The sequence below is a fragment of the Pinus tabuliformis genome, chromosome 1_1 (assembly GCF_031772625.1).
Source record: "Pinus tabuliformis cultivar Carrire ecotype Pingquan chromosome 1_1, CPIR1, whole genome shotgun sequence".
Classification (NCBI taxonomy): Eukaryota; Viridiplantae; Streptophyta; class Pinopsida; order Pinales; family Pinaceae; genus Pinus; species Pinus tabuliformis.
The window spans coordinates 172,105,511-172,177,599 of record NC_142297.1 but is presented as its reverse complement, the minus strand read 5'-3'; positions in this window follow the sequence as shown (position 1 = coordinate 172,177,599).

Here is a 72,089-nt window from a genome sequence, read left to right as displayed (position 1 = left end):
ATTTTTCTCGAAGAATAATTAATTAATCACTAATTAATTATTACTCTTTCAAATTTGACTAAATCCCTTAGGAATAATTAAATTAATCCTTATTTATTTATTATTCATTAACTAACTCCTTGAGATGATAAATAAATCATTTATTTATTTATTATTTCTAAATAGAAGTTTAAATACTTTTTTCCTCCTAACCAAATATAATAAAATATTACAAGTGGTTATTCCAAGAATGGGATCAATAATATTTTATTATTGCTCATTATTCGAGGATAACTCAATATTTTGTTATAAATAGAAGGGTTTTCCATTCATTATTCACTTTTGATTATTTTCATTGTTGCACTCACTGTTGTAACTCTGATTATTTTCATTGTCACACACCATATTTTTGCTGGGTTTACACATTATAGAGGAGAGAGAATCTACACAAGCTGAAGACGTTTGAGGATAGCTAAGAACCCATCCCATAGAAGGGGACTGGTAACATCTATTTGTTCCCTTCACAGGTGTTATAATAAAATTATTCTTTGTATATCTGGTTTCCATTGGATGATTGGAGTTATTACTCTTTCTTTTTGTTGTTTAACTATGGTTGTGGCATAGATCCAGACTTTGGCAGGTTTTGTTTCTATCAGTTGTTGCAGATCTACGATGTTTAGCAGCCATTTATATTGTTGATATTATTTGTCATCCAGAATCTTAAGTGGGTTCTTTTCGTACATATTTGAGAAGAAAACACTACAACAAACTTGGCGACTCCACTGGGTTTTTATACTTCAGATCTAGAAACCTGGGTGAACTTTGGTTTTCAACTTAGGGTTTCTTCTTTTTTCAATTCTATTAATGTTTCCTAGTTTTTTAACCCCAGATCTGTTAAATTTTCGACTTTCGCAAGCTTTCTGGTCTTTTCGCAAGTCATAGGAACCAGCCGCGATGAAGGCGACACTTTTTATGAGATTTTTCGACCAGGATCCACAGAGCAGAAATCACACTTTTTGGCCCAAAAAGTGCAATCCGGAGGCCAGAACGCACTTATCAGTGCAAAAAGTGCGATCCCAACAGAGAAACAAGTCAGTACCTGCGATTTCTGGGTTTTAGGGTTTTTCTCATATATGTTTATGGGTTTTACAGAGAGCCATCTGCTGGGTTTTTGACCTCTATATCATCCCGCTTAGGCCGTGATCTACTCTAATTTACTCGTCGAAGTCGAGTTTAGCCCCCCAGGCTTCTAGTAAGCTTCCACCTTTACAGGAGGAGTTTAGCTGAGTGTGTAGTTTGAGTTTTTGCAGCGCTTTCAGCCACATTTTCCAGATCTGTAACCTTCTCTTTTAGATCTGTTAAGATAGTTTGTTACCATCCATAGTTTCACATTTAACCCCATTTGGTCATTTACCTTAGGGTCCCATTGATTTCCCTAGGTGTTTCAGCCATCTCCCTATATTTTTGTAGTGATCTTCCCCTCTGGTTTTTTGCTGTCGCTGCACCACTTTCCAGTAGCTTAGAGTCACTTGATACCAGTCACACTGACATTTAGATCTCTTGACCATTTCAGTGTATTTTCCATCGGTTTAGCCACCAACGAGTGCAGTGTTTGGAAACCCAGTTTGGGTGGGGTTTAGTTAATTATTTTGTTGTTCATTTTCTGTTATTAGTTTTAGTTTATTTTCAACAAGATTTTTTCTTTTTTACAAACACGATTGGGCTTAATCAATTAATACACTTGCACACACAAGCACACCTTAAGCGAAGGGTGCCTGGTTTTCACCGCTAAGCAAAGACTTATTTATCTCCCCTCATTGAGGCAAAGGCATATTGTTGATCTCCCTTCACCATTTCCATGTCACGTGTGCCACCAAGGCATTTGTCGCGGAGACTATTAGGCCTTCACCCCCAGTTTTTGCTTGGGCATATTTCCCCTCACTATCGTGTTCGAGTTCATAGCCCTTCGAGTCCCCACACCGACTCTTCTCCCAGTTCATCTGATTCCTCATCTGATTCCGAGCCTCCTTCACTGCCTATCATCACCATGTCTGGACCCATAGCTACTATAGGAACCCAACCTGGTTTTGGCTCCTGTTCTATCCTGATGGTCACATCAAGTGGAATAGTCCTAGGAATTGTTCCGGCAGCCCCCATGCTACCCTTTATGGATGGGCTAAGTCTACTGAATTTTAACCAGTTGATAAATGACCCCATACACCGTGATGCTGGTTGGCCCTCTATGCCGACTAAGCTTCCCTTGGACATCCCGAAGTTTGAGGGTAATGCTGGAGAGGATCCTGTTAGTGTCAGTCTTGTTAGCCTGTCACCTGGTGTTATAGACATATTTGGGCACTACAACCTCAATCTTATATGTCGATAAACCAAGGGCTCTTTAACTCCTAAAAGTGTTGTTTCATACTCTAAAGGATCATAGTCAACTGATTACATCATTCCCTAGAAGTTCCACCTGAAAAACCACTCAAAACTGGCCAAAACTAGACCATACTGACTGCTCCGCTATCAGGATGTGATGCATATTGACTCCTACACTAGCCAGGTGCGATGCATACTAAAGAGGCCTTCTGTGGGGTGCGATGAGCGAGAATGGACAAATGTCTGAGGCAGTTTGCTAAGTGGATGCTCATGAAATCTTCTAGAAACTTCTCCTATGACACTTGCCTCTCTGAATTCGCCCAGGGATGAGTAAGAGATCAATGAAATCTCCAAGTGGAACCAAAAACTACAAGCGGAATGACACTAATCAAAAACCCAGAGCTAACTCACACCCTTGCAGGGCATTATATATGGATCCCTCATCTGAGAGATCTAGAGGTTGGAATTTTGTAATTTGTAAGGAAGTGCTGATAGTTTATCTTTGAGAAGGAACATTGTATTGTTGGGCGATCTTACTTTTCATGAGGTGAAGAGGGCCTTGATGTTGGGAGGATGATGCTGGATCAGACAGCTGGGTTGTAATTCTCCCTTGTATTTTAATAAAGTTCTTTGAGTTTTCCTCCATACAATTGTGTACTTGTGAATCTTGTTATTTGTGAATGCTATTGTATGTTCAATGTATTTCTAATTTTGCATTGTTTATGATATCATAGATCAAGATGCTTTGATAGTGTTTTGTTCCTTTGTCTCTACAGGTACTCTCTAAGTAAGACAAGTAGAAGAGGAGTTGAAAGTTCTATCAAAGGGGAGAGAAATCAAGCAAGGAGTCAAGCGGAAGATCCAGGTTGATCCCTTTGCTTCTCCCTTATCTATCATACATAGAGGAAATCACGAATTTCTTTGATTGTTTGTTTCTAAGATAGCTGCCAATCGTAGTGGGACTAGCAGATTGAAAAGACACTACTTTTCCTGGAAACAAAATGGCGACTCCACTGGGGATCGAATAGTTTGTTTGTTTGTTGTTCATTATTTACTTTATAAACTATAGATGGAGCCTGGAGTTAGCCAGATAGCCTTCAAACTTCTCTTGCTCTGCAATTGCAAAGTAGATGAATGCTGCTTCAGTCAATCTCCGGTTTAGTTTATGATTTAAACATCTGACTTACAAGCATTCTAGATGCCCTTTTGGTAGCTCAATAACCTCCTAAGATCATACCCCTATACTTTGTTCTTTACTGTTCATAATAGCTCAGCTTAACTCACTGAAATTAGCTGCAAATTTGAGCCAAAACCCACCTCAGTTGCGCTCCCTGGCCCATCGCACTGTCTGTAACTGGAAGCCAGTATGCATCGCACCTCTTGAAGTGTAGCAGGTGAGATGCATCCCTGTTTCTGTGAAGCACAGGTGCGATGACTGAGTAATCCTATTTCTCTCCTTGAAATTTGGGTTTTTTGTCTTTGTTTTCAGCTCTATTCAGTTGTTTTGCTACTTATGATCAGTATCTCATTGCTGAAGCCTCCTTCCTTTACATAGTTTAGCCTCCATTGATTAGGATTAGTAAATGTTTTTATGTATTTGTCCATCATTTACAATCCTTTGTCAAAAAGTAGCTTAAATCGAACTGTCGTTTTGATGCAAAAAAGTGTCGTAACTGTCGTTTTGTGTCAAAAAGAAGAGTGTCGTAAAGTCTTCCTCCTCTAGATAGTCGATTGAACTTTTTGTCGTGTATTTGATTTGATTTATTGATATTTGAAGTGTCGAAAGCATCTTCTATTCGAAATTGAAAAGTGTCGTTTAAGTCTTCCTTTCATTTTGAAAAAGAAATTGTCGAAATGTCGCTTTGAAGAAAATATTTTAGATCTATACTTAGTTTTCCTTTTTGCATTTCTCACATTAAGGGAAACAAAAAAAAAATACATGCATTTGCATTTGCATTTAGACTGTGTGTGAAAATGATTTAGGAAAAGTGCATTTAGTGTGTGCTCTTTGCTCTTTGTTGAAAGAATCGTAATCTTCTTTCCTTAGTAGCTAGGATTTTCATTGCTAAAAATAAACAAACGACTGTTTATCATTTTAGATTGCATATTTAGGAATTTTACATCTACATCACGCGGTGAACCTTGAAAGGAAAACTTCTAAACAAGATCAACTCTAAAATAAATCTCAATGAACTTAAAAACGCTTTGGAACCTAACGCAACACATCTAGAAGTCTAGGCTAGAGACGTGTTCCGACATCGTAAAACCTAGTAACTATCATTTTCATCGAAGGTTGGGTGATTCCTCCTCTTTGATACGACAAGTGATAGTACGGACTTGTGCTCCCTGTACCGTCGAGTATATATTGGGAGACCACAATAGGCTGATATCCTTTATCCATAGGAAGCCGTGTCTGCCGCTCGCGATCTATCGCAATGCACTGAACACAACATTCAAGAAGATTGAATGCCGTACATAAGTCCTTGGTAATTTCTCTTTAATTTACCACTAAGGTGTATATTGCAGTTTTATGATTGGTTTGGTAATCCCTCTGTCTAGATTTCCAAAGTAGTCACTTTCGTTCCTTTTCGACTCCTTAAAAGAAAAGGTCCATCTGAGCACTTGTCACTTCATGCTCATTAAAAATCAAAGGTGACTAGAGTCATCTTTAGCTTTTTCTCGACTCTTAAAAATTGAAAAAGCAAAGTTGTGTCAAAGCGTCATTAAAATTTATTTAATTCGGAATAACATCCCTCTTCCTTCGTTGATCTTAAGTTGAGATAATGGAGTCCACTGATCAAGGAATCCCCCTTGAAGGGAATCCTAGTCCATTTTCTTCTTGGGGAAATATTGGTGCTCCATATATGGCCACATTGTCCCTTCCAGGAATCACAATTGGTCTGCCGGTATGGTTATTCTCGACCTCTGTTGTTCAAAATACCGTAATTCCTCAGCAATCGAATCAGCAACTAGTTGATATCGAAAGTGACCCTTCACCTTCTACTTCATTTGTTTCTCCCTCCCCTTCTTCCTCTTCACTTGGTGAAAATAGTGATACTAGTAACCAAGTGGTAGAGAAGAAGAAGAAAGGGAAGGAGAAGAAGAAGAATAAGTCAGTTAAGCAAGGGGGCAACCATGAATCATCTGGTGAAAATCCACACATAAACACTCCTAAATATCCTTGTCTAATTTGCAAAGGAAACCATTTTCATCGAGATTGTCCTTGCATTCCATGGATCTTGAGAGAACGGTCTCCCCGTTCACACAATCCGGTGTCATCAACCTCTGGTGATCATGCTGATAGCACACCATCAACTAGTGAAAATGAGGTTCCTAGATAGAAAGGAAAGGTCAAAATTCCATGTCAATTATGCGAAGGAGACCATCACCTTCGCCGTTGTCCTTTCTTGGATGAGGCCAAGATAATCTTGCATAACTGTCCTGCTTCACCGCAGCGATTTCCACCTGGATACAAGAAAATCTCACCGAGTGTTATATACCTAGGGGGGATAATATGGGGTACCAAGGGAGGTACCCAAGGTAATAATGTAATAATGGGATGGGCCATAGTAATAAATAAGGTGGTTAACCCATGTCATGTAAGGGACCACAAGTAGTTAATAATAATGTAAAGGGCCCATGGTATTAGTTGATGGTATGAGGAAACCATGGTAATGATGCATGGTATTGTATGTATGAGGCCTATATAGAGGCTAGAGACTCCACATGGAGGGATATGAAGAGAAGTATTATTGTATGAATAGGCATATGGCTTGTGGAGTGTTCTCCTTCCTTAAGGAGTGAATGTATGGTGTTGCCCTACCATAAGGGTTTTGATAATAAAGAAGAATTTCTATCTATTTTGATCTTGTTATTCTTGGGTTATTTCTATTCTCATATATCTTTTGGATCAGATCTACAACAAGTGGTATCAGAGCTACAACAAGTGGTATCAGAGCACTTTCTTGGGCAAACCGTGGAGAATATATATATATATATATATATATTTTTTTTTTTTTTTTTTTTGCAGGGATTTTTGGGTGGCGAAATTGCAGATCAGATCTGTACGTTTTGGTGCAAGATCTGCAAAATCTAATTGCAGATCTGTATTCCTGGTGAAAAAATAGCCGATTTCAAAAAAAAAAATCGGTTGAATCAGAGTCCGGATGAAGAAGATATCGCTGATTTAAAAATCAGTAGGGTTGCAGACAATTTTTCGGGGCAGCGAATTGCGGTGAATATCTAGACCTCTTGGCACCATATCTACAAAATCTAATTGTAGATCTGGAATATTTGTGAAAAAACACCTAATTTCAAAAAAAAAATCAGTTGAATCGGAGTCCAGATGAGGGAGATATCGCTGATTTAAAATCAGCCATTTTTTCAGAAATTTTGGGTGACGGCGGGAGAGTAGCAGTGCAGATCTGAAATTCCAGTGTCTGAATCAGGGTTTCTATCACATGGGCAGATGCAGAATGGTTGTTCCATTTCCAAAAACAGGTTATAATAGAGATTCTGAGCAATATTGACGAAACTGTGACATTTTCAAATTTTCGCTAAGTAAGTGAATTTTTTCCAAAACATTCATGGCTTCTAGCAAGGTTCTATATTTTACAGGAAAAGATGATGGTCCTACTATTGAAGAATTCATACAAAGATACAAGTCCACATATGGGACAACATGTGGGACATTTTGGAAGTTTCAAATGCTGTCTAATATGAGAGGTGAGGCTCAAAAATGGAATTTATTACTTAACTACGACTGGTTGAACAAAATTTCAGATGCCGAATTTGAAAAAGTCTTTTTGGACAAATGGTCTCGGGCTAGGAAAAAGGAGAATGAGACACATAAGGGGTTAATTTCTACTGGTATATCCTTATTGCAGATTCATGGATTGCTTCAGAAACAGAAGATCATTGTTTCTATCAATCCTAGTTGTAAACATAATTTTATCAGTGTTAATTTGGCAAAAAAATTGCAAGTCCCAACAAAACAAATTGAACATACACAGGTTGATAATGAGGATGTTCAAGTGTACAAGGATTTGAAGATTTCTATGGATAAATATGTGTTGCATGGTGATTTTTATGCTTCAGAGATGGATAATATGGATGTTGTTTTGGGATATCCTTGGATGGAATCCGTGGGTACTATCAATATTAATGTGCAGAAGAAATTATTGAAGCTATGGTATAAAAAGAAGAAAATTACATTACAGGATATTTCTATCCATAAACAGGTAGAGCACATGGAGGTTGAAGCAGAAGATGTTCAAGGGACTGACATATCAGATGATGAGCCTTTGATGATCGCCAATCAAACACAAACAGAGGCTGTAGAAGAAAAGGTTACAGGTGATGATACATCAGAGGAGGGCTCAGTGGTTGAAGTCATATTGAAAAAGAAGACACCACAACAGGCACCACAGCAGGGTGAAGTCAAGAAAAAGCCATCGTGGGTTAAAACTTCAACATATCATCACCCACATCACCCCGCAAGATAACCATCAAGATGGAAACCAAGTAGTCACATGACGGATAGAAAGGAGAGACGATCCACCTACTACACATCAACACAGAAGAGCTGCCACGGTCAACTTCCATCTCAAGCGAGCGAGGCACCAACGAGATCGAGGGTTCACCTTTCTCTTGGATGGCTAGATGCACGTGCATGGTATCAGTGGACTACTCTTTTGAGTAGATCTTATTATTTGTGTTCTTCCCATGTTTCGGGGACGAAACATGCTTAGGGGGGTGGAATGTTATATACCTAGGGGGGATAATATGGGGTACCAAGGGAGGTACCCAAGGTAATAATGTAATAATGGGATGGGCCATAGTAATAAATAAGGTGGTTAACCCATGTCATGTAAGGGACCACAAGTAGTTAATAATAATGTAAAGGGCCCATGGTATTAGTTGATGGTATGAGGAAACCATGGTAATGATGCATGGTATTGTATGTATGAGGCCTATATAGAGGCTAGAGACTCCACATGGAGGGATATGAAGAGAAGTATTATTGTATGAACATGCATATGGCTTGTGGAGTGTTCTCCTTCCTTAAGGAGTGAATGTATGGTGTTTCCCTACCATAGGGGTTTTGATAATAAAGAAGAATTTCTATCTATTTTGATCTTGTTATTCTTGGGTTATTTCTATTCTCATATATCTTTTGGATCAGATCTACAACACCGAGTCCTTCGCTAGTTGAAAATATGACTGACATAACTCAATCGTCGGCTAAAACACCTATCATTGAGAGTGAACCTTCTAAGCCCATACCGAACCAAAGACAGCAGGTCGAGATGGAAGTCAACCTAGTCTTGCCGTCAGAAAGTCCACCTTCAGATGATACAATTTCCAAAGAGAATGAGAATGACACCGTTCAAATTCTTTTTGTCAATACAGAGTCTAATGAACTTGGGGGCAATCCGCCCATTCCTTTACAACAGGAGGAAAGTCCCCTAGTTCAAGGGGTTCATTCAACTGTTTATCCGGTACCCCCTCCGAGCAGTCTAGTCATTTCCTTCAATTGGAATCAACTAGCAAGACCTCGCCTTCCATCTAATGTACCATTCCGGATCATAGTACAAGTTTACAAAATGATCATGTCTGGCACTATCATAGATGAAGGGGCTTCAGTGAGTATCCTTTCCTCAACTGCGTGGAAAGTGCTTGGTTCGCGATCGCTTGAGCTTGTTACACAGAATCTATCAGGCTTTAAAAAAGGAACCAATCGACCCTTAGGGATCCTTCCGAAGTTGCCGATAACTTTGAAAAGGAAAACCGTTCACTTGAACATGATGGTAGTCCAAGTACCATTAGATTACAATCTACATCTCGGACGTGACTATATTTATAGCATGGAAGCTATTGTTTCCACACTCTTTCGAGTGATGTGTTTCCCGCATGAAGGCAAAATTGTCCAGCTTATCGACTAGCTTTCATTTCCTGGTTCAAACACAGAGCTAAGTCAAACATCATCCCTAAATGGTCTCTTTACATCAAGAATGTCTCTTCAACCTTCATTCCATCCACCTAATTGTGGTGAGTAGTCCAGTGAATGTAGCGAAGTTTGGGGGCATGCACCTTGGTCTGCCTCGACAGACGAACCCAGCTGAAAAAATAGGTTTCCTTGTAGGTTAAGTGATTGGAAGTGCCGACCCATACCATTCACTTTTTTTCTGTGCTGCAGACGAAGCCAAGGAAGTGTTTTGTCTACGTTGTAAATGAAACCATCCTACCACATGAATTTCCCTGTAAGTTAAGTGATTGGTCTGACACAACATTCACCTTTGTCTATGCTGTGGACAAAGCCGAGGAAATGTTTTATTTGCTTTGTGGACGAAACAATCCTGCTTAACCACAACGATTTCCATATGGTTACTGGAGACTCTCCTTTTCTCGATGCCTGGGGGCATGCAAACCTTTTTTATGCAAGCGAAAAACGACCAATTTCATTTTTTAGCTTTTTAGCGTTTTTAGCTTTTTATCTTTTAGTTTCAACTTCTCAGGTTAGGTGATTGGTCTGATCCACCATTCACCTTTGTCTATAGCGCGTGGATGAGGCAAAGGAAGTGTTTTGTCTAGACAAAAGACAAAACTATCCTACCTAACCTCAGTAGTTCCTTAGCTTTTAGTGTTTTTAGCTTTGTAGTTTGGTCGTTTCTAGCCTACATAAAACACAATGAGCATATGTTATCATAGAGTTCAAGCTCACTAAAAAGGAACCTAGCAATGAGAGACATCTTTAACTACTGGTACGAGCAATGTTTCCGCAAGGTTCAAGCTTGTTAAAAAATAAACCCACCACTGAGCATAATTTCTCCCGATTCAAGCTCATTAAAAAATGAAACCACCCTCGGTAAATAACCTTTGTGATTGCTCTATTGTTAGCGTTTTGAGCCTTGGTTGTGTTCCTACCATCAAATCCATTCTTTTGGCCGATCATATGCTTCCACTTGATTTTTTACCTTTTTGAGGAACAACTATGACGAGTGGTTCTGTTAGCCACCCTCTTCACATCACCATGTTTTGAGAATTTCCAAGCTTACCCGGAACCAGTTGCTACCCTAAAACGCCACTCGTTCCTAAAAACGAGTCCCCTTTAAACTCTTTTCAGAATCGTTAAATATGAAAAGATTTTTGAGCTATTGGCCTTTCCAGCTCATTAAAGTAAGGGGAAGCACCATCCCTACTATACATTTTAATCTTTTTGGACCTGAGGGATCATCCCACAAAAAAGATCGAGTGCTTGTCTTTTCTGGCTTGCTAAAGCGATCGAAAAGTCATCCCTTTCATATTATTTTAATATTTTTCGGACTTAAGGGATTATGCTATGAAAAAGAACCATTGGAGTTTCCTTTTCATCCCTTTTCAAACTCTCTAAACATGAAAAGGACTGAGTTATCCTTGTCGTTAAACTCGTTAAAACAATAGCGACAAACTCGTCCACCCAAGACGAGACAGAGTTTCCTTTTCGTCCTTTTTCAAACTCTTTAAACATGAAAAAGACTGAGTTATCTTTGTCGTTAAACTCGTTAAAACAATAGCGACAAACTTGTCCACCCAGACAAGAACGAGTTTCATTGTCGCTAGGCTCGCTAAAACATAGCGACAGGTTTGCCCGAAGGGCAAATTATAGACCAAGCACATGTTATCCTCCTCAAGCTTGACAAAAATAAAGAGGTACTGGTTAGCAATGAATGGGGAAAAAGGGAAGAAAACTTGAAGAATTTTATTGGTAGCAGGTCGCTCTTGAACATGACACTTTCACTCCATCGCCATGATTGAGTCGGGTTGGGTTATTCCGTTCACCGGTCATATCACCATTGGTCCTCCACACCATCCATATTTTGGAGTTAACGCTAGCAATCCATCTCAGTGTCACCGATATGTTCAAGAGAAGTCATTCAGAGAATTCACTATCTAGTCAACACCTCATCCATTGCAATACCTTCACCCTTCATTTTTCATGACCGCCATTCCTGAACTTTGTATCATCAGAGCGTTTTCACCTCTAGAAAATCATTTGCTTCTTTTCGTGTCGTAGATGTGGGATACATTAAGGCCCTCCTACGACGGGTCACTTCTTGTTGACACCATCTCATTATCCAAGAAGTTGACTTAGAAACTACCCTTTCAGTACTTTGAAGCTTGCATGCCTCAATGGCAAGTTTCTCACTTCCGGCGACACATTTACATCAATGGCCTTCGACCGAAAGATTTTGCGTGGTGTTCGACATTGGATTCCATATTCACACCACGTAAATTGTTCTGTGGTACCTTGAGGGTCATTATCATTATTGGTGATTCCTCTCACGTCTATTAATAGCTTACATTATTGGCTGGTAATCAGGCGATGTCTTTCCATGTTCGACTTTAGGACATCTTTTCACATGGATCGACTTGTACATCGAGAGAAGATTGAACGAGTTTGAAGACCACAGATCTAGTTCCATCCATCCGGGCTGTGATATATTCAGGAATATAAAGACATCAAATGTACACATAAGCTGCACAGATGATCATCCAAGCTAAGGGATGATGACTCTACACATAAAGAATCACTAGTCTGCAACTGCAGACGATTATCTGTCCTATGTACATAAAAATGAATTTATAAAGCTGAGCATGGGAATGCCCGCCTCAGCTACATCATGAAAATAATATTATGATGATGTATTGTATTGTATCTTATACAGGTCACCTTCCAGTTCGAATACCTTGGATCCTCATGATAAAGCATTTCACCCGACATCAAAAGATTTATGACTTCATGCTTTAGGGGGCAACTGTTATAGACATATTTGGGCACTACAACCCCAATATTATATGTATATAAACCAAGGGCTCTTTAACCCCTAAAAGTGTTGTTTCATACTCTAAAGGATCATAGTGAACTGATTACATCATTCCCTAGAAGTTCCACCTGAAAAACCACTTAGAACTGGCCAAAACTGGACCATACTGACTGCTCCACTGTCAGTATGCGATGCATACTGACTCCTTCACTAGCCAGGTGCGATGCATACTGAAGAGGCCTTCTGTGGGGTGCGATGAGTGAGAATGGACAAATGTTTGAGGAAGTTTGCTAAGTGGATGCTCATGGAATCTTCTAGAAACTTCTCCTATGACACTTGCCTCTCTAAATTCGCCTAGGGATGAGTAAGAGATCAATGAAATCTCCAAGTGGAACCAAAAACTACAAGTGGAATAACACTAATAAAAAACCCAGAGCTGACTCACACCCTTGCAGACTAGTATATATGGATCCCTCATCTGAGAGATCTAGAGGCTGGAATTTTGTAATTTGTAAGGAAGTGCTGATAGTTTATCTTTGAGAAGGAACATTGTATTGTTGGGTGATCTTGATTTTCATGAGGTGAAGAGGGCTTTGATGCTGGGAGGATGATGCTGGATCAGACAGCTGCGTTGTAATTCTCCCTTCTATTTTAATAAAGTTCTTTGAGTTTTCCTACATACATTTGTGTACTTGTGAATCTTGTTATTTGTGAATGCTATTGTATGTTCAATGTATTTTTGATTATGCATTGTTTATGATATCTTAGATCGAGATGCTTTGATAGTGTTTTGTTACTTTGTCTCTACAGGTACTCTCTAAGCAGGACAAGTAGAAGAGGAGTTACAAGTTCTATCAAAGGGGAGAGAAATGAAGCAAGGAGTCAAGCGGAAGATCCAGGTTGATCCCTTTGCTTCTCTCTTATCTATAATACATAGAGGAAAGCACGAATTGCTTTGATTGTTTCTTTCTAAGATAGCTGCCAATCTTAGTGGGACTAGCAGATCGAAAAGACACTAGTTTTCCCAGAAACACCTGGATCAAATATGCTTTTACAATGTTTTTCCGGACCTTCAAAATCAATTTTTTTCTACTACTAGGTTTACAGAGCAAATTTGGTCATTGTTTGGTCAGTGTAAATATGAAGTCATTCTTTGGAAATTCACTCATGTTGGTCACCTATCACACTTTATGAAGGTGTCACAATAAAAATGGGCCAGTCATCATCATCATTCCATTAGGTCTCAGGTCATCCATTAGGTCGCTAGGGTTTCCAAGGTCCATCATTTTCATGAATAAAACCAGTTGTGAGTAAAACATGACAAAGCAAATTTTGGGAGTTGATCTTGATTTTTCACACACACCTCATACTCTCATGTCCCAAAAGTTCTAGAAAAAGAAGCTCCAGCACTCAGGAAAGTAAAGGACATCTCAGGTTTGCAATGGTAAAGGTAACTCTGTTTTCATAAAGTGAAAATCAGTTTCTAAAGGAGGGTGGGTCCCATTTCTTTTTGAAAAAGTAAAGAAACTTTCCCTATATAAACTCAAAAGCCCCCAAACTGCTTCATTCACATCCTATTCACTCTCTGTTGTCAAGCTGTCTCATCCCAAAAAGAAAAAAAATTGTTTTCCTAAGATAAATTAGCAAAAATTTGTAGGCGCCACGCTTAGAAGCATTGCGCTGCGCTTAGGAGGCCGACGCTACGCTTAGAAGAACTGCACTGGGCACAGGACATAGTACCTAGAAATCCTTGAAAACTCTCCCAAACTTCAGTTTTTCACTTGCAAGATTGATTTGACTGACTTCTAAGCTAAGGAACAAGTAAGTACATCATCATCTTCCATCTTTTTCTTTTCCAATTTCATCTCATGTCAATGATTCTTCAAGTTAGGGTTTGTAGCAAAATTTGCATGGGAAATGTTAGGGTGAAAATGGCCATCATTATTTTTTATTTCTAAAACATGTAAAATGATATCCTACACCTACATACATGTTTAATGAGCCATTTTAACCATTTTACCCACCTCAAAACAAAGTTTAAACACTCAAAAAGCAAAACCCTAGCTCATTCCTAGAGGTTTTTGGGCAAGTTTCATCATAAACCTTGTTGTTTCCACCTACAAGAAAATCATCTTTCCACTGTTTCTCCACTCATTTTCATCAACTTTCAAAGTCCTCTCACCTTTCCCAAGACCCCTCCCATCATTTTGTCAAAAAATCACCTTCATATCACTTCATTTCCATTCACACCTCACATCTTATTTTCGCTTCCTGTTGCTAGGGCTTTGTGTCATCATGGAGGTAGAATCTTTGCCAGAAAGAAAGAGACAACATAAAGGAGGGAAGATCCTCAGATATGAACCATCAGATTGCAACACAATCAACTCCTATCCTTTCATCAAACAATGCTTTGAGGATGTCCACTGCTTGGAATTTTGCAAAAGGGTGAGCGAGGTGGGATTTCATGAGAAACTAACAGATTGGGTGGCAACACAACTGAAAGGAGAAACTGTTGTCATTGCTGGTGTTGAGTTCAGTTTTTTAGTGGCCTCTATCTCAATTGCAACTAGGTTACTGGACAATGGCGAATATTGGTTCAAAGGAATGAGCCTAGATCTTGAATACTACAAGCCTTTCTTGAAGACGCCATACAAAGATACACATACTCACCTCATGCCTTTCAGATATTTATTGGAGAAATACGCCCCTTTGATGAAAATTGTCATGAGGTTCTTCACTTGTGAAGGTAGATTCTCCAGGTTGTATGCCTATCATATTCGCCTCCTGATGCATTTCACCTCTCAAAAGCCACTCAACATGTGTAATTATCTATTCAAGAGCATTTCCAAAATGTCTGAAAAGATACAATTAAAGGACAAAGAGCACTCCCCAAGCTTGTTCCATCACAGTCTCATCAAAACCATTGTCGTTCACCGGCTGGCAGAGAAAGGTATGGCTTGGGAAGCCTTTTTGGAAGAAACCTTGAAATGGCAAGAGAAGAATGCAACATCTCAGTCTCCTAGTGAGCCAAAACAACAAACAAAGGTGGGGTCATCTAGCAAAACAGTGGAGAAGACTTAGCTATCCAAACTTGAGGTGACTAAAGTATATAAGAAGGGGCAAAGGCTTGTGTTTTCTTCTCACAGAGAGAAAGGGGCCAAGCTTTCTTCATCAACAAAGAAGGAATCGACAGCAAAGGATAAAGACACAGTTGAGCATGAGTTTGAACTAATTGATCTAGAGACTGAGGATCGGACCACAAACATGAGACAGACTATCAGGGATAAAGGCTACCAAATCAAGGAGCTAGAAATCAATTTGGAAAGGACAAAGTATGTTATATCATTCCTTGAATAGGAAAACAGTCAACTCAAAGCAAAGGAGTTGATCCTAGAAAAGGAAAAGGCCAAGTTAATGAAGCAAGTTGGAAACGGTAAGGATATCATGAAATAAAGCGAGCCTGAAGCATCAGAGGGGAGAGGAAAAAGGAAAAGACCAAGAACAAGAGGCCTAAAGAAAGCTTTGCAAGAGGAGCAAGAAAAATTTTTGCTGAATGAGGACCTTGACCTAGAAGATAGGATTTCCCTAGAGGTTCATCAAGATAAGGAATATTGGCTCAATAGGGTGAATGAACACTTGGAGAAGCTCCTTGAGAAGGAAAACAAAGACAATCAGTTGCTCAGACACATGGCACACCACTACCAAGCTCAAAACATGATCACCAATGTCAAGGTAAAGCAACTCAAAAATAATCTCAAGGAGGCCAAAAAAGACCAAAAGTATATGGGAAACTTGGAGATGATTTTTGAAGCATCCATGAAGATATAAAAAACATATTTTTACACCCTCCCTCCAATTTTGAGCAAATTCTGAGCATTTTGATTTTTTTGGGAATTTTTGGTCCAAGTTTAGAAATTCAGCTGCTCCAGAAGTGTAACACCTTGGCGCTGCACTTTTTCCTCAGGCCTCCATTTGAGGAAAGGTCTACATTTTTGGAAAGCTCTTTCCATCCTCTAAAAACCCGTTTGCTCATATTTTGCAGAGGTGGCTTAGTTTTGGAGAAAAATGCAAAAAGGTGGCAAAAAACTGGCATTTTGGACCATTTTTTGATAGGCGCTGCGCTTCTTGAGCGACCTTGGGAGAATGGATTTTTGAAGGTATTCCCATGCTCCACATTCATAAATTAAAACTATTCTGGAAACTAGACTTGAAGGGCTAGTTGACCATTCTCTCAGACTTGTAATTTGACCCCTAGAAGGCACCTAACAATCAGCTCAAAGTCAGCGCTGCACTTCTGCACTTTTTTGTGTCTCAAATTGTAAATTTCACTGTGTAAGTTTCAAGTTTCTAGTTTGAATTAGTCAAAGTCAAGATTCTCTATGTAATGGCACTAGTTACGAGTCTAGGTGATGTAGGCATGAATAAATGTACATCATAGGTAGTTTTTTATGTTTATTAGGCCTCATAAACGAAGCAAACTCCTAAACAAACTCTTCATGAAGTGTTTGAGTTTCACCTTCTCACTCTCACCTGTTGGTTGAGAGAATCTTGGATTCAGTTCCTCCACCAAGGAATTCGACTCCTAAAGGTGGGAAAGTGGTCTAGGAGAGTCTATATGTATCATTTCACTTTAGGAGAATAGGGTTGAACTTTTTGTGAAGGAAGCTTGCATGTAATCATCTTTTCAACTAATACAGAGACAGGTTGCAGCTATTTTCAAGGAACTCTAGCCCAGTGATTTCATGGTGCTTGTACTTCATTATTTTAGTTTTCTAATGGTCTAAACATCTTTATCTACATTATATCTCTTCTTTCTATGGATGCCTTACAATAAAATATACATAATTCTTGTTTTTCAAGCTCTGTTATCTGGTTTTCATAGTTATGTGCATGTCTTCCTAAGCTAATGAAATCATGTTTATTTATGCTCATTAGTTTGCTCCACACTATATCCTCTATACTACATTGAAAAATACTCAAATTACACCATGGCTTAAGAAATCTAGCTCCTTCTTATGTTTGCTCCTACACTCCCACAGCCTAGACCTACTTGTGGCTCCAAACCCTAAGTTCAGCAAATCCTAAAAACCAAATTTTCACAAACAAACAAACAAATACACATATCTAGTCTAAAATTGATTTGCTTTAAATTTATATCACCGATAAGAGACTTAGAGAGATCCCTCTCATGCTCAGTAGGGCTAGCTACTGAGCTGAAGTGGTTTGAGGTTACCCTTCTCGATTTCCTTTTCAGCCTAGGAGATTGTAAGGACTAACATTTTTGGCACCGTTGCCAGGGAATGACTGTTAAATCATTCCTGGGAAATATCTAAGAGCTTTCAAAGAACTGGTTCTGTACTTCTCAGTTTCCAGTATTCAAAGATAGGTTGAATTCATAAATCTCATCAGTTTAGGGTGTATACATTCTGGCTTCCAAAAGGCATACCAAGTCAAACCCTGACCCAAATCCACCCTTTATTGTTGAAGATCTGGAAAGACTGCTCAGAAAACTTAGATTACCCATCACTAAAAGTGCAGTTTATAAAATTAAAAGAACAACTTCTCTGCCTAAAAATTTGTTCGCCTTTGAGCAAATCCCTTTTGAAGAGCAGATAGAATTATCACTTACAAGGTCCAAGTCTGACTCCTGTATCTCTGAGATAACATTAGAACCTTTAAAGGTTGAAACTCACTCTTTAGAACCTTTAAAGGTTGAAACTCACTCTATCTCTTCAGAATATTTGTCTGCTAAGACTGATCATGAACTGTGGTTAAATTTTGATAAGCTTCAAAGCCTTGCTGACCAACTCCAGATCACTACTGAAAAAGATTTTGTTCAATATCAACTTGAATACCTGGCCACAACTTCATCTTCTATTTCACTCTAGTCACATCTGCTACATCTCCCAAAGTTTCAGTTTCATCATCTTTCCTACCTCCCCCATTCGTTCCATCTTTGCCTCCACAACCAATTTTAGTAGTTCCATCATCCTCATCAGCATCACCACCCTTACTTACACAATCCATTGTAGCACCTTCGCTATCTCCAGCAGTCATGGTGAGATTTTCAACTCTTTTTCTGCCTGCTCAACTTGCTGTTTTGCCTCAGAATTATGGTCAAAGACTCCCTTTGTTTGATGGAAGTGTAGAACTTACAGCTCAACAACATGTTGACAACTTAATAGATTTCATTGATTTAGAAGAATTGATGAGGAGAATGCCAAGATGAGGATTATAGCTCAGAGTTTCTCAGGAGATGTTAAGAAATGGTTCTGAAGTATGGCTACTAATTCTATTAGCAGTTCTCAAAGATTGATTTAATTATTCTTAGCTCGTTGGCAAGAGAATAAAAATCCATTACATATATTGGCTGAGTAATATTCAATGAAAGGGAACCCAAATGAAACAGTTCAAGAATTGACAACAAGATTTAATACTGTGTACAATTCTATACCTAATGATATGAAGCCTCCTCCTAGTTTGGCTCTTCTTCATTATCCTGATGCTTTTGATTTGGACATAGCCTACCAGCTCAAAGAAAGAGACCCCACTACTCTTGAAGAGATGCAGTGGAATGCAGTCACTGTCGAAGCCAATTTGCTCATTAAGAAATCAAAATCAAAGCTAGAGAGGCCGGAGAAGAAAGTTGTCTTCAAAGAAGAGCCTGTATCATCTTCTGATGCAAAGCTTGACAATCTAATAAAAACTATGGAGAGGATGATGAATAGAATATCTATAACTGATCGACAAGATGAACCTTCAGTGAGGAATCCTAACTTTCACGGATAGCAACAACAGCAGTTTAGAAATCGATAGAAAGAGCAGTGAAACCAAGATCCTCAAGGTCAAGTAAGAGCTCCATTCCAGCAAAATTACACTGAAGGTCAGGAAGAAGATGAAGAAGAAATTGTAGAAGAAAATCACTTCTTTCAAGAAGATGAACTACCTACTTTCCTAACAGAGGAAGATCAGTTTTCCAAAGACTCTCTCATACCAAGTGATCAACAATTTGTGTTCACAAGCAAAGATTTGTGGGCTGTTCAGACTGAAGAGTACCAAAGAGGATATCAAAATGCCCTCAGTCATCTCCAAAATCAATACAATTTGAGGAATAGAAATGTATTGGTCACTCTAACTCAGAAAAGACAAAATCTACAAAAGGATGCACCAAGCAAAAAAACCACTTTGCAGGCCAGAACAAAGACAAGGACATTGTCATATTGAATCGAGATAGAACAAATGAAGTGATCTGATAATGAGATCTAAGACAATTAATAAGGTATTACAAACCTATGTGCATGGATTTGTTTATGTCATTTTATGCAATGGATCGATAAGATTGCAAAATGCACACACAATGAAGCAATAAAAAAAAACATAATAGGCAACACATACACAACAAATTTAATAAGGAGTTCACCCAATACTCCTAGGCTACATCTCTTGGTCCAGCCTTCAGTGGTGGCCTCTCTATTATGTCTTCAAGCAGAGTTTTGTTTACAACAGTGAGCTCAATTTGAGCCTCACACACAAACAGAAATACAATAATAAGAGCTTACTTGAATCTCTCAAGTTCTCTATGAGTACACAGACTCCCCTAATGCTCTCTGTCCTAAACTCTGTCTCGGCATTTGCCTGAATACTGCTCTCCCCTCATGCTCTCTGTCTGTGGTTTTTTAAAGCCAACTGTGCTGCCTATTCATTTCATTTCCTCGGCTCTCAGTCTCCCCGACCTCTTGAACGCTTTGAATCCCTCTCCAGCATTATACAATCATTGCCTAACACATGGAGAGGAGGTGGCCACCCATTCCACAGCGCTAGAGTGCCTCGGGCCTCTGAAACGCCTGAAATGGTCATGCACTGTTTCTATAGTGGAAATACATTTTAACAGATAAATTTGACAAAACCATGTTATGTCAGACTTCAAAAGTCCTCCAATACACTTCATTCCCCTATTGGGTCTGTTCACAAGTCGCTATCGCATATTGGAAGGGCTCCGTCTTTGTGTATTTAGTTTAATACGAAAATACATTAAAACACTGCGAAGCCCGCATTCCTAGACCCGAAATACTATCCAATATCATTAATAAACCATTTAGGGTCCGCAACATCGCATTGACACATTTCCATTTGGTTTTTTGTTTGTTCGCGAAAATGCGATTTACAAAGGAAAACTCAGTTTTCTGGACTTCAAAATATATGCAATGTCGCCTATTATATTATCAGGTCTGTAATATCGATACCTTTATCGGTATCAGCCCCGCTCCACTGCATAGTTTCGATGCGATGCGACGATGCGATATATTGCAATTGCTCATCGCAATAACCCTTTTGTCGTTTGTAAGTGCTTCTGCAATCCCCCGATAGCGATCCGGCGATGTAATATGGGTCGTCGATCTGCGCACTTGATCAACGGTCCAGATTAACTCCGCCAATCGCCGTCGCATGCCTTATGTGGATCCCGTTGATTCTGCTGATCGTTGTCACAAGACTCATGTGGATCTCGCCGATCTCTGTCAAAGGTCACCGCTGATTGCGATTTCCGATCTAATCTGGACCATTGATCGGCCAGATTGGACAGTTACTGTGCATCACTTGTTCCACGCCTCCATACTTTGTTTTATTTACAATTTTGTGGGTTTTGGGCCTCCCGATAGTGTTTCTTCGCCCTGCTAAGGGTGTTTCCTCTGCGTTAACTTTGAAATTTTAAAAGATTTTGATCTTTGGCATGATTTTTAAAGAGTTTATGAAGACTTAGAGAGCATTCTTGGATCCATTTGGATCATGCCTTCCCACTGAAAAAGGATTTTGGACCACCAAAAGTTGGTTTTCAAACATCGCTTAAGTGAGGATACAACTACCTCACTTGTCCAATCTCTATCCATTTTGCACTACTGGGTTTTGAACCTTTGAGTCCAATCCTTAGGTACTCAACATCTCCTCTGCGCGTTGTCCTCACCTTCCTATCTAGAACTGTATCTTCCTACAGCTCATTGAGGTATTCAGGCAACAGATCATCAATGGAAGGCAATTGACTTTGCTCTTCAGGATCTTCAATTAAAGAAGGTTCAAACAACCTTAAATTTTCCGCATTTACTACTGAATAGATGTTCATGTATGCTGGTAGATCAAGGCAGAAAGCGTTCTCACCAATTTTCTCAAGTACCTTAAAAGGCCCATACCTTATTGGTTTCATCTTCTTTCCTTCACCTTGCATTCTGTCCTTGCTGATATATAGCCAGACTTGATCACCAACTTGGAAGCTATGCTCAACCTGGTGTTTATCATGCCTTGCCTTGTATTTGGCTTGGCTCTTTTCCAGCTATTCTTACACTGCTTGGTGAATTTCTTGGATCTGTTCAATGAATCTGGTTGCTTTGTCCACATCACTGTGTCCAGCAACTGCTATGTCTTTTTCAAAGACAAAATCCAAGGGAGACCTTGGTATAAAACCAAAACAGGTCTCAAAAGGAGATCTCTGTGTAGAAGAATGTTTAGCACGGTTGTAAGCATGCTGCACATAACATAAGTGTTCATCCCAAAGCTTGGGATGCTTTCTGCAATAACCCTTAAGCAACTGGATCACTGTCCTGTTGACTACCTCTATTTGGCCATCTGTTTGTGGATGAAAGGCTGTGCTTTTCTTCAGTCTAGTGTTCATTAATTCCCACAGACTTGACCAAAAATTCCCAACAAATCGGGAGTCTCGATCAGATACTATGGAAGTGGGTAGCCCAAAATGCACCCAGACATGCTGAAAGAACGATTTCACTATTTGTTCAGCTGTAATATGCTTATTACAAGGTATTAAAATACACATTTGCTGAACCTGTCCATAATAACATACAAATAGTCATGACCATTTCTAGATTTGGGCAGTCCTCCAACAAAGTCCATGGAAACACTTTCCCAAGGATGGGAAGGGACTGGTAGTGGAGTGTACAAGCCTAGTTTTCTATTGCTGGGCTTGCTTTTAGCACACATGGTACACCCTCTTACATATCTAGAAACTGTTTCATGCATTTTTGGCCAATAGCAGTATCTTTGTAGTTGTGCAATTGTTTTGCTTACACCAAAATGACCTGATATCAGAGAAGTATGTGCTTCCCTAATTATATTAATCCTCTCTATTTGTGGAATGCATAGCTTTCCCAAATGATACAAGAGTTGGTCCTTAACATAGTAATCCAATTCTTCTACCTTTTTGCCATTACTTAAAGCTGCATATACATCTTTAAAGTCTATATCTTGAGCATATTGTTCAATGTAGCTTTCATGCATTACTGAGTTATGCTTAAGTATAGTAGATGCATTTATAATTGGTCTGGATAACATATCTGCAACTTTATTGTGTATGCCCTTTTTATATCTGATGACTAAATGAAACTGCTGTAGGAAACCCATCCACCTATAGTGTCTTGATTGCTGCAATTTAGTTTGTGAGTGCAAGTATTGAAGTGGCTGATGATCAGTGTGTATAACTGTTTCTTTGCCCATTAAGTAATGTTTCCACTTTTTCACACTCTGGACTAATGCATACAATTCTTTATCATATGTAGGATAATTAACTATTGCAGAATTAAAAGTCTCAGAATGGTAGCATATGGGTTTACCATGTTGCATCAACACTGCTCCCATGGCATAATCATTGGCATCTGTTTCGATCTCAAATGGTTGTTGAAGATTTGGCAATGCTAGTACTGGTGCTGTACTAATTTTTTCTTTCAAGGTGTTGAAGGCTTTCTGCTGTTTGCCTCCCCACTAAAACACCTTGTTCAATCCTGTCAAAGCATGTAAGGGAGCTGCAATTAAGGAAAAGTTAGCAATAAACTTTCTCCAATATTGTGTTGCCCCTAAGAAGCTTCTAACTTCTATAGCAGACTTAGGCTTAGGCCAGTTTACAATGACTGCAACCTTAGAGGGATCTATCTTCAATTCACCACCCCCTACAATATGACCCAAATAATTCAAAGATGTTTTACCAAATTCACATTTTGACAATTTAACATAGAGATTTTCTTGCTTCAAAACATCTAGAGTCTGCTTCACATGCTTCAAATGTTCTTCCCATGTTTTACTAAATACAAGAATGTAATCCAAATATACAATTACAAAATCATCAATAAAAGGCCTGAGTACATCATTCATTACTCTCATGAAAGTGGCAGGAGCATTAGTTAAGCCAAAAAGCATAACTAGCCATTCATACAACCCTTGCTTTGTTTTGAAAGCAGTCTTCCATGCATCTTGCTCTGCTACTCTGACCTGATGGTAACCACTACATAGGTCCAACTTGGAAAAGTAAACAACCTCTTCAACTGATCCAATAGATCATCTATGCGAGGAAGGGGATAATGATTCTTGATCGTTATTTTATTCAGTGCTCTGTAGTCAATGCACATCCTCCACGAACCATCCTTCTTTCTCACCAACACGATTAGAGATATGCATGGTGTGTGCTGTTGGAAATAATACTGAGAGGGGGGGGGGGGTGAATCAATATTAGCAAATCAATAATCTTTTCATTTCCATTATCATATTCATATATGCTACTTTAGTCAAGGTAACTGGCGTGTATACGCAATTGCGTTTAATGCAACTAGCGTATATCCAGTAAACTTATGATTCAGTTAGTTGATATTTAATGAGTGCATCAGAATATTATTAACCATATAAATAGTAAACAGGTGCAGTAAAATAGAACAGATCATCACACATAAGAAGCACACATGAACACCATGATATGAGGTGGAAACCCAATGTGGGTGAATACCACCTGCTGCAATCGTCTCTATCTTACTTTTAATAAGAAACTTATTTTTACAATTTTGTACTAGCGCAGACTCATACCAGTACGTAGGGACCCACCTATAGAAGGCTACAACCTTCTCTCATTCTCCAGCTACTACTGGAAAGGAGCTACAACCCCCTAGCTCTTGTACTAGCTGATGTACTAGTACGTAGGTGCTGACCTACAGAAGGCTACAACCTTCTCTTTTCTTCCAAGGACCACGTTTCATAAATTTTCAGATTGGATCCATCAATACAAAAGAATCACTACTGTAATATAACCATCAACTCTGAATCACCCTACAACTGAATCACTGAAACCCTGTCATCAAAACACAGTCACCATAACACAGAGCAGAGCACAGAACTCTGCAACAACCACTAGAACCAACAACAACCTCAAATATCAAATCTCATAAAGTATATGCTACTTGACTGTGTCGGACCAGCGTGTATATGCTCTTTCACCAAAGGGAACCCGTGTACAGATCTGAAAATAATTACTTATACCTTCGCTACAATTTTCAACTTCAGATATACCCAGAACATAAGATATAAAGGATAAGACATGCGTCAGTATTTAGATCTATTCATGATCATACCATATAATGATAATGCATCTTAGTCTTCATGATCCCAATCCATCAACCTTCATCAACCGCATAGGTGCACCCTTGGTTTAGATCAAGCAAAGCATCACAAACCCATAACCAGCATACTAGATCTCACACTTCATCAGATATTCATTACTTGAATACTTGCACATTGGCCTAATGATCTTCTTCTCCTTATATAGGTTTAGGCCTCTCTCAATACCATGGTCCAAAACCATGTAGGACCAATACCTTGGACCCAATACCTGGGGTCAATACCTCGGACCAAATACCATGGACCAAATACCACGGACCAAAACTTAGTTTTCCGACATGTACGCGCCTTTCCTTTTGTGAAAGTGCATGTGTACGTTATACGCGCCTTTGTATATAGTGAACTTGCATGTATACACTACTTGGTATATAGTGAACCTATGTATATACGCGACTTGGTATATAGTGAACCTGCATGTGTACACGACTTGGTATATAGTGAACCTGCGTATATACGTGACTTGGTATATAGTGAACCTGCGTATACCTTTCTTTCTTCATTCTATGAGTCTGAACTGTGATCTGTCATCTGAGTGAGTTGCCATCAAGGACAACACTTGAGTCATACTTGTATCATAATGCCAACAATCTCCCCCTTTGGAATTGATGGCAACAACCACACCAAGTCACTCTCCCCCTTTGACATCAAGGGCAAAGGGCGGACCAAGATATTTTCTCCCTTGATATACATTCTATTGTCCATACTCCCCTTGAGTACATGTTGAAATATTTGATTGAGCTCCCCCTTTGTATATGCTAAGATGTATCAATTTGTCCACGCTCCCCCTGAGCACATGCCGAGTCTAAACAAGACCATGATAGTCATCAACAACTATCATACACCATATGATCTGCACTATAAGCATCTCTCATCAACATCAACAACCTGTAACCTGCAATATCATTCTCTTGACCAACCAATAAGAAGTAGCAAGACGTATCATTTAGCCACATAAGCATTATCACCAAAGTATTCTAACCATAATGCCAACAATGCTAACAATTATGCCAACAATTATTCGAAGCATATGCTCCCCTTGAACCTGTGCCAACCAACACATACCATGACTAAACCATATCAGACTTCTTTCCTTGAGTCTGTCTTGCTGCTTTTTCTTCAGAGCTCCATATACACGACTCTGCAGCCTCTAACTCGCATATATACGCGATTTCTCTTTATAATATCTGCGTATGTAAATTGGAATACTGAAGGTCTACACTTTCAGTTTCCCCTGTGTCTGTTATGTCTACTAACTGAGTTATGCCACATCTTTCTGATTCTAATTCTGTCTTCTTCAATACCTGGAATTGCGATGATGTATGATCCTTTTGCTTTGGTGTCTGAATTTTTCTCCTGCATTCCTTTACTTTATGTCCAAACTTGTTACATGCATAACATCTTACATGTTTCATATTCCTTTTATTGCAATCAATAGCTTTGTGACCAAACATATTGCAAGCAAAACAATATCCCTTAAAGTACCTAGAATGTGATGATCTTTCTGTGTGATGGTCTTGAACCATTCTTCTTCTGCATCTGGCTGCAATATGTCCAAAATTATGACATACATAACATTCAACATTATTAATTTGAGGAAATAACCGACTATCACTTCCATAGTTAGGAGCAAAAGATCTTCTTTGAATAATTTCTTTCCTTGGTTGTTGCTGGGGTTGACTACTTATCTCTTTGTTGATCATTTTAGATTTTGCATTAGAATTCCTTTCCTCACCCTGTGAGCTAGATTCATCTTCGACAGTTTCATAAAAGCCAATACCAGTTTTGATATTAGGGGATCTTTGACTACTAAGGATATCATCCAAAATCATAGTACTGTCTTGAAACTGTAACTGTTTATCCTTTTCTTCTAATTTACCTTTTAAGATATTTACCTCAACCTGATGTTGTTCTTCCTTTTCCAGATATTGCTTCTTTATGTTTTCTTCAACTTTTCTTCCTTCTTCCACTTGTTGCCTTAATTCGAGCACTTCATGTTCTTGTTCTTCAAGAGCTTATTTATTCTGCTTCTTTGATTCTTTAAGATCTTCTTTTAGAGAGAGGATCTTAGATTCAAGTCTCTGAATTGTTATGCTCTGATCTTTTACTACATCCTGCAGCTGCTCCCTTACTCTGGTTACTGTCTCCAGCTGATCTTTTAATCTGGTAACTTCTTCTGTTTCTATGTCCTTATTTTCATATGCCATGAGAAGTCTAATGTCTTCATCACTATTGGATGAGTCATTACTTTTATCATGAGTATAATAACTTCTATTACCTTCTTCAGACATCTTTCCTTTGTTATGAGGGCATCTAGCAGTGTAGTGACCAACTCTACCACAAGAAAAACATTTGAAAGGTAGCTTACCTTCAAACCTTCTAGATCCCTGTTGAAGATTCTTGACAAAATTTACCTCATATTCTTCTTCTGAAATGTATCTTGATTCACTGAGTTTTTCTTTTCCCTTTGCTGATACTTTAAATGTGGCTTCTCTCATATCTGATGGTCCTCCTTTTCTCATTTCAAAAGCAGTTAGGATTCCATGAAGCTACGTCATAGTGATTTTTTGCAGATCCTCCTTTTCTTCTATGGCAGACACTTTGGATTCAAATTTAGCAAACAAGGATCTCAAAACTTTCTCAACTAAGACAACTTCCTTAATTTCTTCACCCAGATTCTTCATACAATTGACAATATCATCTATATGTGTTTTCGGGAAAACTAGTGTCTTATCAATCTGCTAGTCCCACTAGGATTGACAGCTATCCTAGAAACAAACAACCAAAGCAATTTGCGATTTCCTTTATGTATGAGAGATAAGACAGAAGCAAAGGGACCAACCTGGATCTTCCACTTGACTCCTCGCTTTATTTCTCTCCACCTTGATAGAGCTTGCAACTCCTCTCCTACTTATCCCGCTTAGAGAATACCTGTAGAAACAAAGTAACAAAACACTATCAAAGCATCTCGATCTATTATATCATAAACAATGCAGAATCAGAAATACATTGACCATAAAATGGCATTCACAAACAACAAGATTCACAAGTACACAATTGTATGGAGGAAAACTCAAATAACTTTATTAAAATAGAAGGGAGAATTACAACCCAGCTGTCTGATCCAACATCATCCTCCTAGCATCATCCTCCCAGAATCAAAGCCCTCTTCACCTCATGAAAAGCAAGATCACCCAACAATACAATGCCTCTTTCTCAAATACAAACTATCAGCACTTCCTTACAAATTACAAAATTCCAGCCTCTAGATCTTTCATATGAGGGATCCATTTATATATGTCTACAAGGGTGTGAGTCATCTCTGGGTTTTTGATTAGTGTCATTCCACTTGTTGTTATTGGTTCCACTTGGAGATTTCATTGATCTCTTACTCATCCCTGGGCAAATTCAAAGAGGCAAGTGTCATAGGATAAGTTTCTAGAATATTCCATGGGCATCCACTTAGCAAATTGTCTCGGACATTTTTCCATTCTCGCTCATCGCACCCCACAGAAGGCCTCTTCAGTATGCATCACACCTGGCTAGTGTAGGAGTCAGTATGCATCGCACCCTGACAGTGGAGCAGTCAGTATGGTCCAGTTTTGGCCAGTTCTGAGTGGTTTTTCAGGTGGAACTTCTGGGGAATGATGTAATCAGTTGACCATGATCCTTTAGGGTATGAAACAACACTTTTAGGGGTTAAAGAGCCCTTGGTTTATCGACATATAAGATTTGGGTTGCAGTGCCCAAATATGTCTATAACAATACATAGGAGGTAATTAGCTATGCTTTCATTACTATGCATCCTAAGAGTTTCATACCATATTCTGAGAGTTTGAAGCTTAACACATTTTACTTGATCATCTCCTTCGTAGCTTAGAATGATTTTGTCCCATATTTGTTTGGCTGATTTGAGTTGCATGACCTTAACAAACTCTGATTTTGACAAACTTCCGAATAAGATAGTAATAGCTTTGGCATTGAGTTCATATTTCTTTCTATCTACCGTATCTGTAGGAGTTGCTGATGGATATGTATATCCTCCTTCCACGATTCCCCAAACATCCATTCCAAGCGATTGTAGATATGTTGTGGTTCTTATCTTCTAGTAGACAAAATTGCTCCCATCGAATATTGGTGGTTTGATGGATCCCTCTCTTTCTTGATTACTCATCCTGATGGATCTTCCTTCAAGCGATCAAGCTTCTTCTAAAGGACCTGCTCTGATACCAATTGTTGGAAATAATACTGAGAGGGGGGGGGGGGGGGTGGGGTGAATCAGTATTAGCAAATCAATAATCTTTTCATTTCCATTATCAGATTCATATACGCTACTTCAGTTAAGGCAACCCGTGTGTATATGCAACTATGTTTAATGCAACTAGCGTATATCCAGCAAGCTTATGATTCAGTTAGTTGATCTTTAATGAGTGCATCAAAACATTATTAACCATATAAACAATAAATAGGTGCAGTAAAATAGAATAGATCATCACACATAAGAAGCACACATGAACACCATGATATAAGGTGGAAACCCAATGTGGATGAAAACCACCTACTGCAATCATCTCTATCTTCATTTTAATAAGAAACTTCTTTTTACAATTTTGTACTGGCGCAGACTCATACTAGTACGCAGGCACCCACCTGTAGAAGGCTACAAACTTCTCTTGTTCTCCAGCTACTACTGGAAGGGAGCTACAACCCCCTAGCTCTTGTACTAGCTGATGTACTAGTACGTAGGTGCTGACCTACAAAAGGCTACAACCTTCTCTTTTCTTCCAGGGACCACGTTTCATAAATTTTCAAACTGGATCCATCAATACAAAACTACTGTAATATAACCATCAACTCTGAATCACCCTACAACTGAATCACTGAAACCCTGTCATCAAAACATAGTCACCATAACACAGAGCAGAGCACAGAACTCTGCAACAACCACTAGAACCAACAGCAACCTCAAATATCAAATCTCATAAAGTATATGCTACTTGACTGTGTCGGACCAGCGTGTATACGCTCTTTCACCAAAGGGAACCCGCGTACAGATCTGAAAATAATTACTTATACCTTCGCTACAATTTTCAACTTCAGATATACCCAGAACATAAGATATAAAGGATAAGACATGCGTCAGTATTCAGATCTATTCATGATCATACCATATAATGATAATGCATCTTAGCCTTCATGATCTCAATCCATCAACCTTCATCAACTGCATAGGTGCACCCTTGGTTCAGATCAAGCAAAGCATCACAAACCCATAACCAGCATACTAGATCTCACACTTCATCAGATATTCATTACTTGAATACTTGCACATTGGCCTAATGATCTTCTTCTCCTTATATAGGTTTAGGCCTCTCTCAATACCATGGTCCAAAACCACGTAGGACCAATACCTTGGACCCAATACTTGGGGTCAATACCTCGAACCAAATACCATGGACCAAATACCAAAATACCATGGACCAAATACCACGGACCAAAACTTAGTTTTCCGACATGTACGCGCCTTTCCTTCTGTGAAAGTGTGTGTGTACGTTATACGTGCCTTTGTATATAGTGAACCTGCGTGTATACACTACTTGGTATATAGTGAACCTGCGTATATACGCGACTTGGTATATAGTGAACCTGCGTGTGTACACGACTTGGTATATAGTGAACCTGCGTATATACACGACTTGGTATATAGTGAACTTCTGTATACCTATCTTTCTTCATTCTGTGGGTCTGAACTGTGATCTGTCATCTGAGTGAGTTGCCATCAAGGACAACACTTGAGTCATACCTGTATCATAATGCCAACATGTGCTTGTTCTTATGAACCCTCTCTCAAGCATCTCCTGTACCTGCTTCTTGATTTTTTCATTCTCTAAAGTGGATAACCTTTTATACCTATGGCTACAATTGTTGTTTCATCACCTGAGTCCGACCCCAAATCTTTTTGTATAGCAGCAACAATCTTCTTCTTCTTGCCATCGAACTTCTTGGGTTTCAGCTCTGGATGCAAAGACTAGCAATGTTCATCATCATGTCCATCCTTCTTGCAGTGAGTGCATGAAGGTTTGGTCTTTTGTACAGCATTGGCCTTCCTCTCTTTCCATTTCTGCTTCCTCTTTTCCTTATTCTTGCTTGTAGTGGGTTTTGATGATCCCCCAATCTCTGGGTTCACATTCTTGCCTCTAGCCTCTAGATGGGTAGCTTGAACAGATACCTCATCTATGCTAGTAGGGTTAAACATGAGAATGGTATGTCTCAAATAACTATGTAGACCACCTATATACTTCAGCAAAGTTTCAGGTGAGTCTAAAGAGATGCCTAGAATCAAAGCTCTTTTTCTAAAATCTTGGGTGTACCTTTGTACACTTTGCCCTTTTAATTGGCGAAGAGTTTGCCCACTCATCATAGCTTGCTGCATATAAGATAGTGGATAGAATTGTTTTTTAATTGCAGAAACAAATTCACTCTAGACAGAAAGAATTTTACCATGCTTCTTCAAGTCAGCTTGTGTTTCGCCTTCCCTCCATACCAAGGCAGTTCCTCCCAGGTGTAGGCTGGCCAGCTGAATCTTACTTTTGTCTGAATCAATGCTCTGCACCCTATGTTTTTGGGAAAACTAGTGTCTTTTCGATCTGCTATCCCTCTAGGATTGGTAGCTATCCTAGAAAACAAACAATCAAAGCAATTTGGTATTTCCTCTACGTATGATAGATAAGAGAGAAGCAAAGGAACCAACCTGGGTCTTCCGCTTGAATCCTTCCTTGATTTCTCTCCCCCTTGATAGAGCTTGAAACTCCTCTCCTACTTATCCTGCTTAGAGAATACCTGTAGAAACAAAGTAACAAAACACCATCAAAGCATCTTGATCTATTATATCATAAACAATGCAGAATCAGAAATACATTGAACATACAATGGCATTCACAAATAACAAGATTCACAAATACACGATTGTATGGAGGAAAACTCAAAGAACTTTATTAAATATGAAGGGAGAATTACAACCCAGCTGTCTGATCCAGCATCATCCTCCCAACATCAAAGCCCTCTTCACCTCATGAAAAGCAAGATCACCCAACAATACAATGCTCTTTCTCAAAGACAAACTATCAGCACTTCCTTACAAATTACAAAATTCTATCCTCTAGATCTCTTAGATGAGGGATCCATTTATAGATGTCTGCAAGGGTGTGAGTCATCTCTGGGTTTTTGATTAGTGTCATTCCACTTGTTGTTCTTGGTTCCACTTGGAGATTTCTTGGATCTCTTACTCATCCCTGGGCGAATTTAGAGAGGCAAGTGTCATAGGAGAAGTTTCTAGAAGATTCCATGAGCATCCACTTAGCAAACTGTCTCAGACATTTTTCCATTCTCACTCATCGCACCCCACAGAAGGCCTCTTCAGTATGAATCACACCTGGGTAGTGTAGGAGTTAGTATGCATTGCACCCTGACAGTGGAGTAGTCAGTATGGTCCAGTTTTGCCCAGTTCTGAGTGGTTGTTCAGGTGGAACTTTTGGGGAATGATGTAATCAGTTGACCATGATCCTTTAGGGTGTGAAACAATACTTTTAGGGGTTAAAGAGCCCTAGTTTATTGACATATAAGATTGGGGTTGCAGTGCCCAAATATGTCTATAACAATTGCCCCCTAAAGCATGAAGTCGTAAATCTTTGATGTCAGGTGAAATGCTTTATCATGAGGATCTGAGGTATTCGAACTGGAAGGTGACCTGTATGAGATACAATACAATACATCATCATCATATTATTTTCATGATCTAGCTGAGGTGGGCATTCCCATGCAAAACTTTATAAATTCATTTTCATGTACATAGAACAGATAATTGTCTGCAGTTGTAGACTGGTGATTCTTTATATGTAGAATCATCATCCCTGGCTTGGATGACCATCTGTGTAGCTTCTGTGTACATTTGATGTCTTTATATTCATGAATATATCACAGCCCGGATGGATGAAACTAGATCCGGGGTCTTCAAACTCGTTCAATCTTCGCCCGGTGTACAAGTCGATCCATGTGAAAAGATGTACTGAAGTCGAACATGGAAAGACATCGTCTGATTACCAGCCAATAATGCAAGCTGTTAACAGACACGAGAGGAATCACTGATAATTATAATGACCCTCAAGGTACTACAGTACAATTCACGTGGTGTGAATATATGATCCGATGTCAAACACCACGCAAAATCTTTCGGTTGAAGGCCATTGATGTCAACCTGTCGCCAGAATTGAGAAACTTGCCATTGACACATTGTTATCGGGAAATCTAGTGTCCACGTGGAGCTGCTAGTCCCACTAAGACTGGTAGCTATCTTAGAAACAAAAAAACTAAAACTACTTTCGTTTTCCTTTATGAGAAGTAGATAAGAGAGGAATGAAGGACACCAACCTCAGTCTTGCGCTTGGTTCCTCGCTTGGTTCCTCTCCCTTCTGACAGATCCTTGCCACTTCTCCTTCGTCTACCCAGCTTCAAGGAGCACCTGTGGGATCAAAGCAACATAATACTATCGAAGAACAGAGATATACAATCATAAACAATATAGAACCAGATATATATTGACCACACAAATGCATATATCATCAAACATACAAGAATGTGGAGGAAAACTTGAATAGCTTTATTAATATCAAGAATAGCAAAGAGGATTACAACCAATTGTTCTGACCCAGTGCCATCCTCTAGCATGAAATCCCTTCTTTCACCTCATGAAAAGCTTAGATCACCCAACACTATGATGTTCCACCAAGAAACCAATAGCACTTCCTTACAAGATACAAAATTCTAGCCTCTAGATCTCTGGGATGAGGGATCCATATATAGATGATTGCAGGGGGGTGAGTCAGCTTCTGGGATTTTGATTAGTGTCCTCTCTCTGATAGTTCTTGATTCCACTTGGAGATTGATGATCTCCTACTCATCGCTGGGCGAATTCAGAGAGGCAAGTGTCATAGGAGAAGTTTCTGGAAGATTCCATGATCATCCACCTCGTAAACTGTCTCTGCCATTTGTCCACTCTCGCCCATCGCACCCTACAGAAGGGATTTTCAGTATGCATCACACCCTTTACACTGGGCAGGTGGGATGCATCGCACGCTTAGCACTGAGCAACCTGTATGGTCCAGTTTTGACCAGTTCTGAGCAATTTCTTGTGGAGAACTTCTGGGAGATGATGTAATCAACTGACCTTGTTCTTTTAGGGTATGAAACAAAACTTTTAGGGACTTAGGAGCCCTTGGTTTATGGACATGTATGATTGGGGTTGTAGTGCCCAAAAATGTCTATAACAGTTGCCCCCTAAAGCATGAGGTCGTTAATCTTTTGATGTCGGGTAAAATGCTTTATCATGAGGATCCGAAGTTTTTTCGAGATGGAAGGCGACTTGTAATAAGATACAATACAATACATTATCTTCATAATATTTTTCATGATCTAGCTGAGGCGGGCATTCCCATGCTCAGCTTTATAAATTCATTTTCATGTACATAAGACAGACAACTGTCTGTGCGGGAGACTGATGATTCTGATAAAGTCATCATCCTTTGATTCGAATGATCGTCTGTGCAGCAACAATGTACATTTGATGTCTTTATTTTCCTGAATATATCGTAGCCCAGATGGATGAAACTAGATCTAGGGTCTTCAAACTCATCCAAGCTTCACTCGGAGTACAAGTCGATCCATGTGAAAGATGTTCTGGAGTCGAACATGGAAGGACATTGCGTAATTACCAGCCAATGATGTAAGCTGTTAACAGGTGCGAGAGGAATCACCGATAATGATGATGACCCTCAAGGTACTACAATACAATTCGCGTGGTGTGAATAAGGGACTTGGCGTCGAACACCACGCAAAATATTTCGGTCAAAGGCCATTGATGTAAACCTATCGCCGGAAGTGAGAAACTTGCCATTGAGGCATGCAAGCTTCAAAGTACTGAAAGGGTTGTTCCTAAGTCGACTTCTTCGATAATGAGCCGATGTCGACAAGAAGTGACCCGTCGTAGGAGGGCCTTAATGAATCCCACATCTACGACACGGAAAGGAGTAAATGATTTTGGAGGTGAAAACGATCTGATGATACAGGGTTCAGGGTGGCGGTCAGGAAATAATGGAGCGTGAATGTATTGCAGCGGATGAGACACAGGTGAATTCTTTGAGTGACTTCTCTTGAACATACCAGTGACACTGACATGGATTGGTAGTGTTAACCCCAAATATGGATGGTGCGGTGGACCAAAGGTGATATGACCAGTGAATGGAACAACCCAACCTGACTCGGATGCGAAGTGAAAGTGCCATGTTCAAGGGCGACTTGCTACCAATAAAGTTTCTTCAAGTTTTCTTCCCAATTTTTCCCCAGTCATTGCTAACCAGTACCTCTTTATTTTTGTAAAGCTTGAGGAGGATAACATATGCTTGTTCTATAATTTTACCTTCGGGTAAACCCGTCGCTATGTTTTAACGAGCCTAGCAACAGTGAAACTCGTTCTTATCTGTATGGACAAGTTTGTCGCTATTCGGTTTAACGAGTTTAACGACAAAGATAACCCGGTACTTTTCAATTTTAGAGAGTCTGAAAGGGACGTAAAGGAAACTCCAATAATCCTTTTTCGTCATATAATCCCTTAGGTCCAAAAAGGTATAAAATAATACGAAAGGGATGAAAATTCGGTAATTTTAACGAGCCGAACAAAACAAGCGCTCGATCTTTTTGTGTAATAATCCCTCAGGTCCAAAAAGATTAAAATCTAGAGGAGGGATAGCACTTCCGGTCGCTTTAACGAGCTGGAGAGGCCAATCGCTCGACAATCTTTTCATATTTTATGAGTCAGGTGAAAAGAGCTTAAAGGAGACTCGTTTTTGAGGAACGAGTGATAATTTCAGGTAGCAGCTGATTCCAGGTAAGGTTTGGAATTTTCCAATCACGACAGTGTCACAAGGATGGCTAACAGGATCACTCTTCGCAGCTGTTCCTCAAAAGGGGTAAACAATCAAATGGAGGTGAATGATCAGCTAAAATAGAGTGGAGGTGATGATGAGAACACGACCAGGGCTCAAAAGCTGATAATAATGTATTCACAATGGTTATTTACCGGAAATTGGTTCATCTTTTAATGAGCTTAAACTCTGGGGGAACGTTTGCTCATTGCTTATGTTTAATTTTTAACGAGCTTGAACTCCACATAAAAACTGCTCGTGCCAGTCGTATAATAAGGATGTCTCATCGATAGGTTCAATTTTTAGGGAGCTTGCACCATTCGAAACTATGCTCCGGCGCCTCTCGCATGCAAGCTAGGAACGACCAACTACGCCCCTCTACTTAACTACCAAGATCACTACCAAGGTTAGGTAGGAAACTTTTTCCTTTACTTTGCCGGTGCCATGGTGGCCCCTGCGAAGATGAATGGTCGATTTGACCACTCACCCGACCTAGGCGGTTGAAGTCAGCGGAATCATAGAGTTAATGTTAGTTGGTCATTTCTCGCTTGCTCACAAGAGGTTTGCATGCCCCCAGGTATAGCGAAGTAGAGTTTCTAGGTTACCCCTCAATTTGCAGACAAAACGTTTGTTCCGTTGGGAAAGGCCTACCTTTTAACAGAGGTATCTTATCCAGTCTAATCCCCTCTTCCTATACGGACGGTGTTGTTGGGAAAAGTATCCAATACGGAATGACCCTATCCCACTCTAAGGGTGATAGTACCTCAGCAACAACCGAATGCAAAGCTATTCAAGATTACTTATTTATGAGATGTAAGAGAGAGGAGAAAGAGATCCACTAACCGTTATCTTCCGCTAATGGGTGATCCAATCTTCCCTCTTTGCTGCTTGCTCCTAGCTCCTTGCTCTTTCACTGGCCCAGCTACACAGAGATCCTACAAAAGCACAAGAAAGGGAAACTACAAGAAGCATACATCCATAACTGATTCAAGGATTAGAATAAATCAAACATACAAGTATCAATACGCCACAAAGACACATGCATATAGAAGAACCTCAAATGCTTTATTAATGGAAGAAGTAAAGTTCTGAGAGTGTTACAACCATAAGAGGCCCAATCCAGCAACACCTCCCAGCAGAAAGAAATCTCCTCTTCACCTCCTTCAAAGCAATCACCCAATAGTTCTATGCACAAACCAACAGCACTTCCTTACATTCACAAGATTCCAGCCTCCCTAGACCTCATGAGAGAGCTCTATATATAGGAGTTTTGGAGAAAGGATGAGTCAGCTTGAGGCTGGCATGAAGCTGACTAGTGTCCCCTCCCACTTTAGTTATTCTTCAGTTCTTGAGTCCACTTGGAGTTTCTTGCTTCCACTTGGAGATCTAGATCCTCTTACTCATCACAAGGCGAATTCCTTCATCCAAGTGTCATTTTGGAAGCTTCCTGGGCATTTGAAACCTTGCAGAATGACTGTGCCACTTGGCCAAACTCGCCCAGCGCAGGTATCCTTCATTAGAGTTGACATTCAGTGCAGGTACAGAGTGGAGCAGTTGACATTCAGCACAGATGCTCAGTGGAGCAGTTGACATGATCCAGAATTAGCTTGTTTTTGAGTGTTTTCAGGTGGAGAACTGATATTTAGTGCTGTGGTTTGCTGACCTTGTTCCTCTAGGGGCAGGAACAACATGTTTAGGGACTTTGGATCCCTCAGATTATTGACATTTCATGCTTCATGCTGTAAGGCACAAAAATGTCTATAACAGTTGCCCCCTAAAGTATGAGGTCGTTTATCGGGTGAAATGCTTTATCAGGAGGATTCGAAGTTCATTCAACCGCTGAGAGGTGTCCTGTAATAAAATAAAATACAATACATTATTTTTCATTCTGCTTTCATGATCTAGCTGAGGCGGGCATTCCCATGCTCAGCTTTATAAATTCATTTTGGTACATAGAACAGACGATCGTCTGATGGTAGACTGATAATTCTCTGCTGAAATTATCATCCTTTGAGTAGGATGATCATTTGCTGATGTACATATCAAATGTCTTTATATCCTGAATATTTATCGCAGCCCGGATGGATGAAACTAAATCCGGGGTCTTCAAACTCGTTCGATCTTCACTCTAAGTACAAGTCGATCCATGTGAGAATTGCGCTGAAGTCGAACATGGAAAGACATCGCTTGATTACCAGTCAATGATGTAAACCGTTAACAAGCGCGAGAGGAATCACCAATAATGACAATGACCCTCAAGGTACTGCAGTACAATTCACGTGGTGTGAATAAAGGACTTGGCGTCGAACACCACGCAAAATCTTCTGGTCGAAGGTCATTGATGTATACCTGTCGCCGGAAGTGAGAAACTTGCCATTGAGGCATGCAAGCTTCAAAGTACTGAAGGGGTTTGTCCCTAGATCAACTTCTTGGATAATGAGCTGAAGTCGACAAGAAGCGATCCGTCAAAGGAGGGCCTTAATGAATCCCACATCAGTGACACGGAACGGAGCTAATGATTTTAGTGGAGGTGAAAACAATCTGTGAAATATGATTCAGGGTGGCAATCATGGGTGGATGAAGGATAATGTATGGCAGTGGATGGGACACGGTTGACTCTTTCTAAACAACATCTCTTGAACATATAACGACACTGATGTGATGGATCGGTAGCATTACCCCAAATGTGGATGGTTTGGTGAAGACCATGGTGATGAGACCAGTGAATGAAACAACCCAACCCGATGTGATACGGAGGACAAAGTGTCATGTTCAAGAGCGACTTGCTACCATTAAAGCTTTGAGGTTCTCCCAATTTTTCCCCAGTCATTTCTGACCAGTACCTCTTTATTTTTGTCAAGCTTGAGGAGGATAACATATGCTTGTTCTATAACCTGCCCTTCGGGCAAGCCCATCGCTATGTTTTAACGAGCCTAGCGATAGGGAAACTCGTTCTCGTCTAAAGACAAGTTTGTCGCTATTTAATCATTTTAACGAGTCTAACGACAAGGAAAACTCGGTCCTTTTCATTTTTAGAGAGTCTGAAAAGGTACAGAAAGTTAACTCCAAAATTCCTTTTTCGTCATCTAATCCCTTAAGTCCGAAAAACTATAAAACACTACAGAAGGGATGAATTTTCGATAACTTTAACGAGCCGAATAAAACAAGCGCTCGACCTTTTTGTGTAATAATCCCTCAGGTCCAAAAAGATTAAAATCTAGAGGAGGGATAGCTCTTCCGGTCACTTTAACGAGCTGGAAGGCCAAAACTCGGCAAACTTTTCATATTTTACGAGTCAGATGAAAAGAGCTCAAAGAAGACTCGTCTTTTGAGGAACGAGTGATAAACGGGGATAGCAGCAGATTCCAGGTACAGGTTGGAATTTTCCAATCACGGCAGTGTCACAAGGATGGCTAAGTGAAATCACTCTTCGCAGCTGTTCCTCAAAATGGGTAAACAATCATATGGAGGTAAACGATCGGCCAAATGAACGGTGGAGGTGATGGCTGCAGCAAAACACGACCAAGGTCTTTTTACGGTTGATCAGGGTACATTCTTAATGGTTATTTACCGGGAAGTTCATTTTTTAACGAGCTTAAACTTGCTCAAAAGCTTATGTTTATTTTTTAACGAGCATGAACTATGACGCTAAAACTGCTCGGATCTCGCTTTTCTATTTTTTAACGAGCATAAATTCCGCGGTAAAACTACTCGATTATCCCAGTCATAAGATAAGAAATGTCTCCTGCAAGATTCCAATTTTTATAGAGCTTGCACCTCACATAAGCTATGCTCCCTCTCATCCTTTCTTTATGTAAGTTCGGAAACGACTAATCCTAAAAGCAGATAAATAACCGTTCTTAGCTTACACTCCAAAAGGTTTGCATGCCCCCAGGTATAAAATACAATTTCAAGGCTGCCCCTCCTCTCCTCCACCTCTGCTTTCCTTTGGGTGTTCACAGCTACTTGTCGTCTTGCTAGTCTAATGTTAACGATACTTGTCTTCTCGTTATTTTTAACAGGTCTTATGCGGTAGTTGTCTTCCCGTCAGCCTAACTTTTGACAGCTCTTTTGCAAGATCGCAAGAGAAACAGCTACTTGCGACAAGAGAAGAACACTACTCAAAGATAAAACATTAATGTTATTGAGGGAGGCTTGCCTCTTTCTGGTTACCCAAAGATTGTTTTGTTAACACCATCAAACGAAAACATCTCTTCGGCACTGTCTACCGACGTAGACAATGGTGAATGACCTTTGTCAAACAAGTAACCTTAACAAAAGAATCTTGTTCCAGAACAACCCCTCTTCCATCATCTCCTTCTTCTCCATGGGAGCTTGGCTTTCGCCGGCTCTACCTTACGAGGAGGAAGGAGGGGACGGGGTACGGACTAGTCATATTCTTTCGCGGAAATTCTACCTTATACCCAGGGTTTCCTCTGCCTGAAGCAGACCAGGATGCATGCCCCCTGGGTTCCAGTCCCATCTTTCCGAATCACTCGCACTCATCGGGAAGGAGGACTGGGGGTGGAGACATTTCTTGAGTGAACAGACCATTGAGGGTTGGTATGTGACTATTTGCGATGCGTGATCCCGGAAATGAAAGTTGGTCTACGAGCTTGACCATTCTTCCTTCGTGTGGAAAACACATTACTCTAAAGAGTGAGGAGACTATAGCTCCCATGCAATATATATAGTCTCGTCCAAGGAGTAGGTTATAATCCAAGGGTCCTTGGAAGACCATCGCGTTCATTTGAACGGTCTTCCCTTTCAATGTAACAGGCACATTGGGGAGGATCCCTAATGGTCGACTGGTTCCTTTATCAAAACCCGAGAGATTTCTTATCTCGGGCAAAAGCTCCGAGGAACCCAGTGCTTTCCAAGCAATAGAGGAAAGGATACTCACAGATGCCCCTTCATCAATGATAGTTCCAACCATTACCATTCTGTAAATTTGGACTATGATTCTGAATGGTATACTAGCTGGTAACCGGGGTCTGCCTAGTTGGTTCCAATCAAAGGACACAACCAGGTTGCTTGGTGGTGGGACCGAATACACGGCCGGATATGACCCTGATGATGTTCCTTCCTGCGATAAAGGAATGGGCGCATTGCCCTGATGCTCATCAGAGTCGGTGTTGATGAAAAGAATCTGGATGGTGTCATCCTTACTCTCTTCAGTGAGGGTGTCATTTGAAGATGAATCTTCAGTGACGGTGTCATTTGAAGATGAAACCTCTGAAGGCGGAACCGGGTCAACTGCCGTATCGACCTTTAGACTTTCGTCTGGTCTGGATTCAGTAGGTTCATTTTCAATGACTGACGCTTCAGCTGACCACTTGAGCGGGCCAGCTGTGTTTTCAACCAACGAAGGACTTGGCACGAGTTTTTTGTATCCAGGAGGAAGTCTCAACGGTGAAACCGGGTGATCTTCCAAAACTCTCTTCGCTTCGTCTAAGAAGGGACAACGGTGGATGGCGTGATCGCCCTCACACAGTCTGCAGGGGGATCTTGATCCCCCTCTTTGTCTTGAACCTTCACTTTCGCTGGTTGACGGTAAGCAATCAACATGGCTATCAGAGGTTGATGCTCCCGAATTGTGCAACCGAGGGGACCAGTCCCTTAGTATCCGGGGAATACAGGGACAATCTCTATGGAAGTGGTCTCCTTTACATATGACACATGGCGATTTAGGCCCGGTCTGTGCTGTGTGTGGATTTTTGTCAGATGTCTTTTGCTTGCCCCCAGGCGCCTTAGGCTCCTTCTTCTTCTTCTCCTTCTTCTCCATGGGAGCTTGGCTTTTGCCGGCTCTACCTTGCGAAGATGAAGGATTGGAGGAAGAGTTATAGGAAGTAGAAGGCTGGTGGGCAGCTCTAGACTGATCTAACTGTTGACTCGACTGTTCAGGAACCATGGTGTTATGAACTACATTGGTTGAGAATAGCCAAATAGGCAGGCCAATTGTCAGTCCTGGAAGCGATAATGTGGCCATGTGGGGCGCACCAACTTCTCCCCAAGAGGAGAAAGGACTAGGATTTCCATCATGTGGAGTTCCTTGGTTGGGGCGTTCCATGTTCTCAACCTAAAGATCAACGTAGGAATAGGAGGTGATTATGTTCCGTTTAAAATGAATTTTTATAACAACGCTTTAGACACAACTTGCTTTTTCATTTTTTAAGAGTCGAGAAAAAGCTAAAGATGACTCTAGTCTCCTTCGATGTTTTAACGAGCCCGAAGTGACAAATGCTCGGATGGACTTTTTCAGTTATAGAGTTTGAAAAAGGCCAAAAGAAACTGCTCTGGAGTTCTAGGCAGAGGGTGTGCCAAACTTTTCGCAAAACCACAGAATACGTTTTACGGTACGAGTGGTCGATCTTCATGAATGCTGTGTTCACTGCATTGCGATCAGTAGGGCGGCCGGCACGGTTTCCTATGGATAAAGGCTTTGTTCCTATAGGGGTCTCCCAATATATACGCGACGGTACATGGGAGCACAAGTCCGTATTGATACTTATCGCTTCACCGTGGAGGAATCACCCAACCACTCAATGCTAAGATATCACGTTTAACGACGCCGGAACACGTCTCTAGCTTAGACCTCTATGTGTTTGCGTTATGTTTCAAAGCGTTGTTATGTAAATTCAATTCATTTTAATGTTGATCTTGTTTAGCAGTTTGCCTTTATGGATCACCACGAGATGTATGATAACACTCCTAAATGCAGTCTAAGATGATAAGCAAGCTTTTCAATCTTTCAACTTTGAAAATCTTAACTACTGAGGGAAAAGAAAGATAACATCTTTTCACACAGATCATAGAGCACACACTAATGCACTTTTTCCCTAAATCAACATGCAAACTGTCATAATGCACATGCACAATGCAAGTATTTCTTTTCTGTTTCTTAATGTTTGTGCGACACAAAAAGAAAGCTGTTGTATAATTTCGAATTCAATTTCAAGTGAAAGCAAACAAGCTTGTCCAAAATCAAAAGACACCTTAAGATTTACTTGTTTCGACACTAGAAATGTATAAATTCAAACCATATGACCAAAGCAAAAGCTCAATCAGCTATGAACAGCAAAAAAAATAACTCTTAAGATCAAAACGACACTTTATCACAGGTCTAGATCTAAGAGGCCACAACAAGACTGGTTCACTTTCGTTATGGGAAACTGTAAATGATATAAGAAATACACAAAGAACAAATACAGTTTCTTTATACAACCGAGGCGGAATAGTGGCAAGGAAAGTTGGTTTCAGATAGGCACATTGACTGGTAACAGGCAGCAAAAACAAGGGTGAAAACCAGGCAAGAAACAACAGGAAACCCCAGCAGCACAAGGCAAGACTGGTCCAGCGCAGGTGGTACACAGGCAGTTTGACCTTCAGCGCAGGTAGCCCCTTCGGGAACTGCGCTGAAATGCAGACAACCTTCACACAGCCTGCACTGAAGAACGAAACTTTCGTTTCTCTTGGTTTCCGGGTCACAGATTGCTCAAAAATTCACAGTTTTTGGCCAAATCAGAAGCTATCAGTCAAGTACACACTAAGGGATGAAAAGGAGGATGAAAAGCTATCACTAAGAGTTTATTAGAGTCCTTGTGGATCAGGTCTTCAAATCATAAACTTGCCCAGAAACTGAGCTAGAGTAGCTGCCCTCTACTTTGCATTTGAAAGATCCAAATGCAGTTCGATTCGGTACTCCCTGTGTTTATGAAATGAATAGCAAAAACACAAACAACCAACAAGATACGTTCCCCAGTGGAGTCGCCAATTTGTTGTTGGGAAAAGTATCCAATACGGAATGACCCTATCCCACTCTAAGGGTGATAGTACCTCAGCAACAACCGAATGCAAAGCTATTCAAGATTACTTCTTTATGAGATGTAAGAGAGAGGAGAAAGAGATCCACTAACCATTATCTTCCGCTAATGGGTGATCCAATCTTCCCTCTTTGCTGCTTGCTCCTAGCTCCTTGCTCTTTCACTGGCCCAACTACACAGATATCCTGCAAAAGCACAAGAAAGGGAAACTACAAGAAGCATACATCCATAACTGATTCAAGGATTAGAATAAATCAAACATACAAGTATCAATACGCCACAAAGACACATGCATATAGAAGAACCTCAAATGCTTTATTAATGGAAGAAGTAAAGTTCTGAGAGTGTTACAACCATAAGAGGCCCAATCCAGCAACACCTCCCAGCAGAAAGAAATCTCCTCTTCACCTCCTTCAAAGCAATCACCCAATAGTTCTATGCACAAACCAACAGCACTTCCTTACATTCACAAGATTCCAGCCTCCCTAGACCTCATGAGAGAGATCTATATATAGGAGTTTTGGAGAAAGGATGAGTCAACTTGAGGCTGGCATGAAGCTGACTAGTGTCCTCTCCCACTTTAGTTATTCTTTAGTTCTTGAGTCCACTTGGAGTTTCTTGCTTCCACTTGGAGATCTAGATCCTCTTACTCATCACAAGGCGAATTCCTTGATCCAAGTGTCATTTTGGAAGCTTCCTGGGCATTTGACACCTTGCAGAATGACTGTGCCACTTGGCCAAACTCGCCCAGCGCAGGTAGCCTTCATTAGAGTTGACATTCAGCGCAGGTACATAGTGGAGCAGTTGACATTCAGCACAGATGCTCAGTGGAGCAGTTGACATGATCCAGAATTAGCTTGTTTTTGAGTGTTTTCAGGTGGAGAACTGATATTTAGTGCTGTGGTTTGCTGACCTTGTTCCTCTAGGGGCAGGAACAACATGTTTAGGGACTTTGGATCCCTCAGATTATTGACATTTCATGCTTCATTCTGTAAGGCACAAAAATGTCTATAACAGACGGGGATTGGACCAGTCATATATCCTTCACGGAAACCGACCCTATACCCAGAGTTTTCCTGCTGAAGCAGACCAGGGTGCATGCCCCCTGGGTTTCAGTCATGTCCTCCCGAATCACTCGCGCTCTTCAGGTGGACGAACTGGAGACTGATGAGACATTCCTTGCATGAAAAGACCATTTAGGGATGGAATTTGACTATTTGCTATGTGTGAGCCGGGGAATGAAAGCTGGTCTACAAGCTGGACCACTCTGCCTTCATGCGGAAAACACATTACTCAAAAGAGTGAGGAGACGATGGCTCCCATGTAATAAATATAGTCACGCCCAAGGAGTAGATTGTAATCTAAAGGCCCTTGGACTACCATTACGTTTAGATGAACGGTTTTCCTTCTCAATGTTATGGGCACATTGGGAAGGATCCCTAACGGTCGACTGGTTCCTTTGTCAAAACCTGTCAGATTTCTCATCTCAGGCATAAGCGATGGCGAACCAAGCGCTTTCCAAGCAGTCGAGGAAAGGATACTCACAGAAGCCCCTTCATCAATGATGGTACCAACCATGAACATTCTGTATACTTGTGCAATTATGCGGAATGGTATACTAGTCGGTAGACGGGGCCTGCCTAGTAGATTCCAATCGAAGGAAACCACTAGGTTGCTTGGAGGTGGGACCGAATAGATGGCCGGATATGACTCTGGCGAACTTCCTTCCTGCGGTAAAGGAACGGGTAGATTTCCCCCATGTTCATCGGAGTCTGTGTTTACGAAAAATAATTTGAACGGTGTCATTCTCGTTCTCTTCGGTGACTGTATCATCTGAAGATGGACCTTCCGGAGACAAGACGAGGTCAACTTCTGCCTCGACATTTTGACATTCATCTAGTGTTGGCTTAGAGGGTTTATCTTCAATGATAGATGCTTCGACTGACCACAAAGGAGTGTCGGTCAGATTTTCAACTAGCGATGGACTCGGCAAGAGTTTCTTGTACCCAGGAGGAAGCCGTAGCGGTGAAGCGGGACGGTTATCCAAGACTCTTTTAGCTTCGTCCAGGAAGGGACAACGGTGGAGGGCATGATCGCCTTCACACAGTCTACAAGGGAATTTACATTTTCCTTTTTGTCCAGGGACTTCATTTTCACTAGTTGATGGTGTACTCTCAACATGATCGTCAGAGGTCGATGACACCAGATTGTGCAAATGGGGAGACCAGTCCCTTAAGATCCGAGGGATGCAAGGACAATCTCGATGATAGTGGTCTCCTTTGCAAATGACACATGGAGATTTAGGCCTGGACGGTGCAGTGTGTGGATTTTTGCTAGACGATGCATGGTTTCCCCTTTTCGCCTTTGGCTCCTTCTTCTTCTCAGTTACTTGGTTTTTAGCTTTACCAACTTCACCAAGCGAAGAGGAAGGAGGGGAGGGAGAAACAAGTGAAGCAGAAGGTTGGGGGGTAACTCTAGTATCATCTAGTTGCTGACTTGATTGCTCAGGAACCGCGGGGGTTTGAATGACAAAGGTCGAGAAGAGCCATATGGGCAAGCCAATTGTCAATCCTAGGAGGGACAGTGTGGCCATATGAGGTGCACCAACATCTCCCCAAGAGGAGAAAGGACTAGGATTTCCCCCAAGGGGAAATCCTTGGTTGGTGGACTCCATTTTTCTCAACCTAAGACCAACGAGGGAACAATGACGTTATTTCGATTAAAATAAATTTTAGACGCTTTGACACAACTTGTTTTTTCAATTTTTAAGAGTCGAGAAAAAACAAAAGATGACTCTAGTCGCCTTCGATTTTTAATGAGCCTAAAGTGACAAGTGCTCAGATGGACCTTTTCCTTTAAGGAGTCTGAAAAGGAACGAAAGAGACTACTCTGGAAATCTAGACAGAGGGATTACCAAACCAATCGCAAAACTGCAGAATACTTTTTACGGTACGACAGTCAATCTTCCCGAATGCTGTGTTCAGTGCATTGCGATCGATAGGGCAGCAGACACGGCTTCCTATGGATAAAGGATATAGCCTATTGTGGTCTCCCAATATATACTCAACGGTACATGGGAGCACAAGTCCGTACTGGCACTTGTCGTCTCAAAGAGGAGGAATCACCCAACCAACAGTGAAAGCGACAGTTACTAGGCTTTACGACACCGGAATACGTCTCTAGCCTAGACTTCTAGATGTTGTGCGTTAGGTTCCAAAGCATTTTTAGGTTCATTAAATTCATTTTACAGTTGATCTTTCTTAAGAAATTTTCCTTTCAGGTTCACCACGTGATGTAGATATAATTCCTAAAATGAAATCTAAGATGATAAACAATCGTTTGATCTTCTTTTTGTAATGAAAATCCTAGCTACTAAAGAAAGAGAGATGATATTCTTTCAACATAGAGCATAGAGCACACACTAGATGCACTGTCCTAAATCAAACCAACAAGTAGTCTAAATGCAAATGCACATGCATGTATTTGTTTTCATCTTTCTTAATGTGTGAATGACAAGAAGAATGCTAAGTACAAATCTGAATTATCTTTTCAAAGCGATAGTACTAACAAATTTCTCTTCAAAAATGAAAGGAAGATGATGACGACACTTTGCTATTTTGAATTGAAAACTGCTTTCAACACTTGAAAAACTACTAATTCAAATCAAATACAAGAGTAACTGTATAATCGACCATCAAGAACAATAGAATTCTTCTCTTTGACTGAAAACGACACTTGCGACACTTTCAAATCAAAAGACGACAGTTTGATTACGCTACTTCTATGTAAAAGAGAACTGAAAATGGCACACAATACACAAAAACATTCACAGTTCTTTGCACAATGGAGGTGGAATGATGGAAATGAAGGGGGTTTACATAGTGGTATACTGATCATAGACATCAAAACTCTTGAATAGAGCTGAAGAGAGTGAACACAGAAACCAAAATCTGAGGGCAGAAGAGGTCTTGTCTGATCAACACACCTGCAACACAGGGAAAGTGCGATGCAGTGCATCTACTACACATGGTAAGTGTGATGCATCTAGATTCCCAAGAATAGAAGGTGTGATGGTCCAGGGACGAGACTTCAACTGGGTTCCGGGTCACAGTTTGCAGCTCAGTTCAGGAATTTAGGCCGAGCAAGTGATGTACAATAAATAGAAATCACAGGGGTTGATCTAATGAGGTTACTAGAGCCACCACTAGGGAAATTAGAAGGTTTGCAAATCGATTGTTTAGTTTATAAAAAAAACCCGGAGATAGACTAAAGCAACATTGATCTACTTTGCACTTGCATAGCAAATGCAGTTCGAAGGCTAGCTAGCTTGACTTCAGGCTCCGTCTGTAAGTTTATAAAACAAACAAATATAGACAAACAAACAATCTATTCGCTCCCCATCGGAGTCACCATTTTGTTATCGAGAAATATAGTGTCCACGCGGAGCTGCTAGTCCCACTAAGACTGGTAGCTATCTTAGAAACAAACAAACTAAAACTACTTTCGTTTTCCTTTATGAGAAGTAGATAAGAGAGGAATGAAGGACACCAACCTCAGTCTTGCGCTTGGTTCCTCGCTCGGTTCCTCTCCCTTCTGATAGATCCTTGCCACTTCTCCTTCATCTACCCAGCTTCAAAGAGCACCTGTGGGATAAAAGAAACATAATACTATCGAAGAACAGAGATCTACAATCATAAACAATATAGGACCAGATATATATTGACCACACAAATGCATATATCATCAAACATACAAGAATGTGGAGGAAAACTTGAATAGCTTTATTAATATCAAGAATAGTAAAGAGGATTACAACCAATTGTTCTGACCCAGCGCCATCCTCCAGCATGAAAGCCCTTCTTTCACCTCATGAAAAGCTTAGATCACCCAACACTATGATGTTCCACCAAGAAGCCAACAGAACTTCCTTACAAGATACAAAATTCCAGCCTCTGGATCTCTGGGACGAGGGATCCATATATAGATGATTGTAGGGGGGTGAGTCAGCTTCTGGGATTTTGATTAGTGTCCTCTCTCTGATAGTTCTTGATTCCACTTGGAGATTGATGATATCCTACTCATCCCTGGGCGAATTCAGAGAGGCAAGTGTCATAGGAGAAGTTTTTGGAAGATTCCATGATCATCCACCTCGCAAACTGTCTCTGTAATTTGTCCACTCTCGCCCATTGCACCCTACAGAAGGGATTCTCAGTATGCATTGCACCCTTTACACTGGGCAGGTGGGATGCATCGCACCCTTAGCACTGAGCATCCTGTATGGTCCAGTTTTGACCAGTTCTGAGCAGTTTCTTGTGGAGAACTTCTGGGAGATGATGTAATCAGATGACCTTGTTATTTTAGGGCATGAAACAACACTTTTAGGGACTTAGGAGCCCTTGGTTTATGGACATGTATGATTGGGGTTGCAGTGCCCAAAAATGTCTATAACACACATGCAAGCTTCAAAGTACTGTAAGGGTTGTTTCTAAGTCAACTTCTTGGATAATGAGCTGATGTCGACAAGAAGTGACCCGTCATAGGAGGGCCTTAATGTATCCCACATCTACGACACGAAACGAAGCAAATGATTTTTTGGAGGTGAAAATGATCTGATGACACAAGGTTCAAGAATGGCAGTCATGAAAAATGGAGGGTGAAGGTATTGCAGTGGATGAGGCATTTAACTGGATTGTGGTTTCTCAACTGAATGACTTCTCTTGAACATATCGGCGACATTGAGATGGATTGGTAGAGTTAACCCCAAAATATGGATGGTATGGAGGACCAATGGTGATGTGACCGGTGAACGGAATAACCCAACTCGACTCAATCATGGTGATGGAGTGAAAGTGTCATGTTCAAGAGCATCCTGCTACCATAAAATTCTTCAAGTTTTCTTCCCTTTTTCCCCAGTCGTTGCTGACTAGTACCTCTTTATTTTTGTCAAGCTTGAGGAGGATAACATATGCTTGTTCTATAATTTTCCCTTCGGGCAAACCTGTCGCTATGTTTTAGTGAGCCTAGCGACAGTGAAACTCGTTCTTGTCTGGGTGGACAAGTTTGTTGCTATTGTTTTAACGAGTTTAACGACAAGGATAACTCGGTCCTTTTCATGTTTAGAGAGTTTGAAAAGGGATGAAAAGGAAACTCCAGTATCGTAGCGTGATCCCCTAAGTCTGAAAAAGGATAAAATAATACAAAAGGGATGACTTTTCGATCACTTTAGCAAGCCGAAAAGACAAGCGCTTGAACTTTTTCATGAGATAATCCCTCAGGTTTGAAAAAGATTAAAATATACAGGAGGGATGGCAGTTCCCCTTACTTTAACGAGTTGGAAAGGCCATTAGCTCGATAATATTTTCATATTTAACGAGTCTGAAAAGAGTTTAAAGGAGACTCGTTTTTGAGGAACAAGTGGCGTTTAGTGTAGCAACTAGTTCCAGGTAAGCTTGGAACTTCTCAAAACATGGTGATGTGAAGAGGGTGGCTAACAGGACCACTCGTCGCAACTGTTCCTCAAAAAGGTAAACAATTAAGTGGAAGCATATGATCGACCAAAAGAATGGAGGTGATGGCAGGAACACAACGAAGGCTCAAAAGGCTGATAGCAGGGAAATCACAAAGGTTATTTACCGAAGGTGGATTCATTTTTTTACGAGCTTGACCTGTGGGGGAACTGTGTTCAGTGGTAGGTTTATTTTTTAACGAGCTTGAACCATGTGATAACATTTCTCAATGGTAGGTTTATTTTTTAATGAGCTTGAACCATGCGATAACATTGCTCAGGGGTAGGTTTATTTTTTAACGAGCTTGAACCATGCGACAACATATGCTCAGGTTTTAGTTTTTCTTTTTATGCAAACTAGAAACGAAAAAACTAAAAAGCTAGAAAACTAAAAAGCTAAGGAACTACTGAGGTTAGGTAGGATAGTTTCATCAGCGTTTAGAAAAAACACTTCCTTTTCTTTTTCCGTGGAGCAGACAAAGGTGAATGGTGTGTTAGACCAATCACCTAACCTAAGAAGTTAAAAAATAAAAATCTAAAAAGCTAAAAAGCTAAAAGAAATGAAATTAGTCGTTTTTAGCTTGCATAAAAGGGGTTGCATGCCCCCAGGCATCGAGAAAAGGAGAGTCTCCAGTAACCATATGGAAATCACTATGGTTAAGTAGGATGGTTTTAGTCAGCGATTAGACAAAAACACTTCCTTGGCTTTGTCCGCCAAATAGACAAAGGTGAATGGTGTGTCAGACCAATCACTTAACTTACAGGGAAATTCATATGGTAGGATGGTTTCGTCAGCGGTTAGACAAAACACTTCCTGGGCTTCATCCACATAGTGGAAAAAGGTGAATGGTGTGGGATGGCACTTCCAATCACATAACCTACAGGGAAACCTATCTTTTCAGCTGGGTTCGTCTCAAAATAGACAAGGGTGCATGCCCCCTAAGCTTCGTTACATTCACCAGACTACTCCCGGCAATCAGGTGGATGGAATGAAGGTTGAAGAGACACTCTTGATGCAAAAAGACCATTTAGGGATGATGTTTGACTTGGAGCTATGTTTGAATCGGGAAATGAAAGCTGGTCAATAGTGACAATTTTGCCTTCATGTGGGAAACACATCACTCGAAAGAGTGTTGAAACAATAGCCTCCATGTTATAAACATAGTCACGCCCAAGGAGTAGATTGTAATCTAACGGCCCTTGGACTACCATCACGTTCGAGTGAACGGTTTTCCTTCCCAAAGTTATTGGTAACTTAGGGAGGATCCCTAATGGTCGACTGGTTCCTTTGTTAAAGCCTAACACATTTTGTGTAACAGGCATAAGTGACGGCGAACCAAGTGCTTTGCAAGCAGTTGAGGAAAGGATACTCACTGATGCCCCTTCATCTATGATAGTGCCAGACATGATCATTTTGTAAACTTGTACTATGATCCAAAATGGTACATTAGAAGGAAGGCGAGATCTTGCTAGTCGATTCCAAGGTAAAACTGGGTCGACTGCCATTTTGACCTGTTGACTTTGGTCCGGTATGGACTCAGAAGATTCACTTTCAACGATAGGTGTTTCGACCGATAGTTGATTTATGTCAGTCGGATTTTCAACTAGTAAAGGACTTGGGGAGAGTTTCCTATATCCAGATGGAAGTCGTTGTGGTGAAGTAGGATGGTTATGCAAGATTCCTTTGGCTTCATCCAAAAAAGGACGACAGGGAAGGGTATGGTCCCCTTCACATAACTTACATGGAATTTGGACCTTTCTTCTCTGCCCATTATTTCTAGTTGATGGTGTGCTGTCAACTTTATAACCAGAGGTTGATGACACCATTTGGTGTGAATGGGGGGACCATTCTCTCAAGATCCAAGGAATGCTCGGACAGTCTCGATGAAAATGGTCTCCTCTACAAATTATGCAAGGAAATTTGGGAGATTTAATGTGTAGATTTTCACCCGATGATTCACGGTTGCCCCCTTGCTTAACTGACTTCTTCTTCTTCTCCTTCCCTTTCTTCTTCTTCTTCTCAGTCACCTGGTTACTAGCATCACTATTTTCACCAAGTGAAGAGGAAGAAGGGGAGGGAGAAACAAACGAAGAAGAAGGCGAGGGGTCAACTTCAGTATCACCTGGTTGCTGATTCAATTGTTGAGGAATTACGGTATTTTGAACGACAAAGGTTGAAAATAGCCATACCGACAGACCAATTGTGATTCTTGGAAGGGACAATGTGGCCATATACGGAGCACCAATATTTCCCCAAGAAGAAAATGGACTAGGATTCCCCTCAAGAGGGATTCCATGATTGGTGGACTCCATTATCTCAACCTAAGATCAATGAAGGAACAGGGATGTTATTCTGAATTTAATAAATTTTAATGACGCTTTGACACAACTTTGCTTTTTCAATTTTTAAGAGTCGAGAAAAAGCTAAAGATGGCTCTAGTCCCATTTGATTTTTAATGAGCCTGAAGTGACAAGTGCTCAGATGGACCTTTTCTTTTAAGGAGTCGAAAAGGAATGAAAGTGACTACTCTGGAAATCTAGACAGAGGGATTACCAAACCAATCACAAAACTGCAATATACACCTTGGTGATAAATTAAAGAGAAATTACCAAGGACTTATGTACGACAATCAATCTTCCCGAATGCTGTGTTCAGTGCATTGCGATCAATAGGGCGGCAGACACGACTTCCTATGGATAAAGGATATCAGCCTATTGTGGTCTCCCAATATATACTCGATAGTACAGGGAGCACAAGTCTGTGCTAGCACTTGTCGTATCAACAAGGAGGAATTACCCAACCTTCGATGAAAACGATAGTTACTAGTTTTTACGATGCCAGAACACGTCTCTAGCCTAGACCTCTAGATGTGTTGCGTTAGGTTCCAAAGCGTTGTTAAGTTCATTGAAATTTATTTTAGAGTTGATCTTGTTTAAAAGTTTGCCTTTCAATGGTTCTCCGTGTGATGTAGATGTAAAATTCCTAAATATGCAGTCTATAATGATAAATAATCATTGTTTATTTTGAGCAATGAAAATCCTAGCTACCAAGGAAAGAAGATTACGATTCTTTCAAACAAAGAGCAAAGAGCACACACTAAATGCAGTTTTCCTAAATCATTTTTCGCACACAGTTTAAATGAAAATGAAAATGCATGTATTTGTTTTTTGTTCCCCTTAATGTGAAAAATGCCAAAAAGGAAAACTAAGTAGAGCAAAGATCCGAAATATTTTTACTCAAAGCGACATTCCGACAATTTCTTTTTCAGAATAGAAAAGAAGACTGAACGACACTTTTCGATTTCGAATAGAAAATTCTTTCGACACTTCAAATATCAACAAATCAAATCAAGTGCATGACAAAAAGTTCAATCGACTACCCAGAAAAGGAAGATTCAACGACACTTCTCTTTTTGACACAAAACGACAGTTATGATACTTTTTGCACCAAAACGACAGATCGATTTAAGCAACTTTTTGACAAAGGATTGTAAATGATGGACAAATACATAAAAACATTTACTAATCCTAATCAATGGAGGCTGAACTATGTAAAGCAAGCAGGCTTTAGCAATGAGATACTGTTCATAAGCAACAAAACAACTAAACAGAGCTGAAAACAAGGACAAAAAGCCCAAATTTCAAGGAGAGAAATAGGCTCAGTCAGTCATCGCACATGGGCTTCACAGAAATAGGGATGCATCGCACTTTTCAGACTTGGGAGGTGTGATGCATACTGGCTGATAGTGACAGACAGTACGATGGGCCAGGGAGCGCAACTGAGATGGGTTTTGGCGCAAATTTGCTGCTGATTTCAGTGAGTTAAGTTGAGCTATGATAGACAGTAAAGAGAAAAGTACAGAGGTATGATCTTGAGAGGTTATTGAGCTACCAAAAGGTCATCTAGAATGCTTGTAAGTCAGATGTTCAATTCATAAACTAAAACGGAGATTGATTGACGCAGCATTCATCTACTTTGCAATTGCAGAGCAAGAGCAGTTCAAGGCTATCTGGCTAACTTCAGGCTCCATCTATAGTTTACAAAGCAAACAACAACAACAAACAAAAAATCTATTCGGTCCCCATTGGAGTTGCCATTTTGTTTCTAGGAAAATTAGTGTCTTTTCGATTTGCTAGCCCTCTAGAATTGGCAGCTATCCTAGCAAACAAACAATCAAAGCAATTTGGGATTTCCTCTACATATGAGAGATAAGAGAGAAGCAAAGGAACCGACCTGCGTCTTTCGCTTGACTCCTTGCTTGATTTCTCTCCCCCTTGATAGAGCTTGCAACTCCTCTCCTACTTATCCCACTTAGAGAATACCTGTAGAAACAAAGTAACAAAACACCATCAAAGCATCTTGATCTATTATATCATAAACAATGTAGAATCAGAAATACATTGAACATACAATGGCATTCACAAATACACGATTGTATGGAGGAAAACTCAAAGAACTTTATTAAATATGAAGGGAGAATTACAACCCAACTGTCTGATCCAGCATCATCCTCCCAGCATCAAAGCCCTCTTCACCTCATGAAAAGCAAGATCACCCAACAATACAATGCTCTTTCTCAAAGACAAACTATCAGCACTTCCTTACAAATTACAAAATTCCAACCTCTAGATCTCTCAGATGAGGGATCCATTTATAGATGTTTGCAAGGGTGTGAGTCATCTCTGGGTTTTTGATTAGTGTCATTCCACTTGTTGTTCTTGGTTCCACTTGGAGATTTCTTGGATCTCTTACTCATCCTTGGGCGAATTCAGAGAGGCAAGTGTCATAGGAGAAGTTTCTAGAAGATTCCATGAGCATCCACTTAGCAAACTGTCTCAGACATTTGTCCATTCTCGCTCATCGCACCCCACAGAAGGCCTCTTCAGTATGCATTGCACCTGGCTAGTGTAGGAGTCAGTATGCATCACACCCTGACAGTGGAGCAGTCAGTATGGTCCAGTTTTGGCCAGTTCTGAGTGGTTTTTCAGGTGGAACTTTTGGGGAATGATGTAATCAGTTGACCATGATCCTTTAGGGTATGAAACAACACTTTTAGGGGTTAAAGAGCCCTAGTTTATCGACATATAAGATTAGGGTTGCAGTGCCCAAATATGTCTATAACACCCTGCAATACACATCAATCTGCCTGATCCAGTTATCCAGCTTCTCTGCATTTAACTATCCATCATATATTGGCAAATCAAATTTAACATCTAATTTAATCAAAGATGTTTTATTCCTTTTAATTTCAGGGCTGTCAAGAGGTGTGGAGAGAGGAACCTCTTTTCCTTTCCCTTTGCCTTCAGAATGGCCATCTATATGAGATTCTTCCGCTCCTTTGTCTTGTTTGGAAGTAGAAGAATTTTCACTCTGACCTTTCTTAAATTCTCTATGCATTTCTTCTACCATGGCTCTCATGGTCATGAAACTATCCATGAACTGAGAGTCTGATTCCAAAGGGTTTTCTTTTGCCATTTTCCTCCTAGTATAGACTCTACCAATTTCTAGGTTAGATTCAACCAATTTTCCTTCTCCTAATTTAAGCTTTGATCTAGTGAGCATTCATAAACAGTCCAGCACAAGCTTGTCTAACCTTAGAAACCTAAAGCTCTGATACCACTTGATCTGATAATGAGATCTAAGACAATTAATAAGGTATTACAAACCTATGTGCATGGATTTGTCTATGTCATTTTATGCAATGGATCGATAAGATTGCGAAATGCACAGACAATGAAGCAGTAAAACAAAACATAATAGGCAACACATACACAACAAATTTAATAAGGAGTTCACCCAATACTCCTGGGCTACATCTCCTGGTCCAGCCTTCAGTGGTGGCCTCTCTATTATGTCTTCAAGCAGAGTTTTGTTTACAATAGTGAGCTCAATTTTAGCCTCACACACAAACAAAAATACAATAATAAGAGCTTACTTGAATCTCTCAAGTTCTCTGTGAGTACACAGACTCCCCTAATGCTCTCTGTCCTAAACCCTGTCTCGGAATTTGCCTGAATATTGCTCTCCCTCATGCTATCTGTCTGTGGCTTTTTAAAGCCAACTGCGCTACCTGTTCGTTTCATTTCCTCGGCTCTCAGTATCCCCGGTGTCTTGAACGCTTTGAATCCCTCTCCAGCATTATAAAATCATTTCCTAACGCATGGAGAGGAGGTGGCCACCCATTCTGCAGCGCTAGAGTGCCTCGGGCCTCTGAAATGTCTGAAATAGCCGCACGCTGTTTCTACAGTGGAAATGCATTTTAATAGAGAAATTTTCCAAAACCATGATATGTCGGACTTCAAAAGTCCTCCAATACACTTCATTCCCCTATCGGGTCTGTTCACAAGTCGTTATCACATATCGGAAGGGCTCCGTCTCTGTGTATTTCGTTTAATACGAAAATACATTAAAACATTGTAAAGCTCACATTCCTGGACTTGAAATACTATCCAATATCGTTAATAAATCCTTTCGGGTCTCAAACATCGCATCAGTGCTTTTCCATTTGGTTTTTCATTTGTTCGTGAAAATGCGATTTACAAAGGAAAACTAAGTTTTCTGGACTTCAAAGTATATGCAATGCCATATATTATATTATCGGGTTCGTAATGTTGCTGCCTTTATTGGTATTAGCCCCGCTCCACTGCATAGTTCCGCTGCGATGCGGTGATGCGATATATTGCAATCGCTCATCGCAATAACCCTTTCGTCATTTGTAAGTGCTTATGCAATCCCCTGATAGCGATCCATCGATGTAATATGTGCCGTCAATCTACGCGCTTGATCGAAAATCCAGATTAACTCCGCCAATCATCGTCGCATGCCTTATGTGGATCCTGCCGATCCCGCTGATCACTGTCGCAAGACTCATGTGGATCTTGCTGATCAGACGGTTACTGTGCATCACTTTTCCACACCTCCATACTCTATTTTATTCACGATTTCATGGGTTTTGGGCCTCCCGATAGTGTTTCTCTGCCCTGCTAAGGGTGTTTCCTTTGCGTTAACTTTGATCTTTTAAAATATTTTGATCTTTAGCATGATTTTTAAAGAGTTTATGAAGACTTAGAGAGCATTCTCTAATCCATTTGGATCATGAAGCCTCCACTAGCAATGTGAGGAAAGGTAAAGAATTGAAAACTGAAAGTCAAAGGAAGGAACCTCAAGCTAAAGGCCAAATAGAAAGGAAGGACATCGCTTCAAAAGAGGTAGAAAAGCAATCTAATATTTTTAGTTTGGAGAATGAAATTTCTAAATTGAAAATCGCCATTCCCCTCACCGAATTGGTAAGGAATGACAAATATAAATTTCAGATTGCAAATATGCTTAAGGTTGACTAGATGTCTGATACAGTTAATGTGGCTGATGATGAGCCAACAATCCTTTTTGGTCCAGCCTTAGAAGGAGCTCTTGAAGATAGTGAAATTCCTCCTTTTTATCTAAGTCTTAAACTTCATGATTTTATCCTTCATAATGCTATGCTAGATTTTGGTGGCTCCCATAATTTGTTGCCTAAAGCCATCATGGATAAACTAGGACTGAGCATCACCTGAACTTACCATGATCTTTATTTCTTCAATTATGGAAGAGTGAAATGCCTTGACCTTATTAAAGACTTGGTAGTGTCCTTGGACCAAATCCCGGCCAAAAATGTACTCATGGATGTCGTAGTTGCCAATATTCCTCCTAGGTTTGGCATGTTGCTTTCAAGGTCTCGGGGAGCAAAATTAAAGGGCACTCTGTAGCTTGACTTTTCATATGCCACTATCCCTGTTTTTGGATAGCTCCGGAAACTTTATAGAGAAAAGAAGATGAAATTTATGATCAACAGTAAGGAGAAGCTAGTCAATCATCCTATACATGTTGTTCATACTGATCTTGACTCTTTCATTCTGTTTAGTGATATGAATTCTGTTGGTGATGAAAGTCAGTTAGTGGAAATTTCAAAAGTTCCCAAGGTAATGGGCAGCATACATGAAACTATTACAACAGAAGGTAAAGAGGTTGGTGAAGAATATATGCAGCCTGCAAATCCTATTGAGGAAATTCAAAGAATAGTGCAGAAAACAGAAAGTTTTGAGATAGCTATTCAAAATCCTAAAAATAAAAAAATTCAGTCTTCAGAAATCCTTTTTCCAGATGAAGAAAATGGTCTTTGGACCATGGAGTTCAATGGTGCATCGGGAAGAGAAGGAGCAGGAATTGGTGTTTGGATACATGGTCCATTACATTAGTCAAATAAAATCCCTCGAAATGTGAGAATGAGCTCTTACAAGTTGGCTTTTGAATGTTCAAACAATGAGGAGTATGAAGCATTGATTGCAGGTCTCAAAATTCTGAAAAAGTTGGGAGCAATTTTTTTTTCTATTTATGGCGACTCCGAATTAGTGATCAAGCTAGTTAAAGGGGAATACCAGGCCAAGCACCCAAGAATGAGAGCTTATCGCAATGTTGTACTTGATATTCTCAAGACTTTTTCAGAATATACTTTATCTCTTATTCCTAGAACTCAGAATGTCATAGCTGACTCACTCGCCACTGCAGCAAGTATGGTGAAGATCCCTATTCATCCTAATCATAAGTACTCCATCCATGTAAAACATCGACCAACTGTCCCAGATAATATGAGGTTTTGGCAAGTGTTTGGTGATGATAAGCAAATAAATAGTTTTCTGCAATTGGAGGGAGAATTTTAGAATTCTCATATTGATGATGCATACAACTTTGATGATCCAAACATCCACTCAGCTGACACTGAAGTATTACATCTCAAGGACAACAACATTCCAAGAGGCTTGGTGCCTTTGGAAGAGTTATTTGATAGAGATGATGTCGCCAAGAAGCCCACCATGGTTCCTATAGAAAAGGGAGTTGAAGATGTAAACATTGGCACAGCTGAAAATCCTAAAATGGTCAAGTTATCAAAGTCCTTATCTCCTGAAACAAAGGGTAAGTATATGTCTTTAATGAAGGAATTTGCTGATGCATTTTCTTGGGACTACTCAGATTTGAAAGTTTATGACAAAAGTATCATTCAACACACCATTCCTATTAAGCCCGATTAGAAGCCATTTCACCAGAAATTGAGGAGAATCAATCCCAAGTTGCTGCCATCAATTGAAAAAGAGGTAAATAGACTTTATAAGTCTGGAATAATAGTCCCCATTTGGTTTTCTGAATGGATGTCTAATCTAGTACCTGTGAGAAAGAAGACCGGGGAAATTCGTCTATGTATTGATTTCAGAAATCTCAATAAGGTGTCCTTGAAAGACAACTATCCCTTGCCTAAGATGGATCACATACTACAGAGGGTGGTTGGATCCTCTAGGATGTCATTGTTAGATGGATACTCTGGATACAATCAAATTCTGGTGCACAAAGATAATCAGATCAAGAGAGCCTTCACGATGCCATGGGTTACATTCATGTATGCCAAGATGCCTTTTGGGTTGAAGAAAGCAGGAGCTACTTTTCAACGGGCTATGGAAATAGCTTTTTCAAATGAAAAAGATGTATTTCTGGTTATCTATCTAGATGATCTTACAATATTTTCAAAATGTGATGAAGATCACTTGTATCACTTAAGGATTGTTTTTCAGAAATGTAGAAAATTTGGCATCTCACTTAACCCAAAGAAGAGCTTGTTCGCCATGGAAGAAGGTAAGCTACTAGGACACATCATCTCTAAAGATGGCATCCGCATTGATCCTGCAAGAGTGGAGGCCATTCAGCAACTAGACTTCCCTAGGAACAAGAAAGAGATTCAGTTGTTCAATGGGAAAATTAATTTTTTGAGAAGATTTATTCCTAATCTAGCTGAACACTTGAAAGAAATGACAAACATGTTGAAGAAGGACAGTGAGGTAAAGTGGTATTTGGAGGCTAAGAAATCATTTCATGCTGTAAATTTTGCATTATCTACTGCTCCTATTTTGATTAGCCCAGATTATACTTCAGATTTCATCATCTTTTCTTTTGCTTCTAAGCATACGTTAGCAACAGTCCTAATGCAGAAAAAAGATCAAAAAAATGAGCAGCCTATAGCATTCTTCAATCACACTATAAGAGATGCAGCACTAAGATACAATATCATTGAGAAGTAGGCATTGGCGTTGGTAAAAGCCCTCAAGGATTTCTGAGTTTATATTCTACATTCTCATACCATTGCTTATGTCCCTACTGCAACAGTAAAAGAAATTCTTGTGTAGACAGATCCTGAAGGTAGAAGAGGAAAGTGGATTGCAGCCATGCTGGAGTATGACTTGGAGATAAAGCCTACAAATCTCATCAAAGGACAAGGGTTAGCCAAACTCATGGCCGAATCAAATCTACACGCACTAGATATCAATTTGATTGTTGCACTGTCAGAAGAACAAGAAGAAGATGACCCTTTCCTGCAGGTGTCCGATATGTTCATGTCCTCACCCTAGTATTCCGACATTGTCTATGTCTTGCAGCACTTGAGGCCCCCTTCGAAGTCCCCAAAGGTAAAGCTAGATCATTGAAACTCAAAGCTTCAAAATATTGTATTCTAGATGGTGTTTTATTTTGGAAAGATCCTGGAGGTGTGCTGCTGAATTGTTTGGTAGAAAATGAAGCTAAAGATAAAATGAAGGATTTTCATAAAGGATATTATGGAAGTCATCACTTTTGGAAAACTACAGCAAATAAGATCTTAAGAGCTGGCTTCTATTGGCCCACCCTATTTTCTGATGCATACAAAACAGTTATGAGCTGCCATGAATGTCAAAATTTTCAAGGAAAGAGGAAACTTTTGCCATTACCACTACAACCCATTTTGATTTCAGCTCCTTTCCAGCAATGGGGTCTTGATTTCATTGGAAAAATCCATCCTTCATCTTCAGCACAACATAAATGGATATTAACAGCCATTGACTACTTTACAAAGTGGATTGAAGCTATCCCAACCAGGCAAGCTACTGATTCTATCATCATTCAATTCCTAGAGTCTAATATTTTGTCTAGATTTGGTTGCCCACAAAAAATAATTACAGACAATGTTGTTGCTTTCAAATAAAAAAGAATGGTGGACTTCTGTGCCAAATATCATATTGTGCTAGGACATTCTACTGCTTATCATCCGCAAGGGAATGGTATTTCTGAATCTTCCAATAAATCCTTCATTAACATCATCAAAAAGGTCATGGAGGTAAACAAGAAGAATTGGCATAAAAATATCATCAATGCGTTGTGGGCGGATAGGGTCAGCACGAAAAAATCAATAGGTATGTCTTCTTTTCAGCTGGTATATGGAGTTGATACAATATTTCCTTCATCTCTTGTTGTCCTAGTAATGAAAATTCTACAGGAATTGGATAGTGAAACTAATGACATAAAAAGGAGGATAAACCAGATGATTCATTTACAACAAACAAGAGAAGAAGTTTTTCAGAACAGATCCAAACTCTAGGAAAATATTAAAAATATTTATGATCACAAAACCAAGGAAGACAATTTCAATCTCGGAGATGTGGTTCTTTGATGGGATGCTAGAAATGAAGACAAAGGAAAACATGGTAAGTTTTAAAACTTATGGAAGGGTCCCTACAGAATTTTTGCCTTCATAGGAAAGAATGCTTTCTTGTTGGAAGAAATGGATGGAAGAGATTATTCAGGAGGGGCGACCAATGGTAGGCTTCTCAAGCACTACTATGTCTAAAAAGTCTTGAAAATTCATCATCATTGTACATACCAGTGTGTATTTTATTCTAGCATTTTAGATAGTTGTCATAAGAGTTTGAAGCCTGAAGTGAAGGCCCTAAGGCTGTTTAAGTCAGCCCCATTTTCATTTTTTTTTTCAGTTTTTCTGTCACGTCGAAAGGTCAGTCAATCTTAAGTCAAAAGTCAGTTTTTATGCATGTTGACTCCATTTCCCAATGAATAAGGCTACTTGTTCTATGGTGTTCTTGACACCTCCAGGGGGCTTGCATCCCCAGTTGGAGCCAATGTTAGTGTCAGTCTTGTTAGCCTATCACCTAGATCAAATATTCTTTTACAATGTTTTTCCAGACTTTCAAAATCAAATTGTTTCTGCTACTAGGTTTACACAAGAAATTTGGTCATTGTTTGGTCAGTCTAAAGATGAAGTCATTCTTTGGAAATTCACTCATGCTGGTCGCCTATCACACTTTATGAAGGTGTCACAATAAAAATGGGTCAATCATCATCATCATTCCATTAGGTCTCAGGTCATCCATTAGGTTGCTAGGGTTTCCAAGGTCCATCATTTTCATGAATAAAACCAGTAGTGAGTAAAACATGACAAAGCAACTTTTGAGAGTTTATCTTGATTTTTCACACACTCCTCATACTCTCATGTTCCAAAAGTTCCAGAAAAAGAAGCTCCATCACTTAGGAAAGTAAAGGACATCTCCTGTTTGCAATGGTAAAGGTAACTCTATTTTCATAAAGTGAAAATCAGTTTCTAAAGGAGGGCGGGTCCCATTTCTTTTTGAAAAAGTGAAGAAACTTTCCCTATATAAACTCAAAAGCCCCCAAACTCCTTCATTCACATCCTATTCACTCTTTGTTATCAAGCTATCTTGTCCCAAAAAGCAAAAAAGTCGTTTTCCTAGGAGAAATTAGCAAATATTTGCAGGCGCTGTGCTTGGAAACAATGTGCTGTGCTTAGGAGGTCGGCGCTGCGCTTAGAAGAACTGCGCTGCGCTTTGGCGCTACGCTTAGGAAAACTGCGCTGCGTGCAGGACAGAGTACCCCAAAATCCTTCAAAACTCTCCCAAACATCATTTTTTCACTTGCAAGCTTGATTTTACTGACTTCTAAGCTAAGGAACAAGTAAGTACATCATCATCCTCCATCTTTTTCTTTTCCAATTTCATCTCATGTCAATGATTCTTCAGGTTAGGGTTTGTAAAAAAATTTGCATGGGAAATGTTAGGGTGAAAATGGCCATCATTATTTTTGATTTCTAAAACATGTAAAATGATATCCTACAACTACATACATGTTTAGTGAGCCATTTTAACCATTTTACCCACCTCAAAACAAAGTTTAAACACTCAAAAAGCACAACCCTAGCTCATTTCTAAAGGTTTTTGTGCAAGTTTCATCATAAACCTTGTTGTTTCCACCTACAATAAAATCATCTTTCCACTGTTTCTCCACTCATTCTCATCAGCTTTCAAAGTCCTCCCACCTTTCCCAAGACCCCTCCCATCATTTTGTCAAAAAATCACCTTCATATCACTTCATTTCCATTCACACCTTACATCTTATTTTCACTGCCTGTTGCTAGGGCTTTGTGTCATTATGGAGGCAGAATCTTCGCCAGAAAAAAAGAGACAACATAAAGGAGGGAAGATCATCAGATATGAACCATCAGACTGCAACACAATCAACTCATATCCTTTTAGCAAACAATGCTTTGAGGATGTCCACTGCTTGGAATTTTGCAAAAGGGTGAGCGAGGTGGGATTTCATGAGCAACTAACAGATTGGGTGGCAACATAATTGAAAGGAGAAACTGCTGTCATTGCTGGTGTTGAGTTTAGTTTTTCAGTGGCTTCTATTTCAATTGCAACTGGGTTACTGGACAATGGAAAATATTGGTTCAAAGGAATGAGCCTGGATCTTGAATACTACAAGCCTTTCTTGAAGACGCCATATAGAGATACACATGCTCAGCTCATGCCTTTTAGATATTTATTGGAGAAATATGCCCCTTTGATGAAAAATATCATGAGGTTCTTCACTTGTGAAGGTAGATTCTCTAGGTTATATGCCTATCATATTCGCATCCTGATGCATTTCACCTCTCAAAAGCCACTCAACATGTGTAATTATCTATTCAGGAGCATTTCCAAAATGTCTGAAAAGATACAATTAAAGGACAAAGAGCACTCCCCAAGCTTGTTCCATCACAGTCTCATCAAAACCATTGTCCTTCACCAGCTGGCAGAGAATGGTATGGCTTGGGAATCCTTTTTGGAAGCAGCCTTGAAATGGCATGAGGAGAATGCAACATCTCAGTCTCCTAGTGTGCCAAAACAACAAATAGAGGTGGGGTCATCTAGCAAAACAATGGAGAAGACTCAGCTATCCAAACCTGAGGTGACTAAAGTGTATAAGAAGGGGCAGAGGCTTGTGTTTTCTTCTCACAGAGAGAAAGGGGCCAAGCCTTCTTCATCAACAAAGCAGGAATCGACAACAAAGGATAAAGACACAGTTGAGCATGAGTTTGAACTAATTGATCCAGAGACTGAGGATTAAACCACAAACATGAGACAGACTATCAGGGATAAAGACTACCAAATCAAGGAGCTAGCAATCAATTTGGAAAGGGAAAAGTATGTTATATCATTCCTTGAACAAGAAAACAGTCAACTCAAAGCAAAGGAGTTGATCCTAGAAAAGGAAAAAGCCAAGTTAATGCAGCAAGTTGGCAAAGGTAAGGAGATCATGAAATCAAGTGAGCCTGAAGCATCAAAGGGGAGAGGAAAAAGGAAAAGACCAAGAACAAGAGGCCTCAAGAAAGCTTTGCAAGAGGAGAAAGAACAAATTCTGCTGAATGAGGACCTTGACCTAGAAGATAGGATTGCCCTAGAGGTTCATCAAGGTAAGGAATATTGGCTCAATAGGGTGAATGAAAACTTGGAGAAGCTCCTTGAGAAGGCAAATAGAGACAATCAGTTGCTCAGACACATGGTGCACCACTACCAAGCTCAAAACATGATTGCCAATGTCAAGGTAAAACAACTTGAAAATAAGCTCAAGGAGGCCAAAAAAGACCAAAAGGATGAGGGAAACTTGGAGATTCTTGCTGAAGCATCCATGAAGCTATAAAAAACATATTTTTACACCTTCCCTCCAATTTTGAGCAAATTCTGAGCATTTTGAGTTTTTTGGGAATTTTTGGTCTAAGTTTAGAAATTCAGCTACTCCAGAAGCACAGCGTCTTGGCGCTGTGCTTTTTCCTCAGGCCTTCATTTGAGGAAAGGTATACATTTTTGGAAAGCTATTTTCATCCTCTAAAAACCCATTTGCTTAGATTTTGCAGAGGTGGCTTAGTTTGGAGAAAAAGGCAAAAAAGTGGCGAAAAACTAGCATTCTTGACCATTTTTTGACAGGTGCTGCGCTTCTGGAGTGACCTTGGGCGAATGGATTTTTGAAGCTCTTACCATGATCCACATTCAGAAATTCAAATTTTTTTGGAAGCTAGACTTGAAGGGCTAGTTGACCGTTCTCTCAGATTTGCATTTTGACCCCTGGAAGGCACCTAAACATCAGCTCAAAGTCGGCACTGTGCTTCTGCACTTTTTTGTGTTTCAAATTGCAAATTTCACTGTGTAAATTTCAAGTTTCTAGTTTGACTTAGTCAAAGTCAAGATTATCTATGTAATGGCACTAGTTACGAAGCTAGGTGATGTAGGCATGAATAAATGTACATCATAGGTAGTTTTTTATGTTTATTAGGCCTCATAAAAGAAGCAATCTCCTAAACAAACTCTTCACGAAGTGTTTGAGTTTCACCTTCTCACTCTCACTTGTTGGTTGAGAGAATCTTGGATTCAGTTCCTCCACCAAGGAATTTGACTCCTGAAGGTGGGCAAGTGGTCTAGGAGAGTCTATATGTTTTCTTCTCACAGAGAGAAAGGGGCCAAGCCTTCTTCATCAACAAAGCAGGAATCGACAGCAAAGGATAAAGACACAGTTGAGCATGAGTTTGAACTAATTGATCGAGAGACTGAGGATTAGACCACAAACATTAGACAAACTATTAGGGATAAAGACTACCAAATCAAGGAGCTAGAAATCAATTTGGAAAGGGCAAAGTATGTTATATCATTCCTTGAATAGGAAAACAGTTAACTCAAAGCAAAGGAGTTGATCCTAGAAAAGGAAAAGGCCAAGTTAATGCAGAAAGTTGGCAAAGGTAAGGAGATCAGGAAATAAAGTGAGCTTGAAGCATCAAAGGGGAGAGGAAAAAGTAAAAGACCAAGAAAAAGAGGCCTAAAGAAAGCTTTACAAGAGGAGCAAGAACAAATTCTGCTGAATGAGGACCTTGACCTAGAAGATAGGATTTCCCTATAGGTTCATCAAGATAAGGAATATTGGCTCAATAGGGTGAATGAAAACTTGGAGAAGCTCCTTGAGAAGGAAAACAGAGACAATCAATTGCTCAAACACATGGTGCACCACTACCAAGCTCAAAACATGATTGCAATGTCAAGGTAAAGCAACTTGAAAATAATCTCAAGGAGGCAAAAAAAGACCAAAAGGATACGAGAAACTTGGAGATGCTTGCTGAAGCATCCATGAAGCTATAAAAAACATATTTTTACACCTTCCCTCCAATTTTGAGCAAATTCTAAGAATTTTGAGTTTTTTGGGAATTTTTGGTCTAAGTTCAGAAATTCAGCTGCTCTAGAAGCGCAACGCCTTGGTGCTGCACTTTTTCCTCAGGCCTCCATTTGAGGAAAATTCTACATTTTTGGAAAGATATTTCCATTCTATAAAAACCCATTTGCTCATATTTTGCAGAGGTGGCTTAGTTTTGGAGTAAAATGCAAAAAAGTGGCAAAAAAATAGCATTTTGGACCATTTTTTGACAGGCGCTGCGCTTCTGGAGTGACCTTGGGACAATGGATTTTTGAAGGTATTCCCATGCTCCACATTCAGAAATTCAAACTGTTCTTGAAACTAGACTTGAAGGGCTAGTTGACTATTCTCTCAAATTTGCAATTTGACCCCTGGAAGGCACCTAAAAATTAGCTCAAAGTCGGCACTGCGCTTATGCACTTTTCTGTGTTTCAAATTGTAAATTTGACTGTGTAAATTTCAATTTTCTAGTTTGACTTAGTCAAAGTCAAGATTCTCTTTGTAATGGCACTAGTTATGAGGCTAGGTGATGTAGGCATGAATAAATGTACATCATAGGTAGTTTTCTATGTTTATTAGGCCTGATAAAAGAAACAAACTCCTAAACAAACTCTTCATGAAGTGTTTGAGTTCAACTTCTCACTCTCACCTGTTGATTGAGAGAATCTTGGATTCAGTTCCTCCACCAAGGAATTTGACTCCTGAAGGTGGGCAAGTGGTTTAGGAGAGTCTATATGTATCATTTCACTTCAGGAGAAGAGGGTGGAACGTTTTGCAAAGGAAGCTTGCATGTAATCATCTTTTCAGCTAATACTGAGACAGGTTGCAGCTATTTTCAAGGAACTCTAGCCCAGTGAGTTAGTGGTGCTTGTGCTTCATTATTTTAGTTTTCTAATGGTCTAAACATCTTTATCTACATTATATCTCTTCTTTCTATGGATGCCTTACAACAAAATATACATAATTCTTGTTTTTCAAGCTCTGTTATTTGGTTTTTATAGTTATGTGCATGTCTTCCTAAGCTAATGAAATCATGTTTATTTATGCTCATTACTTTCTTCCACACTATATCCTCTATACTGCATTGAAAAAGTACTCAAATTACACCATGTCTTAAGAAATCTAGCTCCTTCTTATGTTTGCTCCTACACTCCCACAACCTAGACCTACTTGTGGCTCCAAACCCTAAGTTCAGCAAATCCTAAAAGCCAAATTTTCACAAACAAACAAACAAATACACATATCTAGCCTAAAATTCATTTGCTTTAAAGTCATATCACTGATAAGAGACTTAGAGAGATCCCTCTCATGCTCAGTAGGGCTAGCTACTGAGCTGAAGTGGTTTGAGGTTACTCTTCTTGATTTCCTTTTTAGCCTAGGAGATTGTAAGGACTAACAGATCCTACCAACCATGGTCGATCCTTCCACATGTGGTGTTCATCCAACTCCATAACTAATGACTCCATTCATCTTCAGCTCTTCCAACGCACACTCACTGGAGACGCTACAAAATGGTATGTAGACTAGCCCTTCACATCTCATTCCATTTTCGCGACGCTTGCTAAAGCGTTCATTTCATAATTCTAGTTACCCCTCTGGTACTACACTTGTACAAAGATATTGACCACATTCTAAGTGGTTATTCCAAGAATGGGATCAATAATGTTTTTTCTCATTATTCGAGGATAACTCAATATTTTCTTATAAATAGAAGGGTTTTCCGTTCATTATTCACTTTTGATTATTTTCATTATTGCACTCATTGTTGTAACTTTGATTATTTTCATTGTCTCACACCATATTTTTGCTGGGTTTACACATTATAGAGGATAGAGACTCTACACAAGCTGAAGACATTTGAGGATAGCCAAGAACCCATCCCATAGAGGGGGGCTGGTAACATCTATTTGTTCCCTTCACATGTGTTATAATAAAATTATTCTTTGTATATCTGGTTTCCATTGGATGATTAGAGTTATTACTCTTTCTTTTTGCTGTTTAACTATGATTGTGGCATAGATCTAGACTTTGGCAGGTTTTGTTTCTATCAATTGCTGTAGATCTACAATGTTTAGCATCCATTTATATTGTTGAGATTGTTTTTCATCCACAATCTTAAGTGGGTTCTTTTCATACATATTTGAGAAGAAAACACTACAACACCAGTTATCTAGCAACCTGATTGGACTACGCAGCTACAAAATGTGATAGAATGCTATAATCTCACTATAGAAGAGGACAAAGATCCTTGCAAAATTGATATCGACGAGTCAGAGGGACACTGTGAAGTAAATGGACCCGCGATAGAGATGCTTGATATAACGAAGCCATTCAAGATGAGGAAGGTGAAGATAGGGTCAGAGGTTGAACCAAAATATGCAACAATAGGAGATTACTGGGATGAAGACACTGTTAGCAAGATAACGTATTTGTCGCATGAATACCAGGAGTTGTTTCCTAGTAAATTTTCAGACATGAAAGACATCATAGGAGATTTGGGAGTTATGAGGATTCCTCTAGAGCCTGATGTGAAGCCTGCTAAGTAGAGGCCTTATAGATAGAACCCAAAGTAGAAGGAAAATGTAAAAGAAGAATTGGACAAGATGTTGACAGCGGGGATACTTGAACCTGTCGAAGAGTCTGGATGTGTAAGTCCCATGGTAGTTTAGGAGAAGAAGGTGAAAGGGGAAATTAGAATATGTGTGGAATTGAAGAAGTTGAATGATTCATGCCTACATGAATCTTTCCCTACACCATTTACATACGGAGTGTTGGATAATGTATGAGGACAAGAGGCTTACTCTTTTACAGATGGCTACTAAGGGTATAATTAGATCAGAATTGCACCAAAATACATTGAAGGATTGCAACGCAAAAACCACTATGAAGTTCATTTTTGAATATATATTGTCCAGATTTGGATATCCGAAGATCTTGATGAGCGACCAGGGCACACATTTTTTTAATAAGACGATTGAAGCACTAAATGAGGAATCTAAAGTTTACCTTTTGAAAAATCACTCCCTATCATTCTCAGGAAAATGGGATAGTGGAAGCTTTCAATAAGGTTCTGGAGAATGCATTGGCTAAGGTGTGCAATGCAAACGTAGATGATTGGGACCTAAGGATTCCAGTGGTGTTGTGGGCATACAGAACAAACTACGAGAAATTTATTGGGGGGGCACCTTTCAGGTTGGCATATGGAGAAGAAGCACTTATGCCTATGGAATACATTGTTTTGAGTTTGAGAATTGGAGCTATCATAGATATGGTAGACCCTGACATGATGAACGAAAGAATGTTGTAGAGACTAAATTTAGAAGAAGATAGATTCATAGCAGGATTCCATCAGCAGGTGCAGAAAGAAAGGGAGAAAGATTGGCATGATAGGCACATCAAGAAGAAGATATTTCATGAAGGGGATATTGTATTACCATATGACAGTAAATTCGTGAAGTTCCTAGGAAAATTCAAAACACATTGGTTGGGGCCATATATCATCAAAAACATTTTTGATGGTGGTGTTATTCAAATCATGAATTTTAATGGTAAGATGATTTTAGGACGGATGAATGGTAGTAGATTGAAGATATACATGGACGATTATGTCTTAGTACCACTTGAAGTTGAAAGTGGGCACAAGACTATAAACTACTCTGCAAGAAGGGACTTCGCCGAAAGAAGATTACTTGCGATACTCAGGAGTATGATGAAGTCATAAGGAGATGTGATGAAGAAGAGATGACTGCGCCAAAGGGGAAATCTGACGAATTTAGCCAAAAATATGACTGTTGGAAGGAAAAAGGGCACCGTTACAAGGAAATTACCGTTGAGAGGCGTAGGAGAAAAACATTTATGAAGAATAATTGGCTATATCTAGACCATACCTGCATTAAATGAGCCAAATCTAAGCCAATCATGAGCCTTGGAATTCAAAATTATTATAAAAGCCACATCACGTGCCACATTTTACACTTCACTACCTAGAAGACATCCGAAATTGTGCCTAAGTGAAGAAGAGCTATTGCATATCTGAGAGGAGCTGGGAAGAATTGGTTAGGATATTTACAAAGAAAGGGCTAGCTGGTATAATGGAGTCACAAGAAGGAGAGACTGCATGGGAAGATTTACCCATGTCCCCGACGCACTTAAGATCACCAAGAAAGGTGTTTGTACAACCGCAAGCACAACCATAAGCAGATGCACAACCACAATCACAACCGCAAAATATGAGGGAGAAGAGACCAAATGAGGTCTTTGTAGCAGAATTAAGAACATCACCGCGGAAGAAGACGCAAAAGGAAGTGTGAGCAAATAACACAGAGGATAAAGGAAAAACGCCCATGCAGAAAGGAAAGAAACTAATGCAGCATGAGGGTCCTCAGAAGGTCCATGACAATGAGGAAGAAGTTGAGGTTCAGCGGAACAAGACAAAGGATGCAGAGATTCCCTCTATGCTCCTAGTGTACATGCCACCATGAAAGCCGGGTGCAAAGCTGGTTAGGGAGCCAAAAGAAGGGAAATTTGATACCTATACGTCACTACTTCCAGGGGAGTTGCCTTTTGAAGGAGAAGTGTTGGGGAAGATCCTCCAGCTCAAAATAGAAGGCTCAAATTTCAATGAAAGAAGCAAATACCTGTAGTTTGAGCCTAGTAGGTACCTCAAGAAGGTGTACTACCCATAAAATAGAGTTACAATATTGGAACCACAACAATGGGTTGCGAGAGTGCTGAGAGTAGGGCTTTTGAACATGCTGAATGTGCTACACTTTGGTCAAAGCCTGTTCATTACAATATGTGTGCGGAAGCTCCTTGCACTAGTACATGATGAATTTATTTCGCTAGGGATGAGGATCTTCATTTATGGGATTCTCATAAGAAGAATATCAACACTACCATATCAAGGAAAGGACTCCAAAGATGAATTCATGGGTAAAAACAAAGACAAGGAGATGACCAGATGATGAAAGAAAAATTTGGATTAGTGAAGAAATCCAATGGATATGAGATAAACTATATCGAGGATCAAGGTGTGAGCTTCAAATTAGTGGGGAAGATCATAAGGAAGTGCAGGGCCAATGAGGTGCATGCAACAGTAGTGTCATTGGAAGAACTATTCAATGTAGGGGTCTAGTTCAATTGGGCTTCCTATCTATATAGGGAGTTTTTGATGGATTGCAGGGAAGCACAGGAAGAAGGAAAGACCTTCCACTATGCTTAGATGTTAATTCTTATTGCACTTATTTCAAGGAAGGAGCCAGAATATTCTCAATTTCTGAACGTTGAGGTAGATGTGTGTGAAGCGGTGAGGTATGCTTTGCTATGGTTTACAAAGGAGTCGATGCACAGAGCAAAGAACAAGGTCTTCTTTGTAGTCATGGAGATGTATCTTCATATGGTGGTGAATTAGTATCCCAGACTGTCACCAAGCTTGTACAAACAATACTGTCATATTGTGGAGTTAAAGGAAGACTTTCACATGGTTGAAAGCAAGGAAGGACCCAACATAGACATGAATTCCATTTCCATACCTGGTAACAAATGATGATCTCCTTGCGATAGTGCAGGATTTTCTAGAGGAATGGATGACTCCACCTAGTGGAACGGTTGGAGTAGTTGGATCAGAGAAGGTGTTGTACGTGTTTCCCATAGGCAGTCCTTGGCAACAAAAACTATGCCAGGAAATCAACTCAACCAGCCTTTAGGTTCAAGCTGGCCCTTGAACCAGAGGGGGCTCCCTTAGTTATTACGATGATTTTTTAACGTTGTTCACCTGTCACTGAACAACAAAATTTGAAGCACGATGGCCAGATTTATGGTTTTAATCGG